Source organism: Vigna unguiculata, chromosome 4, assembly GCF_004118075.2.
Source record: "Vigna unguiculata cultivar IT97K-499-35 chromosome 4, ASM411807v1, whole genome shotgun sequence".
In the NCBI taxonomy this organism is placed as follows: Eukaryota; Viridiplantae; Streptophyta; class Magnoliopsida; order Fabales; family Fabaceae; genus Vigna; species Vigna unguiculata.
The window spans coordinates 29,230,295-29,302,383 of record NC_040282.1 but is presented as its reverse complement, the minus strand read 5'-3'; the positions used below and the strand labels follow the sequence as shown (position 1 = coordinate 29,302,383).

General features: G+C 32.2%; 3 protein-coding genes across 3 annotated transcripts in view; 1 reads left to right on the top strand and 2 right to left on the bottom strand.

The window, feature by feature from the left end:
* Nucleotides 1–38,682: 38,682 nt before the first annotated feature.
* On the bottom strand, nt 38,683–39,462 carry LOC114180695. Its single transcript, XM_028066997.1, has one exon. It carries the CDS (start codon nt 39,460–39,462, stop codon nt 38,683–38,685), a length of 780 nt encoding a protein of 259 aa, XP_027922798.1.
* A 20,378-nt stretch (nt 39,463–59,840) lies between these two features.
* On the bottom strand, nt 59,841–60,457 carry LOC114180694. The gene is made up of 2 exons (XM_028066996.1): nt 60,335–60,457; nt 59,841–60,215 (listed from the first exon to the last, which is right to left on the bottom strand). The coding sequence occupies exons 1-2, from the start codon at nt 60,455–60,457 to the stop codon at nt 59,841–59,843; spliced, it is 498 nt and encodes a 165-aa protein (XP_027922797.1).
* A 3,796-nt stretch (nt 60,458–64,253) lies between these two features.
* LOC114180693 overlaps nt 64,254–72,089 on the top strand; it is a 9,974-nt gene continuing 2,138 nt past the window's right edge. The window contains exons 1-2 of the mRNA XM_028066994.1: nt 64,254–64,353; nt 72,065–72,089. The exon at nt 72,065–72,089 is cut by the window's right edge and continues 49 nt beyond it. Of these exons, the coding sequence (XP_027922795.1) occupies nt 64,254–64,353; nt 72,065–72,089 (125 nt within the window). The remainder of the gene's footprint in view (nt 64,354–72,064) is intronic.

The window sequence follows — 72,089 nt, the reverse complement described above, 5'->3', positions numbered from 1 at the left end:
CTTAAACCCAAGGAAATATTTGAGATTTCCGAGATTTTTTATTTTGAAGGCTTGATGTAGGAGATTCTTGATGTGCTCAATAGTTTCCAAAGAGTCTCCTACTAAAATAATGTGACGATAAAAAAAAATTTCTATTTATTTAATTATTATTATTAATTCCTACAATATACTTATAAACTTTAAAGGCAAAATTATACGATGATATCTAATTATACTTAAAATATTCACACACACACACACACACACACACACACACACATATATATATATATATATATATATATATATTTACAATACTGTATGCATCTTATATCTACACTGTTTAGTATATCTTATATTTCCTACACTAGAAGAGGAAGAAGTGTTATTTATTTATAATTTCCCCCTCATATACTATACTGGTTTTCAAACAGGTGGAAGGAATGGATAGGGTTCACTTGGACTGTTGGGGGTAAATAAAAGGTAACTCCAATCGGCACATTCAAAGCAGAGAGAAAAGTAATGGTAGAGTTTCCCGTTCCCTGAAATGTTACATAACTATTCACTGCATTGGTTTGCCAGGCATTTCCCGGAAAAATAGCCACGATGTCGACGAAGAAGGGATCAGGCATGTTGGGAGTAGTCATTTATGATAATGTTATAAAATTTTGTTTTTCACACACAATCTTAAAATAGGGAAGTGAGACAAAGATAAAAAAATATACAACATATCATAATAAGATAAAATGAAATGAAAATTCTCCCAAATCCATAAAACTGGATTTTATCATACTTTATAAAGATATTGATTAATTTTGTAGTCACTAATCAGGATAAATGAGTTCATGGCCAACAAAGTAACTCAAGAACATCTCACTTGAGTAATACTAACTCGTCTAAATCCCAAAGGTTATACCTCCAACTACAATAATCAAATCTTTATTTATCATAAATTTTATTTCAATATTAAACCATATAATTATATAAATAAATAGAAAGGATCAATGAATAGTTAAAATAAATATAAATAAATAGAAATGACCAGTACGAAACTGGAAATAAATATAAATAAGTAATTAAAAATAAATATAAATTGAATAAATAGGACTAGTGCGTAACTGGAGGTGAATATAAATAAATAGATAGGGACGAAAACTAAATATAGATTAGAATGAGGTTAGGGACACCTCACTTAAAGGTAAATATAAAAAAAATAATTATGAGGAGATAAGAAAAATTAAAAGTCAAAAGATAGAATGATAAATGTCTCATTCCCTTACCTTAGAGATTGAAAAAGGTCTGAATAAATGCACGATTCAACTCTTATTTCTCCTTTGAGTCTCACTGTTTCGTTTCCCTTTTTCTAATGTGCCTCTATAACTCTCAAATCTCTCTTTTTTTATTCTCTCCTTGCTTTGCTTCGTTTGGCTTTCAGTGAACCATCTCTATATATAGAGGCTTGAAGATTCACACATTAAATTCATCTAATCTTTTCTTAGATTTGCAGTACAAGAATGAAATATTATTAATTGAAACTCTATCTCTTTCTGAACGTTGTAGTTGCACCATTTATTCTAAGATAAACTTGTATTATACATGTAAATGTAATATATCATTATATAATATTTATCTAATATATAATAATTAATATATATATATATATATATATATATATATATATATATATATATATATATATATATATATATATATATATATATATATATATATATATATATATATATATATATATATATACACGTTTAAATATTACGTACTTATATTCAAATATATTTAAATATTACGTACATATATTTTGATTTATAACATTATGATATTAAATAATATATATATATATATATATATATATATATATATACCTTTAAATATTACGTACAGTCATTTATTTGTTTATATATATATATATATATATATATATTTTATAATTGAAAAATTATTATAACTATTTAACCATTTTTTTTATACCGAAAACATTGTGGTATAAATTTTGAGATGTTACATTTTTTCCCAAATACATAAATTTCGACCTCGAAATTTAACTTTTTATTTACTAAAACAAATGAGGATAAATTCCTCTTATTTTTTCTTCTAATTCCCATGTGGTATCTCCAGTAGTTTCATTCCAAATGACTTTTACTGGAGGAATTTATCTGCCTCTAATTTCCTTGACCTTTTTGTCCAAAATTTGTATAGGCATTGCGTCAAATGTAAGGTTATTCTTTAATTGTACTGTATTAGGCCTTATCACATGAGACGGATCCAAAATATATTTTCTTAATTGAGACACATGAAAGACATTATGAAGGTTGGAAAGGAAAGGAGGTAAGCAAATTTGATAAGCAACATGACCTATCTTTCGGAGAATTTGGTAAGGGCCAATAAATCATGGAGTGAGTTTCTTTGATTTCATCACTCTACCAATTCAAGTGGTTGGTGTTACTTTCAAGAATACATGATCACCTTCTTGAAATTCAAGAGGTCGTCTTTTCTTGTCAGCATAACTTTTCTGTCTATTTTGAGTTGCTCTCAATTTGTCCCTAATCATTTTGATTTTCTCTGTTGTCTATTGAATCATGTTAGAACATAATACTAAATCTTCACCAGTCTCAAACCAACACAAAGGTGTTCTACATTTTCCCCCATATAATACCTCATAAAGTGCCATACCTATGCTAGAATGAAAATTATTATTATAAGTGAACTCAATCAAAGGCAGGCGTCGATCCCAACTACTAGAATCTTCTAATACACAAGCTCTCAATAAATCTTCCAAAGATTGGATTGTTCTTTCTGATTGTCCATCAGTTTGGGGATGATATGCTGAGCTAAGATGGAGTTTAGTCCCCAAGGCCTAATGTAAGCTTCCCCAAAACTTAGAAGTAAATTTGGGATCCCTATCAGACATAATACTTGTTGGTACTCCATGTAACCTGACAATTTCTTTTATGTACAATTCAGTAAATTTTTCCAATGAATACCTAATGTTAATGGGTAAGAAATGAGCAAACTTTGTTAACCTATCCACGATAACCCATATGGAATCAAAGTTTTGAATGGTTCGTGGGAGGCCAACTACAAAATCCATTGTTATACTATCCCATTTCCATTCAGGTATATCTAAGGATTGTAGCATTCCTACTAACTTTTGGTGTTCTATTTTAGCTTTTTGACAGAGTAGACATTTTGCTACATATTGTGCCATTTCCCTTTTCATTTTGGGCCACCAATACATTTTCTTGACATCTTGATACATTTTTGTTGTGCCTGGATGCATGCTTAATTTGCTTTTATGTGCTTCCTCTAGAATCATTTTCTTAATTCCTTCATTGTTGGGTACACACATTCTATCCTTAAATCTCAAATTTCCGATTTTATCTATGCCAAAATTCTCCCTACCCCTCAGCCCTATCGATTTCTTTTTCTTATTAATGAACTCATCACTTTCTTGTGCCTCATGGATTTGCTTTTGTAAATTGTTAGTGATCTGAATGGAGTTTAATTGCATTTTATCATGGCTTAAGGTGACCGACAAATTCATGTCTCTAAATTTTTTTAACAAATTCATCTCATGAATCATCAGTGAGGAGATATGTATAGATTTTCTGCTTAAAGCATCTGCCACTACATTTGCCTTACCTGAATGATACTGTAATTCAAAATCATAATCTTTCAGAAATTCCATCCATCTCCTTTGTCTCATATTTAATTCCTTTTGGTCAAATAAGTATTTGAGACTCTTATGATCGCTAAAAACTTTGAACTTACCACCATAAACATAATGTCTCCATATCTTAAGTGCAAAAACAATGGCAGCTAGTTCTAAATCATGGGTTGGGTAATTTTTCTCATGTGTTCTTAATTGTCTAAAAGCATATGCCACTACCCTTCTGTCTTGCATAAGAACACAACCTAATCCCATTTTGGAAGCATCACAAAATATAACAAAGTGCCCAATAGGATCAGGTAATGCTAAGACAGGGGAAATGGTTAATCTTTTCTTGAGTTCTCCCAAATGCTATTCTCACATTTTTTTGTCCACACAAAAGCTTGGCCCTTTTTGGTGAGTTGGGTTAAAGGCAAAGCTATTTTAGAAAATCCCTCAATGAATCTTCTATAATATCTTGCCAAACCGAGACGTGAGACAAAGATAAAAAAAAAATATACAACATATCATAATAAGATAAAATGAGATGAAAATTCTCCCAAATCCATAAAACTAGATTTTATCATACTTTATAAAAATATTGATTAATTTTGTAGTGACTAGTCAGGATAAACGAGTTCATGGCCAACAAAGTAACTTAAGAACATCTCACTTGAGTAATACTAACTCATTTAAATCCCAAAGGTTATACCTCCAACTACAATAATCAAATCTTTATTTATCATAAATTTTATTTCAATATTAAACCACATAATTATATAAATAAATAGATAAGATCAATGAATAGTTAAAATAAATATAAATAAATAGAAAGGACCAGTACGGAACTGGAGATAAATATAAATAAGTAATTAAGAATAAATATAAATTGAATAAATAGGACCAGTGCGTAACTGGAGGTGAATATAAATAAATAAATAGGGACGAAAACTAAATATAAATTAGAATGAGGTTAGGGATACCTCACTTAAAGGTAAATATAAAAAAAAAACTTTATGAGGAGATAAGAAAAATTAAAAGTCAAAAAATAGAATGATAAATGTCTCCTTCCCTTACCTTGGAGATTAAAAAGGTCTAAATAAATGCACGATTCATCTCTTATTTCTCCATTGAGTCTCATTGTTTCGTTTCCCTTTTTCTGATGTGCCTCTCTAACTCTCGAATCTCTTTTTTTTTCTCTCCTTGCTTTGCTTCGTCTGGCTTTTAGTGAACCATCTCTATATATAGAGGCTTGAAGATTCACACATTAAATTCATCTAATCTTTTCTTAGATTTGCAGTACAAGAATGAAATATTATTAATTGAAACTCTATCTCTTTCTGAACGTTGTATTTGCACCATTTATTCTAAGATAAACTTGTATTATACTTGTAAACGTAATCTATTATTATATAATGTTATCTGATATAATATATATATATATATATATATATATATATATATATATATTTATACCACAATATTTTAGTATGCAAAAAAAAAAAGGTTAAATAGTTATAATAATTTTTCAGTTATAAAATATATATATATATATATATATATATATATATTTTAATTGAAAAATTATTATAACTATTTAACCATTTTTTTTGCATACTGAAAATATTGTGGTATAAATTTTGAGATGTTACAAATAACATCTTCTACATATACAAGAAGAGCTATAAAAGTACCATATTTGTTTTGTGTAAAAAGAGAGTGGTCCGATTGAGATTGAGTGAAACCAATAGAAATTAGGAAGGATGAGAGTTTATCAAACCATTGTCTACTGGGCTGTTTTAGGCTATAGAGGGACTTTCTTAGTCTACACACACATCCTTGGATGTTAAGGCCTGGTGGAGGAGTCATGTATAGTTCTTCTTTCAAATCTCCATGGAGAAAGGCGTTGTCTACATCTAATTGATATAGATGCCAGTTTTTAGCGATAGCTAGAGCTAGGAGAAGCCTAACTGTGGTCAATTTCGCATTAGGGAAGAAGGTATCCAAGAAATCCATTCCTTCAAGTTGAGTGTATCCTTTTGCCACCAGCCTTGCTTTGTGTCTCTCAATGGTTCCATCTGCTTTGTGCTTAACTTTATATACCCATTTGCAGCCTATGGCAGTTTTTCCACTAGGCAACTAAGCTAACTCCCAAGTCTTATTGAGTTGTAAAGCTTGAATTTCAGTTTCCATTGCCTTGATCCATTCAGGTTGAGTGCAAGCTTCATCATAAGATTACGACTCATTAGTAGAAGAAATAACAAGAGTAAAGTTTAGTTGATTTTGAGATAGAGAATGATATGAAAGAACAGTGGATAAAGGATAAGGTGTTTTAAGGGTATTTTTGAAATGTGTAGGGCTGCGATCAGAGTTAGAATAATTGACCTGATGATGGTAGTCCTTAAGGTAATCTAGGATGCGTCTAGCTCTATCAGACCTCCTAATTTGAGCATGATCACCATCAACCTCTCTTGTGAACCCTACAGGATCTCTTTTCTCAGTAGTACAAGCAAGATTATTTTCAGAATGCGCATTAAAATCAGTTTGAGTAACAAAGGTAGTGTTATTTTCAATATTAATGTAGTCATAAAAGCTATTATAAGCAAACTTAGGATTATTGTCTATGACAGATTGAGTTTTAGTTTCATTGATTCTATAACGAAAGACATTTTCATAAAAAATAACATTTCTGTTTATGAAAATCTCCCTTGTTTCAATATCCAAGATTATGTAACCTTTTACACCAGCTTTATAACCAATGAAAACACCTTTTCTAGCCCTAGAATCAAATTTGGTTCTACTATTCTCCATAGTGGAGGCAAAATAAAGACAACAAAAAAACCTTTAAATCAGGTAATGTAGGGGGATCATTATGAATAATTTCATAAGGACACTTGTTCTTAAGAACAAGAGTAGGCAGCCTATTAATCAAGTGAATAGCATGTGAAATAGCATAAGTCCAGTAGGCTTTAGGCAAATTAGATTGAAACATCAAACCACGAGCCACATTCAAAATATGCTGATGTTTTCTCTCCACAACAGCATTTTGTTGTGGAGTTTCTACACAACTTCGTTGATGAGTAATACCATTTTCATTATAAAAATTAGTATAGTTGAATTCAGGCCCATTATTAGATCTAATGACTTTGATATTTTTCCCATATTGGTTTTTAACATAAGCAATAAAATTTTGTAATAAAGCCCTAGTTTCAGCTTTGGAATGCATCATAAAAGCCCATGTATGCCTACTTAGGTCATCAACAATGCTCAAGAAGTATTTGTGACCATGAACATATATGATAGACATAAGACCCCAAATATCTACATGTATAAGGTCAAAAACAGCAGTAGAAGTAGCAGAGCTGTGAGAAAAATGAAGTTTGTGGTGCTTAGCATAATGGCATATGAGGCAAACAATTTTATTTAAAGAATGTATGTAAGGAAATCTAATACAGATTTCTCCAATGGTTTTATTTCTAGGATGTCCTAGTCTAAAATGCCATAGATCAATATCAGTCTTGATACAATTCAAAGCTAGACTAGGAAAAACAAAATCTTTATGTGGAGTAGGAGGAGATTGTAGGTAATAAAGCCCATTGATGAACTTAACATGCCCAATCATCTTCAAGATAGAATTGCTTTGTATCTGACAAGTCTTGGCAGAAAAAAGTTAGAACACAGTCTAAATCTTTAATCAAGGTTTGTACAAATATCAAGTTGAATGTGAAATCAGGAATATAAAGAACGTTAAAGATAATAAAGTTTTCTGAAAATTGTATTGTTCTAGCAAAGTGTGTAGTGACAGTAGAGGAATTAGACAACTTTATGCATATAGGTTTAATTTTGTGGAAAGTAACAAAGTGTTCCTTGTAAAAGTGACATGGTTTGTAGCACCAGTGTCTAAAATCCAGGATTTCTTACCTTGCTGGATAGCATGGTTGCTAGTACTATGATCCTTTCTTTGTACTTGATTTATACTATGCCCTATTTTGTCCGTATGCTCAATGATCTGTAGGAGCTTTTGTATCTATGCAGGGGTGAATCCAGCAATTCATTCTTGACATTCTGATTCCCATTATGTGTAGAGTCCTCCTTGGTATTTCGATTGCACGTAGATTGGTTGCTGCTTTCTTTATCTTGATTGGCAAGATCTTGTCTCTACTTAAGCCAAGGTGGATACCCATGCTTGGAGTAACACTTATCAATGTGTGGTTCATCTTATGATAGTAGGAACATTGCTTTCCAGCATTGGGATTTTTTCCTCTCCCTCTGCTCTGTCCTCGCCAACCGTTACCACGACCTTGCGATTTCCAATTGTTCTGTTCAGACTGTCTCCAGCTACTCTAATCTTGCTTCTAATCCCGTTGTTTCCAAGTAGTTTGTCTATCAACAACATTAACAACATTCTCAATTTCACCGTTGTAGCCAACATTGCCACCAATATGTGTTTCTTGCTGAATTATGAGAGAAAAGGCACGATTAATGTTGGAAAAAGGTTCCATCAACAATATTTGAGTGCGCACATGGTTGTAGCTATCATTCAATCCCTTTAGAAAGCAAATCACGTATTCTATTTCCCTGTATTTCACAACTATAGTGTGGTATAGGTCTTAAAGATTCTAGTTCCTCCCATAAGATTTTTAAATTTGTGAAAAACTGAGTTATATTTCTCTCACCTTAACGAATGGAGTGGATTTCTTGCAGTAAGTCTGAGATTTTGAAGTAAACCCTTTGGAAAACCTTTCTTTTAATTCTTCCCAAAGATTCTTGGCATTTTCAACATAAATCAAACTTTTAGCTATGTGTGGAGATAAAGTCTTTGTGATCCAAGATAGGACCATCATTTTGCACCTTTCCCATGCATCGTACATAGGATCCTCTCTTTTAGGAACATTAATGCTACCATCCACGAATTTTATCTTGCTTTTAGAAACAAGACCACGTTTCAAATTTCTACTCCAAGAAGAGTAGTTCGTCTCACTGAGAGGCTGGTCGATAAGGATAAGCCCAGGATTTTCTCCTAGATACAGATAGTAAGGACTGCAGGGGTTGAGAACCTGGTCTATTATTTTCTTTTGTGTAGAATCTTGATCTTTATCACTGATGTTTGCCATTCTTCAAGATAGCAGCAAGATTGGGAAAAAGAGAGAAAATAGTTGAAGTAGGGCAAGTTATGAACCTGCTCTGATGCCATATTGGGTTTGCTGAAGGTATGAACGAAGCCCTAGAAGCTTGGGAGCTTCCATGGTTCTGGGCAGAGAGAAGAGAAAGGAAAAAAACCCTTTCCAATAGCGAGAAGCATAATGGAGTAGAGGTGAAGGAAAGCTAGAAGGAAAGGTAAGATCTGAAACTTTACTTCATAGATATGAAAAACTGTGTATGGAAAACGTGATTACAGAAGAAGGGAAACCTATGTTAAATAGGTTTCGAAAATAACTAAAGGTGACCTAAGATCACACTAAGTGAAATTTACACACTTTACCCACACTTGGTTTTTCCAATGCTTGTGACAAAGCTAATTTTCACAATCTAGCTTCTACAGTTGAAAACATAGAACTTTTCTTAATTTATAGTAGAAAACTTGCTTTGGAAAAAGCCTATTTCGAACTTAGGTTTAGAATGTGAAAAACCAAGTTACAACTACCATAAATAATTGATTATTGCAAGCAACAATTGATTACCACTGAGAGTATATTTTCAAAAATAATTTTACTCTGCAATAATCGATTATCACCTTGTAGTTTAGAAAAATATTTTTCTCTTAAGTGTTTCGGGGCTGCTACTTTGTGACCCTCTAGACTTAGCCTAAAATACTTTAACAACTATTACAAGAGTATTATAAAGGCATTACAAAGGAAAAATATTACAACAAACAAAATGCAAGCCTTCCAAATATTCCTTAGCTTCTATTTCAACTTGGACTTGGTATCATCATCAAAATAAACTTTTTGAAGAAGAATGTCCAACAACTTCTTCCTTTATCAACATATCAAACAAGCCTAATTTATTCTTATACTCGTGTTCTCATCTTTCTACTTCTTATTTTCTCACATATTTGCTCATTTGCCTCTTATTCCTTTAAGTTGTATATTACTTTTGTCGAAACTTATGGCTATAAGCTCTAGAAAGTCTTCTACCAACTACTCTAACTTCATCATCAATTGGTGATGCTTCTGATGTCAAAGAGGATATTGACGAATCGTCACATTCTTCAAATCACATTGACTTGGTATAAACAAGTCATCGAAACCTATGAAGAAAGAACTGAAGTTGTTAAAGAAAACTTATTGTTGAAGAAATTGCTCTTAAGGAACCTACTCCTAATGCATCAAAGGCTTGAGCCTCTCCCCACACTAACTTAGTGAGTGAGATTGAGAAGTATGATTTTTCCATCTAAAATGTTCTGGATAATGGATCAAGCTTTTTTCATGTTAACAACTCAATGTTAATGGCAAAATAACCATCAATTGACATCTCTCCACTAGTGAATTGTGAAAACATATTAAATACAAAAGAAAAGATGATTGAATTGTGTATTAAAAGTTTTTGCAATAATTCAAGAGCAACAATTTATTGAATGAAATAACCAAGTTTTTGTTTGATAGATTCATTGTCAAATGTTTTCATAAATCTCATTTTAAACAACTTGTTCTTTACTGTTATATGTTAGCTCAATAATATGCAATCAAAATAGAAAAGGATTTACACTTTATTTTTATACTAGTTCGTGTGTTAACTAAGACTTTGTTTAGTTCTTCACGAACATGATCAAGTTTCACTGTACAGACTATCACTGAAAGTTACACACTAAGTATTCTTTGTACTATAGTCACTCGTGACTAAATCAAGCAAGAATTGTTTTGAACAATAGTGATTCTTGACTAAGACATCAAGTATCCTTTAGAATAATAATAACTACAGGTTAAAACACTGAACATTCTTTGAAATGGTAACCACTCATAGCTAAAACACTTGTTTACAAGAAATGTAATCAAAAGATCACAAAGTTGCTAACTAAAAGAGATGTTGCATCATAAGATAGATGCAATAAGTTTCATACTTTTATGTTCCTAACAAACACTAAACTTTTCTAAAATTAAAGTTCTATCAATAGGCTAAATTTATAAGCATTTGTATGATTGCTTGTGAGCAAAAGGTCTTCATACTTCAAAGTATCTTCTTCTTATAAAGAGCTTAGAAGATAGACGTTACAAATTATATTTCTAACCATCTTGAGAATTTGTTAAATTCTTTGTTCTTCATCTACATTTATCCTTGTAAACTTTGAGGGTTAAATGTTATTTATGCAACATTTAATGCAGACCGTATGTGGTTGATAGATTATGTAGAGGTGACATTATCTTTTTGAACAAAGTTGTTGGTATAAAGAACCTTTAAGACACTCTTCAAGAGATCTTATGATGTTGATGTATCTCGTAAAATTTTCTTGATGGTTAGACGAAAATACATTCTATGCAAAACATAATATATGCATTTATAAGATTGTTTTATCGATTGTCTTAAGCGCGAACTTATCAGACAAAAATAAGATGATAATTAGATTCTATTACGAAATATTTGCATACGCGAAGATCTAATACTTTAAAGATGTTTTCATGTATTTAATACTTTGTTATAAAACACATAATTAAAATTATTTAGAAAAAATAAAGTTAAATTTATTAGTATTCTCTAATATAAATAAGTATTTTGAATTAACATATGGACCATCTTTGAAAGAAATCATTGAAGATTTGTAAGATAAATACGAGATGCAACAAATTTTTTAATAAAATAACTTTCCTCAAGTCTAACAATTACTAATTGGATTTTGTGAAGAGGTTAAGCAATTTTTTTTTATAACAAAGTTAAATCTTTAAAAAAGTCTCAAGTTGCGAATGAGTGAAAAACAACTCTATAGATAAGATTCAAAAGAAGCTACATATTTATTAGTTCAAATTAATCAACAAAACTAAGAAAAAACATCAATGTTATTTCTCGAGCTAATAGGACTAACTTACTATTTAGTACGTATGAAAACATTAGTCCTTCTAGGAACTTGTTCAAAGAGGATGAACAAAAACTGTTTACAGAATCAAAATTGGCCATAAATATTAATGGTTAAAATACCTTTTTGGTCCCATTTTTCGTCAAGTTTTTTCAAATAAGTCCTAATTTTGGTTTTGTGTTCAAATAGGTCTCAATTTTCGTCAATTTTGTTCAATTGGGTCCTTTTTTGCTAACACTGTTTAAATCATTAACGGCCATGAACAGTGACTGCCACGTGTCACTTCGTGGATTTTTTAAATTTTTTTTGAAAATTTTCTAAATTTTTTTAAGTGTACACGTGTCAACCCAGGAGTGTGCCACGTGTCACTTCGTAGTTTTTTTGAATTTTTTTTAAAAAAATTTATTTTTTTTTAATTTTTTTAAATGTCCATGTGTCAACCCAGTAGCATGTCACGTGTCAAATTTCAATGTTCTAAATTCAATTTGGTCCCTATATTTGTTATTTTTGTTCAATTAGATCCCAATTTTTGTTAACATTAACCAATTTGGTCCCTCTCCAAATTAAAACCAAATTTAATTTTTATATTAAAATTCACATTTTTTATTAAATATTTTTATATAATATATTAAAATTCACATCATTATAACTTTGATATAAAAATTAAATTTGGTCACATCTTCGACAAGGACCAAATTGGTTAATGTTAACAAAAATTAGGACCTAATTGAACAAAAATAACAAATATAGGGACCAAATTGAATATAGAATATTGACTATGACACATGGCACACTACTGGGTTGACATGTAGACATTTAAAAAAAAATAAAAAAATAAAATAAAAATTCATAAAAATTCAAAAAAACCACGAAGTGACACGTGACAGTCACTGTTCATGGCCGTTAATGATTTAAACGGTGTTAGCAAAAAAGGACCCAATTGAACAAAATTAACGAAAATTGGGACCTATTTGAACACAAAACCAAAATTAAGACTTATTTAAAAAAACTTGACGAAAATTGGGACCAAAAGGATATTTTAACCAATTAATTGAGGATCAACTTACCTCAATTAATATTCTATTCAAATTGACTTTGAAACAATTTTCATAAATAAAATCAAGATTTGGTGACACTTAATGCACCAAGACTTATGTATATTTTACTATATATTTTTTCTCTTTTCATCTTCTATAGTAAATATTGAACTCTTTTATTTTAATGTAACCTTGACTTTATGCATTTCAGTTTTTAAGTAGTTTCTATCTTTGACATTGATCGATGTGAATACACATCTTAAATTGAATACGTGTCGCGAGATAATACTTTTTTCTTTTTAATCTCAAAATGTCTTTTTCAACTAAGAGATCAATTTCTAAATTACTTCGACTTCTTATCTAATAACCTTCCAAAAATATATTTTTTAATTTAGTGACGTAAATATATAGTTTTTTTTTTTGTGATGTCTCTAAACTTTAATCTAATGATCTAAAAGGGAAACTTTGACAATGAAAATAATGATAAGCTATTAATTATATAATAAAACTATGATTAAATAACATTTTGTATTTTATACAAGTGTTACTTCTACAAACTACTACAAAAAGTTATGTATGTGTAGCTCTTTAAAAAGTTACTCACTGCATTAGTTACTATAACATAATAAGCATAGGTTGTTTAAGGGTCCACAATGAAGACCCAAATGCACCACATTTATGACTCTAAATGGTTTAAGAGTGAGACGAATCATTTTCACTATCGTTGAAAAACTTAGGCAAGAAAGGAAAACAGGACTTGCACCAAAGCGACTTCTATACATGTACTTTTTATTAGAAGAGTTTTAAAAAGATTGTTCAAAAAACTAAAATAAATAAGGAATTTGGTTTGCCATGCATTATTTTCCTTTATTAAACAGTTTTATAATAACTTTTGTGAACACTTTTTAAGGTATAAAATATTTACCACTTTAGTTCTTTAATTGATATGTTTTACGATATTGAAATGCTAAATTTAAAAGGTTTTGTAGCATAACTTTTACTACCTGATACTTTTTTTTTTTTTTGTTACTTTAAAAATATTCAATTAATACTATTTATTCAAAAACATTTGAAAAAGGAAAATAGAAAGGGCAACAAAGTTAGCTTCTCTTCTGCTGACTTATATTTTATGAATAAATTATTTGACTTTTCACTATTATTTAAAATAATTTTTAAATTAATTGGTGTAAAATTAGATAATTGATTATTTCGTTCTGAAACAACTTAAGAACAAATTAGTTTATTATAGATAAATCTAATCGGTTAAAAGTTTTTAGCATCACTACAAGAAGATCCTTCGTTAATAATAATTTTAATAATCAAAAATTGTTATAGTTACTATAATGACAAATTTAGTTACAAATTTGTAAAATAAAAAATTATTGGTTAATAAATAATTACTATTCTAAATAAAAAATTATAATTAGTCTTTAAATTGTTTTTTAATATTAGTTACCAAGATTTTTTCTACAAAAAAATTGGCTTATAAATTAATCCCTAATTAATTAGTGATCAACACATTTTCGCGTCAATCTTAGTTGAAATGCTATCATGAAACGTTCATGAGATGTGAAATAAAGTTAACAAAATTTGGTTAATACTAGATCCACATATTTTTAGGATTGAGAAACTAAATTGGACAAATTTTTTGAAAAGAAATTAATTCTAATTTTTAATCAAAGTAAGGACCAAAAACTTAATTAATCTTAAACTTTATACAAGATTTATGAGTTTAATAATAATCATCTTTGTTTAGTGTACTTTTATCTTTCTTTCATTCTCTATATTTGTCTTAATTTTCAGAATGCTATCCAGTTTCCAAATAAAGCTGGATGACTTTTTTTTTTCATTAATTAATCTCTAACTCATAATATCTTCGTTGTTAAGAAATTTTTAACAATGTTGAAATTGTTGAGCACATAATTAATATATACTTCTCTTTGAATATAATTCATTCTATATCTAAAATACGAATATTTTTTATACTCGCATATTAACAGGGCAGGTACAGGTATCAAAGTATTTGTACCTGTAGATACTCGTACTTACTATATTATAATTTAAATTAAAAAAATAAAAAAGCATGATTAAAACATTAGCACATCAATTTTGAATAGGTTATTTTTTATCAATTGGTTTTAAAAAATCTCTATTTCTTTGTAAACTGTCAATCAATATTGTTTAAATGGGTTATTTGCACTTTGTTTGAAATTTATGAATGTTATGCATTATATTTTTATTTGAATTTATGGTTAAAATATGTTGTTAAATATTAATTTTTTCCTTTATAAATACTTGCGGATACCCATGCATATTAAAAAAAAAATATGAGGGTAGCTATAACGGATACCTACACGGATATAGATATGGGTACGGAGTAGATATTTATCCAGCGGGTAGGGTACGTGAGAATTACTATCCGTACCCTACTTGCCTAATAACTCAATTTCTTTACCTTCATATTGAAGCTTATTGCACTCAGTTGGCATTTTTGTTTCTTTTATCTTTCAATCTTAGCTTAGATATGTGATTTTTTTAAGTAGTTTTCAGCAGCTGCAACATTGCCATTAGAACTGTCGCCAGGCGCCTATTCCCTATTTTGGTATCGCCCGACAGTATTTTCCACTGCCATGTTGTCGCTCGGCACTACCCCACTGCTGCCAAGCGCTAGTGGAAAGACGCCGATTTTTCAGCACTGATCTTTGCTGATTGTTTTGATCATAAATTTCTCTACAATTGTCTAAATGAGTTGGTTCTTGTTGCGTTTGATTCTACAGTCGAAGAGCTTTAATTCAAGTGGTAGAACACAATTTTTGGAGCTCCGTATGAGAAGTAGTGGAATCTGGAAGATGACAACAATTACAAAGGCAAAAACCACACCTCATGTTTTCATTGAAAATTTGGTGCATTTAGCAAAGTCTTGGAGCAGACCCTTTCTTCACCTAATGGGCTTCTTGTCTGCACGTGGAATGGACCAAAAAGGGAGCTGAGATAGGATTGGCCATCACTGCCACATTAGCAGACAAAACAGAAACACATTTTGTGAGGGCTGGCAACACACATACGGAGAAAAAAAAGAGAATCAACTTTTGCAGCTTTTGGAAGGATATTGTTGGGAATGTTTAGGGGCAGTGGGGCTACATTGTTGGAGAGGGGGAATGAAGAGAATAGGGGATGGATCGTGTAATGGGGGAGAAGTTTAGTTTTTTTCTGAACTTTGTGAGGAGAAAAGGGAATGTCTCGAGCTTTTCTTTGGGTTCTATGGGATTCAATACAATGCTAATTTTTGCACAATGCTATATTAGTGATATTTTGGGGTTAGTTTTATGAGACTGAAATTTGAAGATCATGGCACTGTTTTATTACTTTGAGGATATCATACATTAGGAATATTTCTTCGTTAGTGGCTTGTGTTTCATCATTCAATAATGCTTAACCTATTCAACTTGTTCAAACTAATATGTTTCTGCTGTCCTAACTCTACTATCATTTACCACTTTCAGTGATTAGTTTGCACTTGTAACAGCCTAGGATCCACTCATCATGCATATCAATTTGTACTTGTGTGAAACTTATCTTGCATTCATTTTTAGCATCATTTACAGTCCATAATCATTCCTCATTGGTGCATTTCATTTGATTTAATTCTGATTTGGGTGTGCTACTGTTAAGTGTTGTTGTTTTGGTTTAGTGCATTGTAACAAGTGTGCCTATATCTGATTCTGTATACATATATGATTTTGGATTCAAGTGGCATGTTTTATACAATTTGCAGGTCTGATTTCTCTGCTGCCAATTGGGTTCATGAACACTTTCAATTAGCATTGCACTCATTACATTAGGAATTAGCTACATTTGTTATTGCTCAATTTTGATTCTGCATTCATACATTTTTGTTGTTGCAAGCTCTAATTTCTTTGCTGCCATATTCCTCCATTTTTATTTTTTTCCAAATAGCAGCTGTTAGTTTTGAAATGGTTGAAAAGCCAAGAAGGGGGGGGGGGGTTGAATTGGCTAGTTAAAAATTTAGGCTATCTTTACAAGCTAAAAACCACCTTTGATTGAATCAAATAGATCACCAAGTTAGGATGCAAACAATACTGAACTATACACTTTCAATCGATCAAAAACAGAGTTAACAGATTGATTTTACTAAACAAATTCTGTTCTGGTATAATCAATCGATTGAAACTGAAAAAACAGTCGACTAAAATACTGGGAAAAATACAGAAATGCGAATTTGAATTTTAGATCAAAAACAATGCTCAAGAATGATCAAGACCAGTTCCAAATGATTATACAAACATGCTCAATGCTTTAGATGCTATGAAAACATGCAAGAACATGAAAAAGATGATTAAAGCACAAGTTCTTGAAACTTTAAAATGAAAATGCAAGAGAGAAAGGTTAGAGAAGAGAGGACACCACGAATTTTTATACTGGTTCACTCAAACCTGAGCTACATCTAGTTTGTCAAGGCAACCTTAGCTTGACTTTGCACTATTTCAAAAGTTTTACAAAGTATCCACCCTTACACTTTCAAAATATGCAAAAACACCATAAAGGACTCTTGAATCACACAAGAATCACACCAGCACAGCAAGAACTCTCTTGCAGACCTGGAAAACCACCAAGCACACACACAAAGCTTGAGAAAGATCAAACCTCAGTGGTAGCACAACCTTGCCTACCACAAACCACTTTTTCCAAGCTTCAAACCAAGCCAAAAACTTCAAGAATTGATCCAAGATCAATCTTCAACAGCTGCAACACCTATGATCACGAAGGAGAGAGTTTCCACAAGTTTCCAGAACCAATTCGTGCTCTAAAATGATCAACAAACATCTCTTTCGAAAATCGCAGCTTTTATAGTCAAACTGTTACGAAATTCAACAGGTTGATTTTCAGATCAATCGGTTGATTTCACTTGACTTAAGTGAAATCAGTCGATTAAAAACTAAATCAACTGATTGAATTTGTTGCAGTTTAAGACTATTGCAGCCAACCTTTTAACCTGTTAAAAAACCATTCAACAGATTAAAAGAGACATTTTAACCTGTTGAAAAACCATTCAACAGATTAAAAACACAACAAAGACCAAACTACATCTAATTAATGCTTTAAGGTCTACAACATGAATTACAAACTACAAGCACACTTTCTTAATGATATAAGTACATGGAGAGCATACATTCCAACCTTGATCACCTTGGATATCATCAAATCTCTTTTCCTTCATCAATGTAGACTTCATTCCAATGTTTATGGCTTCAAGATAGTTCAAAAGAGCTTCATTCAATCTTCATCAAATCTTCAAGAAGCAAACCACCTTGGCTTCTCATGTCAACAACAACAACATTAGTGTTGTATGTGTAGGGTCTGCATTTTCAATAGTGTGAACGTGGCTGCATTTGACTGAAATGCCAACTTGAGACCACATGAATATTATTCTTTTAATGTTAAAGGTGAACTAGTACATGGCTTGAATTCTGGATTAGCTTATAATTTCACTCTTCTTTAATTCACTCACATAGCATTTTAGATCATCTTAGCTTGCATATTCATAAATCTGACCACGCATGTAGCAATCATCTAGGTTCATCCTCATGGCAGATTTATGTACTTGGTTTTAATTCTAGTTTTTAGTCTGGTTTTTATGATACGCATAAGCATTCACGCATGCTTTATTCATCTAGGTTCACTTTCATTCCCCTTTTAATCTAATGCACCATCCACCATTCCCATTCAGATTCCATATTACATCATGCATTTTGCATTGCATTCATTCTTATCATGGCATACTCTTAATTTAATTTACATTCTTGCATGTAGTTTAGTTTAGTTTGTGGAGTTAATCTATAACCTTGAGTTATTTCTTTTTGTTTGAATTGAATGTGTAACAGTTCAGTATTTTAAATGAATTTAGTTTTCTTAGTTTAGTACTTTGTAATTGCTTTTATTTCAGTTTCATTGTCTATCTTTTATGCTTTTAAAATTTTTCTCAAAACATGTATTTTGCATTCAATCAACTCATTGCAACAAAAGTAAAGGTGATTAATTTAGTTTTTTTGGATAGCTTAAGCAACAAAAGTTGTCTACCATTGTCCGATTCACATCCCTAATTCCTAATGAAGTTAAAATAACACTTAATTTACGTATATTTATTTATTTATTAATATCAATTATTAAATTTAGAATGAAATTGTTTAACTTTTAATATATATATATATATATATATATATATATATATATATATATATATATATATATATATATATATATATAATTTACTACAATACTTATCCATCTGTTTACATTGAACAAATTGAATCAATTAATTGGGATCGCCAAATATTTCAATTTATTACATTAATTAAACGTTGTATCTTTTTTCTGTAACGCTTATATATTTAAACGAATATAAAATGAATTAAGAAGTTCTTAAATAACATTTTATTTAAAAAAATTATATATAATAAGGTAGTACATAAATTATAAATTTAAGTAAAAAAATTATGAATACGTATAACACTTATCTATGGAAATAAATTATGAAGTATAGAAATGACATTTTATTTGAAAACTTAATTTTAGTTTATATATCTATTTTTTTAACATCTGGATTATTAAATTAAATTTATGTGAACTTCTCTTGTTATATATATTATTAGAACCGTCAATTTGATCCATGTCTAATTTATCCACACTCCTTCTTATGAGTTAATCCATGTTCATATTTGAGTTGAGTTATTTCAAGTCTATAGTTGGGTGAAGTTGACCTAGGTCTAAGGATAGGACAAATCAGTTCTTATCGCAGGTTAAGATATGTCGTTTATCTCTTACCAAAGGTCGAGATGAGTTGGCTAGGACAATACATAAAAACAGTTAGTAAAGGCTAAACATCTAGAAAAGTCGACACAGGTCAAAAATCGAGACCAGTCAACCCGAGTCAAAGTTTGAGCCAAGTTTGCACATGTTAAAGGTCGATTTAAGCTAAATTTTTAGTTTTCATACTTATTGTTCCTTATTTGTGTTATAATATATTTTAAAAAATTAATTTTTTTCGTATTAGAAAAAACCTCGCGAGCTATACTCAACCAACGAAGTTTTCATGTAGCCCTATGGTTTTTCATTGGAGGCTTTTTCGTCCTTTGGATCCTTTTTAGTCCCATCCCATGCGAGTTGACGCTAAACCTAATAGTCTAGGTGAAATTGATAGGTTTAGACCTGTGATAGGTTCCAATGCTAAAAGTGTTCATCAACTCAATACAATTGTTTGTTGATTATTTTGTTTCACAAATAGCGAGAAAATATAAAGAGAATTTTGAAGAGAGAAGGAAAAGAAAAGAAAGAGTAACAACATAAGCAGAAAGAATTAAATGTTTGATGAGCATCGAAAAAGATATGTTGTAACTATGAAAGGAGAAAGAAGAAAACAAATAAAAAAGTAGTAGAAACTAAATTAGTGAAGAGAAAGAAATGAAAGAGAGGGATGAACAACCCAAATTCGAAAACAATGTCGCTGAAAAATAACAACTACTTTTGTCTCTCGCATCTAACCACAAAATTTTCATCACATGATCTTGAAAGCACATGTGACCTTTTATCTACGTGCTTTAAAATCTATTATAACTCATGTCATTCGATAGTGATTTTGCTGGTAGTTTGTATGGATCTCTTGGCCTATGCATATGACATAGACATTTGACTCTTCTAAAGAATGTGTGGATTATAAACGCTGTTTTTTGCACTAACTTTGTAATAAGTACCAAAATGTGTCTAAGATATACTTTTGCAAGCTACAAAATCCAATATATTCAAATAATTAATCAACTTCAAACATAATTTAGAGGTAACATTGTATAATATATGTTACCTGAATAGTGGATGTCTTAAAGTAATATATGATCATTTAAAAATAGTTTTTTTTCAATGAGATCATCTTTATCTTTTGTTGTTATTTGATTAGGAACCATTCCTGTTGGACATTTTTCCTATCAAGTCCAAACATGGATTATTTGTGAATTATTGAAACTTGTTTTTCAATTAAATTTTCAAAATTGGGGTTTCCTTTATAAATAAAGAAAAAAAAATAAAGCTTAGAAAATATATAATCAAAGAAAGATAAAAACTTAAAACTAAAACATTGAAAGATTTTAAACTTGAATTTTTTTTATGTAATTAAAGTTTTTTTATTATTTACCTGTAATCTATGGTTTTTTAGTAATGGATGGTCGAAAGTTGGTTATTTGTAAAATTCAGTGCAATCAACAATGTCTACAAACTTTATCTTTAAAATCTAAATGAAAATGAATAGAATTAGTAATCCATGCATAGGGATATGAAGTTAAATAAAAATATATATAAGAAAAATATGAAATACATACCTAACTCAAGACTTATGAATGTGCTTTAATTTCGTTTCTCTTCTTCAATTTCGTTTCCCTTCTAAATTCATATGGTTGCACATAATTTCGTTTATGGTTGGTTGTGAACTTGTAATGATTTTGCGAATTGGGGATTTAGGAATTTATGGTTGTTTGCGAATTAGTGATTTAGGGAAGAAGATGATGGATGTCATTCTTCAAGGTTTAATTTTGATGATGATAAAAACAAGTCTAAGAACTTAAAGTGATGACAAAAGATATTGGAAGACTTGTATTTTGTTTATGTATTATGATCAAGCCTTTGTAATAAGTCATGTTAGTGAATAATTTGTTTTTAGGACTTAGCTTATGCACAAAGATCACTTAGGAAATATTTTATTTTCTAAAAAGCTATGTGATAATCGATTACCACTAATGATATTTATTACCCAATTGAAATCAATTTTTTTAGAAGAGGCTATGTGATAATTGATTATCAGCTGGTAATCAATTATCATAGAAAAAAGGTTTTCCAAAAAGTTTTTGTGAAAATTGATTATCAAAGACAATTGTGACTTGATTCTTCAAATTCTTATACCTAATTTTGAATAAAAGTCTATATATTTTTGGCAAAACCTATTTCGAAAAGAACTTTTAATTGAGGTGTTTAGACTTGTGATTGCTAGAGAAACTCTTTGTGTCTGTGAAAAGGCACTTTGATAAACCTAGTGTGGATAGTGCGATAATTTTCATCAAGTGGGTTCTTGTGTGATTGAGTGCTGCTATTGTTAGGAGAAGTTGTTCATTCTATGTGGTTCAAAGGAGGTGTTTCATTCCTTGTGTGATTCAAGGAAGGTGTTTTGCATCTCTTGTGTCTTCAAGAGAGTTGTTCTCTAAACCTTAAACATTTTCTTTTGTGATTGTAAGTTTGGTTTATTTTTTGAGTTAATCCCTCTTTTGAGAGATTAACAACTGGACGTAGTGTTTTTTTGATCCGAACTAGTATAAAATATTCCTGTACAAATTTTCTAATCCCTACCCTCTTTATTTTATCGAAGTAATTAAAATAAGAGAAAAGGTTTTAATTGAACAATAATTTTTTAAAGAAAAATTTTAAAGCACAATTTTTATTAAAAACCCATTCATGCCCTCCCCCTTCCCTTCTTAGTTTTTTTTTTCAAATATGAATATTCCTCTACGTGATTCTAACAATTGGTATTATAGCTTGATTTGATAGTCATTCAAATTTTTCGAACATAGCTAGACAAAATCAAACTTTTAGAAAAGGGTGTGTGTATTAACAGACCTTTAGTTCTTACTGGTAAAATTATCCTTTATGCAAATTCAAGACTCTTGTAGAGTAGAATGAGTCATGTGATAAAAGGGGCAGGAGGTCTTGTGTTTAAGAACAACCACATGGTTCTTATGATGGTTAGAGGGACTAACCTAATGTGTGGTAGGTGTAAGACTCGTGAAATTTAATTAATTAAATAATTAATTAATTAATAAATGCGGGAAGGAGAATTAATTATGACATTAATTATGAGTGGAATGTTGTGAAAAAGTACTAGCTCAAATGTGTGAAAGGACTTGGGTTCGAGTCCTATGTATGCCATTTTGTATTCTTATTCATTGTTATTTTAATATAGCATGATCATGTGGTGAAATAATATGTTGATTGAATTATAACTGTTAGCATGAAATATGAATTGGCTTGGTGGTATGGTATTGATCTAAGCTTTGGTAGGGTGAGGGGTTTAAATCTTGGTGAACGTAAATTGAACACTTTTTAGTCATTTTTGGTTTTTGGCATGAAGGTGAAGGGTTAAGGTAAACCCTAAAGAAATGGCAGCCAAGAGGGGGAAGAGAGGCTGGAAACGGATCATAAAGGAGTCCATGAATGGCAATAAACATCGCCATTAAGTCTTAGGTCGTTTTGCATTATTACCTAGTTTTTAGGACACCTTTAAAAGGTCAAAGTGAGGTAAAGGGAATGGTTTTGGCAAGCTGAAAATATACCAGAGAGAGAGCACGAAAATCTGAAATTTCTGTGAGTTGGAGTGAGGTTTGAGAGGCAGAATAGAAAGGAACCAAAGAGGGTTGGTGATCAAAGGAGATTTCCTCAATTTATCAAGGTTGAAAGCTAAGGATCCAGGTTAGGGGAGTTTACTAGTTAGAACTTTAACAATTGTATTTGAATTGCTGAATTTATGTGTTGTTAATTTCTGTAAATTTCTGGTTGATTCTTTTGTGGTTCTGGAAAATTCTTAGAAACCGCCTGGCGGGCCGTTCATGGCCGCCAGTCTGCACATGCGATTGTACGTAATCAGGGTTCCTGGAAGAGGAACCGCCTGGCGGCACACTCCCGGCCACCAAGCGACGCTTGTAGTTTTAACCAATTCTGGGTTTGTCGGATGAAGCGCCTGGCGGTGTTGCTTGGACCGCCAGGCGGCGCAGGTCAAATTGGCTCGTTCTTGGTATTTCTGTGTTCTGGGCTGAGTTGGATCGGAGGGGAGGTTAGCTGTGTTCATGAAGAGAGGGTTTATGGTTACAAACTGTGAAAATTGGTGCGTATGGGAAGTGAGTTTTGATGGAACATTGGGCAGATGTTAGGGTTAAGGAGGTGGGGATCGTGAGTCTAGGAAAATCTGGTAGCGAAAAGTTAATTGGAGTAATTCTAGCGTGGAACGGTCCATTCATATTAATTAGTGGTGGCTCTATGATTGGGAGAGTGTGTATTATCTGTGCTAGGAAGATACTGGGCGAGAAGAGTAGGGCAGGTTAGGGATTTCTGGAAAACTACCAGAAACATTATGCACTGCCTGGCGGTACGAGTCTTACCGCCAGGCGCCACCTCAGGGAAAAACCAGAAGTTTAAACATTTCGGGAACTGTTGGAATTTTCGGGTGTTCGCGAGAGAGTGAGAACGCGGGTCACGGAGAGTTAGAAATGTTGACGCAAGGTTGATAGGGTATGGATCATGACTTTAAACCTGAAAGCAGGATAACTGGGGGTTAGTGGAAATTAAAGTTTGATAGTGTACAGATTACAGGTATAGTCTATCTATACTGGAATTGGTGGGGAGGTGGAGTTGGAAATCGTGTAAACTAATGGACTTGTTGATATGAGAGTGTGTGAGTTGGGAGGTTAATTGTTTCACCAGAATGTAGAGGAAAAATCTAGCTTGCAGTGGATTTACAATTGTGCATTGAAATAGCAAAATTGTTGGGGTCTAACGAGATAGATCATGAGCATAAGTTTGGGGCACTGCTGTAGACTGGGATTATAACCTTTGGACTTAGTATATAGGCAATAAGTGATGAATGCAAGTAATGGTACTTACAAATCAGACCAATACAGTGAGAGTTACTGTACTAATACGACGCTTGGCGGTGGAGGTGAGGCCGCCAGGCGGTAACAGTGAAACAGTGGGGTACTGGAGTTAGTGGCGCCGGGCGGAGAGGAGGTCTCGTCAGGCGGTAACGGTAATGCCATTGACTGCTGGATGCAGCATCTGCCTGGCGGTATGTATGGTCCCACCGGGCAGTAGTTCCAAAATTTGTGATTCACGAGGCGCTCGAAGCCTGGCGGTACGTGTCCCCCGCCAGGCGGTCTGGAAGCTGTGGCACCTAGCGGTACTTGTCCCCCGCTAGGCGATTTGGCTGCTGTAAGTCCTAGTTGGTGGACTCTGTAGGGTGTTCTACAAGGCTTTTGGTGGTGCTTTAAAGGTAAGATTGCTGGGTTCCTTGAGTTGAACTCGGAACGTATCCCTTGAGTTGAGCTCGAGATAGGGGTTAAGCACGTACATTCCTCGAGTTGAGTTCGGAATGGCATCCCTCGAGTTGAGCTCGGGATGGCGGATGATCACGAGGAACCCTTGAGTTGAGCTCGGGTTGGCAAGTGTTGCCGGTGTGAGTGTGTTGGTTGTGGCCAGTAAGGATGGGTCCAGTTAGATTGCCCTCCTCAGTTGTTGACTGACGAGTTTGGTAGTCTTGGGACATTACGGACTATGTTCGTAATTGGGAACTCCACCTGGCGTTGCGGTGTGTGATCCGTGGCAATGGTTCCCGCACGTGCTTTGTCGGTTGTGACCGATAGGTTTGGCAACAAATTACCTTGAGGTATTCACTAGAAGAGGTAGAACCCGAAGGGTCTGGTTGTGGCCAGACGTTAGAGAATTGGTTACGAGATGGTACTTTGATATTTGTAGAGCTTATGTCTATTAAATTGATTATATGATATCTATGATGATGTATGTTATTTTCATAAGCTCACCCTATCTGCTTGTGTTTGGCGATGATCGTGTACGCGGTACTCGTGAGCAGAGGATGTTGATGCAGGTGGAGCAGGTGGTGCTTAGTCGCGAGTGGGGGTCCTACTGGGGGAACTTCCTATATTTACTTTATTTGTTTTTGGAAACTGTTGTAAACCCTGATGGGTGAAACTATAACATTGTTGTTTTGGTTTATGGAATAGATGTTTACAAACTTTATGCGAACATTTAATAAATTTTAAACTTCCCACGTTTTTGGGAAATGAGGTTATTCATAAATGCAATGTCTTTATATATTTAATCGTTTTATTTATTTAAACCAGTAATATCCTGTCGGGATGTTACAGTAGGGTGAAACCCATTGACAATGACTCTGCAGGTAGTAAAGGGTATCACAAGTGCAAAAGCCACCAAGAATCATACATCAATGTCTAGATCCAGATAATTGAGTTTAGAGTATCATCATGTGTGATGAGTTAGTTGATATTGCTTAGCTTGGTGTAATTGGCGCAATGTACTAAAATTCTTTTGAGTGTTATATATATGTATATATGTGTATTTTTTTTTTGCAATTAGCTTACCCTTTTATGTGTTTATGTACTTGTGTTATTCTCTCATTTTGCAATGATCACCATTATTTAGTGTGAGGAGATGAGGATTTAAGTGTAGCTCCCTAGCAGTGGTGATGACAGTGCAATTATTTAGGTTTTAGTTAGCATTTTTCTACTCGTTAACTTTTGAAAAACTCGGTAGTTACCGCCCTCTTTAGCTTATATTCTTGGGATGGATTTGAATTTATTTTGGTTACGGTTTTACCTTTAAGGATGACTGTAAATGATGTTATTTGTATACTTTATGTATGCTTTTTGGATAGCAATTATATAAGATCTTATTAGGTAGTTTTGGGTTATTTTATTTTGGGGTGTTACATTTTTGGTATCCGAGCATAATTTCTTAGAAAACCTGTAGGTATGGGCATGCTTAGTTTTGTTCTACATTCTTTGTAATGTTTTGGATAGTTTGTTAGCTTCCTTGAGTTAAACTAATGGTTTTCCTTGTGTGAGCAGAGTTAAGGCACCTAGGCTACCTCCTCCACCCCCTCCAACCTCGAATATGCTAGATTTGGCAAAAGCAATTGAGACCATGGCGACGACTCTCTAGTAGCAGAGTGCTACCATGATGCAACAAAATCAGGTGACCATGTAGTAGATGGAAGCCTCTAAGCTGTCTTTTGAGGCAGCCTAGGAGCGGCACCTGAAGGCATTAAGGCAGTTAGAGGAAAATACAACAACAACTGATCCTTCCCAAAGCTCTACCCCCTCCACCAAAGTAGTAGAATTTGGAGGATTTTCTACAGCATCACCTAACAAAGTTCAATGGAAAGATAACCCCAGATGAAGCAGATCAGTGGATGAATGATATGGAGAGATTTTTTGATGCTAAGAGGTGCTCTGATGAGAATAAACTGGCTTATAGCATTTACATGCTCACTGGAGAAGCAGAGCATTGGTGGGCTAGCATGAAGATGGTGCTAGAGGAAAAGGCACAAGTGGTGACTTGGGTTTTCCTTGATGAGTATTACCTAGACAACATAAGATATGTCAAAGAAGTGGAGTTCCTAAAGCTTGTGCAAGGGAACATGTCTGTTGCTGAGTATGCCAAAAGGTTTAAACACCTAGGTCGTTTGCACACCATAACAGTGGATGAAGAATGGTGTTGCAGGAAGTTTGAAAATGATTTGAAAGGTCATATCAAGTTGATGGTGGCACCTCTCTCTATTAATGAATTCCCGCCTTAGTAGAAAAGGACAAAGTAATGAAAAAGTTGAAGGCTGAAGCTGAAATAAATATATAACAATGTCAGTGATTCAGAAAGCAAACAGTTGTCTAAATTTCCAATATATATTCAGAAAGCAATAAAATTATATAAATGGATAATTATTTTACTGTACACATGTAAATTTTACTCTACATATTCAGAAAGCAATGGAATAATTTAAGATTTGAAAGTACCTGCAACACTCAATAAAAGGAAGCAATGGTTCACTAACACAAGCCACCAAGTTGTCAACAAGATGTGTTCTATTTTCATGTAAAAAAACGAGATTAACCGGGGCATTTCTTAGCCTCCTAAGCCATTGTATCAATGTTTGTTCCTCCAAAACCTGCAGCCTGAACAAATCCCACCACATGTTACGACTCTTAAACTCGAAGCTTTCAAGAAAATGTGATTGATTCTCTTGAAAATCAAAGTAAAATTGATATTAAAATTTTTTAAAATGTTTAATAAAAAGTCATATCATCAATTAAATATAAATAAAGTGAAAAAATGATAAATTAAATTTGCATTATGTATACTTAAAGATAAAATAAGGAAACATCATTTACAAACCAAAAATTATCTATTAGTTAGGATTACTAAAAATAGATACATTCCATTTGAAGAACACATTATTTATTCTTCAAACATATTAAGAGGTAAAATTATTATTTGCTAATACATCTACAACACAGGTTAAGACACATATTACATCAGAACCTATTTAAATACTACTCTCCTTAGATATTTCTAAAATCATATAAATCTTCAATAAACTAAAATTAATTTATAACTAAAAAGTTTTAAAACAATAATCACGAATAAATTAACTTTAATTCGTCAAAAACTTGTTTAACTTATCCTTGTTTTGCTATTGGAGAAATTTATCCAATCAAACTTCTAATCAACTTCATTGATTAAACTTGGAGATATGTTATGAATAGGCAGATAACTCTACAACATATTAAAAAATATTTACACAACAATAAAACAAAGAAAAAGCCAAATGATAAAAACAATGCAAGATGTGAAGGAGGCAGAAGATAAGAATGACATTTCAGATCTTTCATACATAATTCAGATGCACTAAAATTCATTTCCGAGACTTCATCCCCTATTTACTTATATTGAATAGTTGAAACCATGTTGGGGAATTAGAAATCAGTCATTCAATGAGTCCTATTAATGATGGCAGTCCACATGCATACCCTGCTTGTAAATACATGAGGAAACTAAGTTTTCGTCAAAAAAATTATAACTAAGATCATAAAATGGCTACACAACTTCAAAGATGAAAGTGGACAAACTATATGATCGAGTCCATGCTAGAAAGAGTTTCGAACCCAATTCTGGCCTTCTTTTTGCAAAGTTGAACATGAATGTACACATAATTATAGTTGGTTCTGCTATTCCAAGAATCAGTAAAGGTTTGCCACCTATAATAGACTATATAATTCCACACAATGCAGTAGATGCTAAAGTTTTAACATCAGTAAGTACTCCATCTGGAAATTGTTGGAACACAGAAAATAAAAAATTGAACTGCACTATATCATTGTTTCTGCATTTACCTAATCAGCTATCTTAACATAAACAAATTTCCATACGGACAAAACCGTAGAAAATATGGGATGAGTAACAAGCATTGTACCCATTTCAAAGTGGAAATTAAAAGGTCACATCAACAAAATTTTTCTTGAAAGTATCCATTTTCAATCACAATTTTTTCATCATTCAACAAATTGAAATAAAAAATCTTCTTTAAATAATCCATACATATACCTGAACTTCTTAAGTAGAGACGAGAGCGAGACGAGTTACGGCGATGACGAGAGCGAGACGAGTTACAACGACGACGAGAGCAACACGAGTTTCGGTGACGACTTGTTATCTGAAACTTGTGATCATCGGTGTCATCGAGATGAATGCACTTGCCAAGGATGAAAGGCGTGGGGGATGGAGGATCGACTTGTGATCGGAGACGGTGGAAAATGTTGTCGGTGTGGTGCTGGTGGCAACGATGATAGAAGGCTTGGTTTGGCAGACATGCCCAAATCTGGATTTGCTCCTTATGAATTTCATTAGAGATTTGGATTTCACAGAAAAAGAAGGGAAAACAAAAAGTGTTTTCTTGAGAGCGGTGGAGAAAGAACGAGCACCTGAAATAAAATTATTAGAAATTATAAAAAAAAACGAAAAATATAAAAGCGAGAAATTTCAAATTGATAAATTTTACCAGGATTTTCTAAAAAACCATGGACACTTACTAGAGGTTTTTAAAACCTCAACGATGTTTATCTTTTACTGGAATTATTATAACCACCTGTAACGAACCTCCATTAAAACTAAATATTTTTGCAGTGGTAAGATATCAATTATACTTTTGGTTAGGTTTATACTTAATGTGTGATCAATAAGGGTTAATATTAACAAGAGGAAAATTAAAATACGGATTTTAAGTGTTTTGTGAAACATGATAGAATCTTTCTTTTTCTTATTCTTCATATTTTCAAACAAAAAGTTAACTTTTGCATCCATATATTCTGGATATTAAAACTAAATTATCATGGTGCAGTGTACATTTTAAAATTATAGGTTATGCAAGTGAGAAGTCTTGTACAACCTTTATCATGATTTGTTAATTTTCAAATGATGTAGATAATAGTCTTAATCTATGAATATACTTATTAGAAAGTTATGATATAAAAATAGAAAGATAGTAGTAAGAAATTCAACAACTAGTTAATTGGGAACACTACTGAAAGTTTAAGTTTAAGTTCATCCACAAGTTTATAAATTGAATGAAATGAAAATTATTTATTAAGGGTAGCCATAATAAATGAAAGGGAAATGAAATTTCCCCTAACAAAATCAATGTGTGAACATATCATTTCGAAATAATTTTAGTAGTTCCTTATAAAACTTACCAATGGTTGAACCATAGTAATAACTTGAAATAAATACATGGGCAATGATATTTTAACCTGGTATTTTTTTACCTTTTTTTTTAACCCGTCTAGGTGTTACTGTTTTGTGGCATTTTTGTTTTTTTTTCAATAATTTTAAATTGTGTGATGTGGCAATGTAATTGGGTGTTGGAGTGGAGAAATAGATGGAGAATGCGAGCGAAACGGTTCCCATCACTGAAGGTTCAGATTCAAGTCTTTCTTCGTCTTGTAACAGCAACGGAAGTGTTTATGGCAAAGACAATTCCTTTTCTCTGCTAAGGTACACTTCCTCTTTCGTTTTCATCTTTTCTCGCTTCCGTCTAATATCTTTGGTTCCTCTTCGAATTCGTTGCAGGAACTGCTTGCCATTGAAATTTGCAACACCTTTTGCTCAAAAAGTCTCCAACTTTAATCTCCATCTCCCTCTTCAACCATACACGTTTCTTGTTTCTCTCATCCCTTTTCTGATCCTTTAACCTTTTTGCCTTAATTTCTGAACTGATAGCAAAAGTTTAGCGTTGACAAACATTGGTTTTCAAATAATTTTTTTATGCATTAAGAGGTATGATAATTTTGAACAAAAATCTTGTCATTACGTTCGTGGAATTTGTAACTTTCCTTAGTTTTTATTGTCTTTCCACTTTTTTTTCATTTAAATTTTAGGGAACGCCATCTAGTGCAAAAAATCTTCAACATTGGGTCATTTTTTCACCATTTTTTATGTTGCAAGGAACTGGGATTTGGTTTGCTGCATATAGGTTAATAGAGAAGATAGTTCTTTTATGGAGATATTCCTGAAAGATACTCATCTATAGCATCAAAATCTCGTGAGTGCTTTGGGTTCTTTCGACCTGGCTCAAGGTATTGATTTTAATCTTTTTGGCTTTAAAAGGATTTTGTCTTTGGTAGATGACATGCTGAATTTATAGTAAATAGTTTCTTATTGTCTATACTTCCTCTCTTAATAGGTGACTTGGTTGGTTGGTGGTCAATAGATGAAGGAAGTAAAGGGGAAGAAGTTAGACTCTTGTTTTTTTTTTGGAGTTTTGGGTTAGTACGCTTCCCTTACCCTAAAACTACATATGTTTAACGTCAAAAGTCATTTTTTGCCATGCTTATGAGTAACTTTTGAATCTTATAGTTATCAATTGCATACCTTTCTCTTTGAAGTCTTGAATTGGTAGTGTAGCAGTTTTTTTGTTAAAAAATTAGCAAAGTTTGTCGTGCGCTTGCAATAAAACAATCTCTTCTACTCTCAAATGACTTTGATGACATTAAATATTTTCCCTTGTATTCGTTGTTGTTATCTTCGCAAGTATGTAACATTAATCAAGCTTACCTCTAATGATATGTCATTTGATTTACTATTTAGGTATAATTCTTTTACCCCGATACCCTAATACAGTCAAGAAAATCTCTAAAGCAAATATGGTTGAGGAGGTACATACATTAATTTGCTTTTGTCAAAATAAATAGTTACCTTAAGTATTTTTTATGATATTGCTTCGTCGTTTATAAGAATATCTCCATTTACACAAGTAGGTTTAATCTTTTTCATATGTTTTATCATCGATGTTCTTTATAACATGCAAATTTGGAGATTACAAGCTGCATTAGGTGAGCAAACAGATGTTACAAAATTTAGCTAGGAGGAGTAAGAAAGGCTTCAAAGTAGAACATTCTCTACCTTATTGAATGTTTTTGACATTATGTACATTATCAACTTTTTATGAAGTATAATCTTCAGGTTCATTGGTCAATAGGCTAATATGAATTATGCTGGTTTTGAACCATTTTTCTATTGCGAGGATATAAATGTGTTATTTTTGCTCATTAATTGTTAATCTACTAAATGCTTATTAAATATAGTCATGAAAAGTTACACAAACTCGTTTATAAAACCACAAGATCACATCTCAAAGGCCATCTCAATATCATAGTATCATTTCTTCATTAACTATCTTTCTGTGTACAACTACTAAGATTTTGTCCGTAATATTTAAGATTTTCCAATGATGATTCTAAATACGATGTTAATTTTCATCAAGTGTTTCACAAAGTAACGTTGAATCATACCACACAAAGGCACATTTCAAAGGTCATTTCATCAGCACATAATTAGTGACCACAGTAAGTGTTTTTTGTATACAACTATTTGCCTTGTTTTTTTGCAAGCTTTTGTACACTTTTACCCCTCAGTCAATTAAGTAGTCTCTTCAACAGTAAATGATGATATTTAATTTTCATTAATTATTTCACAAAGTAAACGTTGAATCATACGAGAAACCAAAAATGCACATTTCAAAGGTGATCTCATTACCACACCACCAATGACCACATTAAGTGATTTTCTGTGTACAACTATCTGTCTTTTTTTTTCTTGGTAAGATTTTGTATACATCTCCTTCCCTCAATCAATAAAGTAGTTTTCTTAACAGTAGTTTCCTCAACACTCAACATCACCAATTACCACATTAAGTGGCTTTCTGTGTACAAATATCTACCTTTTTTTGAGTAAGATTTTGTACACATCTCCTTCCCCTTAGACAATTAAGTAGTTTCGTCAACAATAATTTCCTCAACAGCACCAATCACCACATTAAGGTGCTTTCTATATACAACTATCTACCTTTTCCTTTGTAGGATTTTGTACACATCTTCCTCTCAGTCAATTAATTAATTTCCTCAACAATACATGATTAATTCTTATATGATATACATTTTCATTAATTACTTCACGAAATAAATGTTGAATCATACCACAAATGCACATTTCAAAGGCCATCTCATTACCACACCACCCATGACCACATTGTCTTTTTGTGTACAACTATGTCTTTGTCCTTGAAAAATTTTGTACACATCTCCTTGCCCTCAGTCAATTAAGTAGTTTCCTCTATAATAATTTCCTCAACACCACCACCAATTACCACATTATGTGGCTTTCTGTGTACAATTATCTATCTTTTCCTTGGTAGGATTTTGTACACATCTCCTTTCTCTCAGTCAATTAAGTAATTTCCTCAACAGTAAATAATTATTTTCCATATGATATAAATTTTCATTAATTGCTTCATGAAGTAAATGTTGAATCATACAAATGCACATTTCAAAGGTCATCTCATTACCACACATCATCTTTCTATGTACAATTATATTTTTTCCCTTGAAAAGTTTTGTACACATCTCCATCTCTGTCAATTAAGTATTTTTCTCCACCGTAAATGGTTATTTTTGTACGATATTAATTTTCATTAATTGATTCAAGAAATAAACGTTCACTCATAACATAAATGCACATTTATAAGGCTTTTTCATTACCATATTGTCATTAATAGTACATTTATAAGGCTTCCCCGTCACCGCACCATGCCTTTTTGTGTACAACTATTTGTCTTTTTTGTTCAAGATTATGTACACATGGATTTGCTCATTCAATTAAGTATTTTCCTCAAAAGTATATAGTTATTCTCAATACAATATTAATTTGTATTAATTGGTTCACAAGATAAACATTCATGGATAACATGCACATTTCAAACAGCCTCATTATCAACACTATTAGTAATAGTAAGTGTATTTCAATGTATAACTATCTGTCTTTTTTTTTAATAAGATTTTATACACATGGACTTCCTCATGATCACACTTGTAGTTACAATACTAAGTGTATTTCTACATACAACTATCTATTTTTTTTATTTTAAGATTTTGTGTGCAAATCTATATACATCACTTTTTACATAAAAGAAATGTACTTAGAAACTAATTCATGATATACATGTACTAGCAATAATTCTAAACTAAACATCAATATCATATTCTATTTAGTAAAATGTTAAAAAACGTTACTTACTCAAGCCTTGCATTCCTCCAAAAACTTCCGTATTAGAACGCTTACTTAGTCATCATAAACTAACTCAACTTCAAAAACAAAGGTTACTTACAATTAAAACGAAAAATTATAAATGGACATAAATTAAAACAAAAAGATAGTAAAACTTGTTGGAAAAAAATTTAAATGGAAATTACAATTATAGGATATCATAATATGAAATTCTTTTGATATGGCCAAGAACCTATTGTTCAAATATGAAAATAATTCATTATGCAAGGATATCATCACTCAATAACACTCAATAATGACAATAATTGTGGTAGAAGCATTTGAAATTTTAATTGGTGTTGTTACATAATGTGAATAGTAGCTAGTCAAAATAATGGAGAGTTCAAGTACCGGTTAAAGCCCTCATTTTGGGTGGATATGAAAGTTAAAGGTAGGTAGCTAGCTAAATGGTCATACTATATTTTATTTGGATAATGATATTTTGACTTTTTTTTACCCATTTTTAACCCACCATTCTAATCACTCTTAGATCGTCATATCACACCACTAAAAAAATCGAAATAGATAATTGAAAGATGATTGAAATGATGGGTTAAAAGTGGATAAAAAAAAGTAAGTCAAATATATCATTATCCATTTTATTTTTTAGAGAGATTAAGATTGCATGCACGTACACATGGGATAGATGGAGTTTGAATTATTTAAGTATTGTATGCAAAGTAGTGCAATAGATGGATGATCTTGTATAAAATAGAGTTATATGGAGCAATAATATAAGGTGTTAGAACACAACGATGTCCGTGACATATATATATATATATATATATATATATATATATATATATATATATATATATATATATATATATATAAGAGACCAAGTACACGAGCAAATAAGGTGATAATAAAGAGAAAGTGATATAAAGCAAGACAAATAGGGGCGACAATGGTACCCGCACTATGAAACATGACCTTGCATATGGAGTTTCTTGATTGATAGTAAAAAACATGTTCCCTGCTTCATCCTTAACAAGCCTACTAAACCACAACCTTTACAAGTATTGTGAGAGTGTTATGTATTCTAGATGAACAAAAGCAAATTGGAAAGATACTACAACACAACAGCCAAAAACACTTGTAACTTCAGTTTTCAATAACAACAAAAGACCAATACAAACATATTCAATGCAAATCCTATCTTGAAGGAAAATATTATAAATATAACAACAAAGTGTGAAAGAAAAGAGTACCTTCTTATGCACAATAAAGGAACAAACTCCATTAAATGATGAACAAGTATATATATTATTCTACAAAAATAAGAAAAAGAACAGAGAAAAAAAGAACTCTTCGGTATTTAAAGTGAAATAACAACTAGAAAACAGAAGACAAAATCATATCAAAGTCATGAAAAGTAATCTACTTGTCTATTTTCCAAAGTTCAACTCTTACTTGATCTACTTTCACCAACTTAGGAAGTAAAAAAGGAAATGAGGAAACATCGAAGTAGATTGTAGAATTTGGGAACATAAAGCAAACACATATGTGATGTAGAACTGTTGCAGCTCTATTGCAACATTGTTGTAGCAAATGCAAACACGCGAAGCAAACCCATCAACGCAGATGCTAGAACCACTGGACGGGCAAAGCAAATGGTCTTAGGCGCATCATAGCTTTCGAAAAATGCAGCACTTGAAACTAAATCTCTTCAAAAAATCAAACATCAAAGAGGGGAAATGTTAGAAACTGTTAAAATCTAGAAGAAAGACTAATAATGAATACTGTGAAAGCATATTGTATTGATATGTGAAAGGAAGAGTATTTATACAGAGAAATGGTAGGTGCTACTGATTTAATAACAGAATAAACCAATAAAACTAACTAACGGACATAACTACTTGACTTAATGCTTTAACACTCTCCCTTAAGTCAAGTACTTAAGAGATACAACTCCAATTTGTCTTCTCAAGTCTTCAAATCTTTCATTCTTTAGGGCCTTGGTCAGTATATCTGCCAGCTGTAGTTCTGTATTGCAGTATACCACTTCAATTCTTTCTTTGTTCACCAAATCTATAAGGAAATGGAACCTCACTTCTATTTGTTTGCTTCTACCATGGCTTACTAGATTTTGGCCAGATTAATAGCAGAAACATTGTCTATTTTTAGCTGCAGTGGCGTCTTCACTCTGATCTTTATTTCTTTCAACAATTCCTCCAACCATACTGCCTGGCATGCTGCATAACTCCCAGAGATATACTCTGCTTCACAACTGGATAGTGCAATGACTGGTTGTTTTTTCGAGCACCAAGCAATGGGAGCATTATTTATTAGGAACAAGTATCGAGAAGTACTTTTCCTCTCTATCAAATCACCACCATAATCAGAATCAACAAACCCAATCAGTTCTAGTTCTGATTTTTCCTTCCAAATGGAAACAAAATTCCATGATTAGCTGTTCCCCCAAGATATCGTAACAATCTTTTGGCTGCTAACAGATGAACTTTTCTCGGACTGCTCATGAACCTACTGATAAGTCCAACTCCAAAGCATAAGTCTGGCCTACTATTGCATACGTATCTCAACGAACCAACAATTTGCTTAAAAAGTGTTTCATCAACTGCCTCACCTTCTTCATCTTTTGTCAATTTAATATTGACATCAATCGGACTGGTTACAGAATTGCAAGAGCCCATGTTGAACCTCTTTAGTAATTCTCTAACATACTTTTTCTGATGCATTATTAACCCAGCAGGGGTATAGGTAAATTCCATACCAAGGAAATAGCTTAGTTTTCCCAAGTCAGTCATTTCAAACTCTGCCTCCATTACCTTCTTGAAAACTTCAATTTCTTTCAAATTTGATCCAGTTACCAAAAGATCATCAACGTATAGGCATACGATGAGTAGACCTTCATGTTCACTCTCCCTTACATATACTCCATGCTCAACAGTACACTTTGTGAAACTTAGTTTATGTAAGAAAGAGTCGATTCTTCTATTCCAAGCTCTTGGGGCTTGCTTTAGCCCGTACAACGCCTTCCTTAACCTGTAGACTTGCTGCTCTCTTCCTTTCACAATAAACCCAGGAGGTTGTTGAACATAAACCTCTTCTTCCAACGGGACATGAAGGAACGCTGACTTCACATCTAGTTGGAATAATGACCAATTCCTGGCACAAGCCACTGCCACCACAAGACGTATGGTCTCAGTTCGAGCAACAAGGGCAAATACTTCAGAGTAGTCCAACCCTTGCTTCTGGAGAAACCCTTTCGCCACAAGTCTTGCCTTATGTTTAGAAACTAACCCATCTGGATTCAACTTCTTCTTGAACACCCATTTCACTCCAATTTGGTGTTTTCCTGATGGAAGATCAACCAAATTCCAGGTCTTGTTTCTTTCAATAGATTTGAGTTCTTCGATCATTGCATCTTTCCAGACTGTATGCTGCAGTGCTTCCACTTCGTTAATAGGTTCCACTCCAGCCATTAACGCAAAATGAATCACATCCACTTAATTATTAATTCGACTATCAGAGTGCACTTCATAATCACCAAACCTGATGGGCATCGATCTATGTCTCTGCGACCTCTGGAATGAAGGTCCTTTTATGCTTTTATCAGTTGCTTCCTCTGTAACATCATCACCAACAATTTCTGGTATGTTTCTCCTCAGACTGGTCTTCATCTGCTTCCAGTCCCAACTCTCATTTTCTAGCACCAGAACATCCCTACTTAACAACATTTTCTCATTGATCGGATCATAGAGTTTATAGGCCCCAGTTGGATGATATCCAACAAAGATCATCACTTTCAAATGCCCAACAGCTGGCTTTTCTCCAGTCCATATCTCTAGTGGAACTTTCCCTTCTAATTTCCTTGTGGGACACCTGTTCAAAATGTACACAGAGGTTGCCACCGCTTCACCCCAAAATCTCTGTGGCAAATCTTTCTCTTTAATCAAGCTTCTGGCCATATTAAGGATTGTCCTGTTTCTTCGTTCAGCAAGACCATTGTGTTGGGGTGTATAGGGAGCGGTTACTTCGTGTTGGATTCCATTCTTCTGACAGTAGTTTTCGAAATCATTGGAGGTAAATTCACCCCCACCATCTGTTCGTAGGATTTTCAAACGCTTTCCACTTTCTCTTTCGACAGAGGCTTTAAAGATTTGAAATATCTCAAACACTTCACACTTTAGTTTTATCACATACAGCCAAATCATTCGACTGAACTCATCAACAAAAGTAATGAAGTACCTATTTCCAGCCAGCGAAAGGCTTTCAAAAGGCCCACATACATATGAGTGCACCACTTCTAGGACATCTTTCGATCTTGTGCTTAACTGTGGCTGAAAAGAATTTCTAGTTTGTTTCCCTGCTACACAAACTTCACAAATCTTTCTTGGCACTGCAATAATGGGAATTCCAGAGACCATACATTTTGATCCAAGTTGATGCAAGCTTTTAAAATTCAAGTGACCATACCTTGAATGCCACAGCCAGTCTTCATCTTTTGTTTCTGTTGTAGACATACATTGGACTTCAGCAGCCGTAAAATTAACTTGGAATGTTCTATTCTTGGCAAGTTTGCTTTTCAGAATGAGTCTTTTATTAGCATCAAACACCTCAATCTGATCATTTCCCATAACCGTAGTAAAACCCTTCTGAATCAACTGTCATATGTTGAGCAAATTGCATTTCATCTCTGGAACAAATAACACGTTGGAGATTATGGCTTTTGAGCCATTCTACCTCACGATCACAACGTCACCCACTCCCTCCACTCTTAATGTGCTATCATCAGCAAATTTCACCTTACTCTTCTTTGATGAATCAAAGTTTACGAGCCATTCTTTGTGACCTATCATGTGATTCGAACATCCTGAATCAAGAAACCATGACTTTGTGTGTGTTTCTTCTGCAAAATTCGTAACCATCAGAGTTAGTGGATCTGAATCAGATTCTTCTTGCACCACATGCACTTCCTTATCTTGATGTTTTTTCTGTTTTCCTCTGTCAGCATAACACTCATTGGCATAGTGTCCTTTCTTGTGGCAATTGAAGCATTCAATATTTCTTTTATCATACCCTTTCTTCTTGTGGCATTTCCATGATCCACCTTTTTTCTCAGAGGCATCGGGTTGATCAGAATCGTGCTCATATCTACGATTCTTCCACGTATTCTGTGTTCGTTTTCCTTTCCATCTGCCTTGTTTCTTTCTTTCATCATACTTGAGATGGTGTGCTTTCAACGCTTGCTCGGAATTCTTGATCGGACTTCTGTTGACCAACCTCATTTCATGTGCTTCAAGGGAACTTTGCAATTCTTCAACTTTCATTGCTGCCAAGTCATGTGATTCCTCTATTGCTACTGCAATATAGTCAAATTTCCTCGGCAAGGAGCGCATGATCTTCTCTACAATCATCAGCTCCGTGATGGTTTCTCCACAACTCTTCATTTGGTTCGTAATTGTGAGTATTTTGGTGAAATACTCACAAATTTGATCACTCTCCTCCATTTGTAGCATTTCGTACTACTTCCTCAACGTCTGAAGCCGCACTTTTTTTATTTTTTCACCACCTGCATGACAACGAGTTAGTATATCCCACGCTTCTTTGGCTGTATTTGCGTTTTGAATCTTCTCGAAGTGTACATCATCTACGCATTGATGAAGCAAGAACAAAGCTTTATTATCTTTCTTCTTGGTAGCTGCTTTCATTGCATCTGTGGTTCCCGCTCCAGTAGAACTCCCATTCTCTATCACGTCACTCACTTCTTGATATCGAAACAACACCTTCATCTGTGTGCTCCAGCGATCCCAATTCTTCTCTGTAAGAACGGGTAGGCTCATTGACGGAACATGACTGTCACTCCCAGCCATTATTTCTTGATCCAAGAACGACTTTCTTTCACAATATTCTTTTCTTTCCCTGATTCTACTCACAGCTTCCTTTCACAGCAATTATTACAAACACTTCTGCTGCAAGAAGCCTCCTTCTGTTTCAATCACTCTCTGCCTTCCACGCACTGAGAAGCCAAGATGCAGACACACTCTTCAGTCGAATGCACCTAGAGATGTGATCTCTGAAACACACAAACTCAAGCCGGTCCTAGACGAACCTGGCTCTGGATACCACCTGTTAGAAACTGTTAAAATATAAAAGAAAGACTAATAATGAATACTGTGAAAGCATATTGTATTGATATGTGAAAGGAAGAGTATTTATACAGAGAAATGATAGGTGCTACTGATTTAATAACAGAATAAACCAGTAAAACTAACATAACGGACATAACTACTTGACTTAATGCTTTAACAGGAAAGTGAGAAATTAACGACAAAGTGAAAAAAAAATTGAAAAGCTAATGATAACAAAGGGAAAACCATACCAATTGGAAGCTACGACACACATGTAAAGATCTGAAGAGGGAAATGAAGAGAAATCGGGAGCTGCAATTGCCTGTTATTTGAAGAATTTTAGTGAGATTTAGAGAAGATTTGAAGCTAAAATAAGATTATGTACGGAAAGAAGAAAGTGGTAGTGTTTTTTGAACGTACAAAAAATGATAAAAGAGTTTTTGTGGAAAAATTTAAAGAGGATTTGTGAAAAAGGTAAAGGAAAATGAAATTTTCCTCATAGACCTAAAAAACCTCTGCGATGCGTAGAAATTACGTAAGGTTTTATAACCTCCATTAATAAAATCCCGCTAAAATTAATTCTTTTCGTAGTGATTTTACTCAATTTATAAGTTTAATTTGTTTGCAAAAAAATTTCTTCAACAATAAACTTGATCTTCAAAAAAATTTTGGGAAAAAAATAGTGTTAGTATATTGGTATAAAATGGCATGTATGTTGTCATATCGTCCTTATTTTGAAAATTTTTATGTAATAAAGTCATTTTCTTTAGTACCATACTAATAAATATTAAAGATGTGTTACGTGTCAGTTTATGGTTTTTTTATTTTTATTTTTTTTAAAATTAAAAATTTATCACATGTGATAGTGACAATATCACATGTCAATGTCAAACTAGTAGGTGTCATTGTTTTAACTTCAATTTGGTTTCTTAATTTTTATTTTATCTCAATTCAGTCTCAATTCCTTTTCAAATTGAACACTTTCGTCTCTTTCTAAATTGAAACCAAATTTATTTTTTTATAAATATTAAACAAATATTTTTATTAAAATTTATACTTTTATTAAATATTTTAATAAAATTAATTTTATTTATATTTTATATTAAACTTTATTTAAAATTATATTCAACTTATAAACAAGTTTAATTTTGAATTTTTTTTATTAACATTATTTTCTATTAACATAGTTAAAATTGTATTCAAATTGTAAACAAGTTGACAGCTCTAATGATAAAGGACCACAACAACTTTAAAAAGCCACTACTTAAAAAAAATCATTTGGAATTCACAACACATAACTATTTCAAAAATATTTCAATTGAAATGGCCAAAAATCCCAAAACTTCTATTGACATAATATAGCCCAAGTTGTATTAATTTTGTTGTGACAAAAATGAGATGTTTGATTTTTACGGGATGATGAAAGATATTTAAGCCCTTTCCTTTAAGGTTACAAATTTGACTTTTAGTAAGAAGTAAGTGTACGTAAAGTAAGATGTCAAAATAAATTGTAATTAGACTAATTATTTATTTGAGTTAGGTTGAATTTAAAAAAAATTAAAATTTTTAAATGTAAGTAAAACTCAATTTGACTTACTTAATTCATAGTTAAATGACTTTCAATTGAATTGAAAGTATATTGATTAACAGTGCACTAACAATAATCTTTTATTATTTTATATCATTTTCTATTATTTAGATTTGACAATTTAATATTTTGAAATATTATAATTTTGTTAAATAAGGATTGAATAATTTTAGCGTTTAATTTATTTATTTGTCCAATTAGTTGAAACTTTTATAATAATGTTGAGTAAATACTTTAATTGTATTACTATAAATAATTGAGTCAAATAAATCCACATTGTACCACAATAAATATAAAAAATAAATTAAAAAAACAAACCATTCTTAAGAAAATCAAATCACTCCACCTACGAGTTTGTGATAAATCGAACCACCTTAGAGATGACAAATAAACCCGTTCCGTGGGTATTGTCTGAATTCGTCTCCGTTTTGACAGAGAATCCCCATATTGACTGGGTATGGGTATGGGGAATCCCCGACTTTTTCAATTGGGTATGAGGATGGTTATGGGGATGTACATATCCCCGTCATATCTCCGTCATCATTTAAATTATTAAAATATTCACAATTAATTAAGTAACCCTACCCTATATATATATATATATATATATATATATTATATTTTATTTCTTCTAATTATTTGGTTTGTCATGAAACTCATTCGCATCTCCAATATATTTTTCATCTTATCATAACATTTATATGTAATTATGTTAAAATGATGTAAGTCAATTAAATTTTTTTATGTCTCATATTTGAACATTTCTATTATTTTTAAATATTTTTATTTATTGTATATTTTTCTTTCACAGAGTATGTTTAATACTCTCAATTTAAGTGTTTAATAGCATAAACCTTTCATTTACTAGGTAATATAAAAAAAACTCTTTACTTATTTTTATTAATTTTTGTTTTATCTGAAGAACTCTTTTGTTTCGCTAAAACAATTATTTCTCAACCATTGAGTATATATGTTGATATTTGAAAAACGTTCTTAGATGTCTAAGGTATTTTTCATCTTATCATACCCTTAATTATACATTTGTTTTTCTTTGTGCAATTTCTTTCAATAATTTTTCAAATTGTTTCTAAGACACATATTTGTTAATTTTTTAATATTTTTATTTGTTATTTATTTTCATCATGTAAAATATTATTTCAATATATTTTATCTAATTATTTTTTATTTTCTAACTCATTATATCAATCATACTGTAATTTTTTCACTATAATTATATAAATAATTTTTATTTACTACAATATCAAAATTTAATGTAATTTCCCATGAATATTTTTTTTATCACCATCCAACATATATTGGAGTTCAAAAGATATAATATCCATGTTAACATTTTATTATTATATTTATTATTTGTTATTTTCGTCATTTTGATTAAGTGATGTATTATCATTTTTATTAGTGTATAAAAAAATAAATTCATTAGAATTTAAAAAACTGAAGTAAACAAACATTTAAAATATATTTTAATTTGAATATTTGTTTTCCTTTAAATTTTTTTAAAAATATTTTCAAATTTTATCAACTAGGTTTCATTAATGTTTGTAGTTTGCAAATTTAATAAATATTTTATTTCTCATGAAATTTTATTTTTGTATTCTAATCTAAAATGTAAACAATTATAATTTATTTCAAAGTATTTGATATCGAAGAAATAATCATCCTCTTAATATTGAATATTTGATAATATTATGTTTCCTTTACCGTAATTTTTTATTATTTTATAAAAATTAATTAAAATTTATATTGAAGTAGTGAGGAAACGGGTACGGGTATGGGTACGAGATTATACCCGTTACCCGGTGGGGATGAGATAAAACTTTGATACCCATTGGATTTGGGTATGGGGATAAATTTTTTTTACGGGGATAGGCATGGGATAGTGAAACCTGTCCCCGCCCCGCTCCGTCGCCATCCCTACACCTTATAGAATACTTAACTCCTGAGTTAAATACACTCACTTTAACAACTCTATTAAAAAAGGTAAGTTATAATTGTTTTTTTTACTAAATGAGATCAATAATTTCTTCATTTATATATATATATATATATATATATATTCAATTAATATCTTGAATTCAAGTTCTATGTATTCTTTAAGTTTTTTATATTTTTTCATAAGTCGTTATCATCATCATTATAAATAAAACTCCTTATTGAAGGAAAATGTTCATTTTCTTCTTTTTGTCAACAATCTCTTCTTTTTTTATGACTATTAAAAATTGTTGAAGACTTTTGATATGTCATGTTCTAAACAACAACCTAAGAGAAAAGAGCAGTTAATCCAAAAAAAAAAAAAAAATCTTCCCTTTTTAAAACACAAGGTATTACAAGACATCAAAATAAACATATTCCTCCCTTTTTGATCATAATAAAAAATGAATTCTTTAGACAACTTCCCCTAAATCAGATAACTTCATAAAATAGAACTCCCTTTTAATTGAGACTTGCATATCCCTCCCCCTTTTTTATGGTAAAAAAATAGTTAAGAGATAAAACTTCCCCTACATGTAATATTTCCCCTTTTTGATAAAAACAAACATTTCAATAACAAATACTCCCCTTAAATCAAAGACTCTCCCTAGATTAAAGAGAGACTATAAAGGTTAGAGAAAACAAGAGTTTATTTAAATAAGGGAAGATTACAAAAAAATGATTTTTCTAATTTCCATTTATGAATGCCTATAATTTAAATGTTTGAAAAACTCATACAAACGGTAAAAAATTTGAATTTTGTATTCTACTTCACAGGATAATCAATTATTTCTAATGATAATCGATTATTACTTCATCAATTTTTCTAAAAAATTTCCAAAACTTCTATTAATTATTTTGCACAATAATCAATTATTTCATAATGATAATTGATTATGACTTGAAATAATTGATTATTTGCATGGTGATTTATGAAAAATAATAAAAATGATAATTTTTCACGATTTAAAACACATTTCTAACATTCAGTATGCCTAAATCTTTTATAGACCTTACGAGGATACCATATAAACATTTTTGAAATTGAATTTAACCTGCTAAATAAAAAAAAAAATTTAGTCCCCAAAAACTTATTTGGGTCCTTTGAGATTAGAGACATATTACTTTATAATAGGAACACAAGCATATCTATCATTAGAAATATTAAAATGTTTAATTCTACATTTTTTAGAAGTATATCCTTTTTGTATACAATAGAAACATGTTACACAATTTGTATTCCTAGAATGAGTTGTTCCTTTCTCTACCCATACTCCTCGGGTTCTTTTATTTTTGTTCTTGGGAGCTTGCTTATTTTTATGAAAAACCTTTCTCCTAAACATTGGTTTTTCAAAACTTTTATTATTTATTGCATCTTCAAGTTGTTTTTCAAGAATGCTAATATCAAACATATAACTTTTGCAAGATGCACACTCAACATTTTTAGTCTCTTTATTTTCTAAAATTGAAATTTTATTTTTAAAAATTTCTTCTTCTTCAAGAGTTTTCAAACTTGCTTTGTAAATCCTTAAAATTAGATTTTAAGTTTTATGAGCAACATCTAATTTATTGGATTTATGAAGTAGTTGTTGAAATGCATCATACAAATAATCATAATCGTTGTCATTTCTGAAAAAGCTTACCTCACTGTCAGAAGTTTCATGGTCAGCCATCAAACACAAATTTGCTTCCTCATCAGATTCACTAGAGCTAGATGATCTTGAAGGAGAACTTGAAGAAAAACTTGAATCCTTATCCTCTCATTTCTTTTTCTTCACAAACTTTTTGCCCTTCTTCTCTTTACCCTTTTTAGCATTTGGGCATTCTAATTTTGCATGACCTATTTCTCCACATTCATAGCAATTGTAATTTGAAACAAAGTTTTGGTTTTCATTTTTATACCTTTTGTGATATCCTCTGTTTTTGCTCTTCATAAACTTTGTGAACTTCTTTACCATGAGACTCATGTTTTCATCGTCTGAAACATCATCTTCTTTGGGGCTTTTATTTTTTACTATCTCAGTTTTGAAATTTATGTTCCTTTTTCCTTCCTTGATCCTCTTCTTCATTTAAACGTCCAAGTTCAAGTTCATGCTCTCTCAACTTACCAAAAAGAGCTACCATGGACATTGTTGCAAAATTTTGAGACTCAAGGATCGGTGTAACCTTTGGCTGTCATGTCCTATTCAAAGATTTCAAAATTTTAATATTTAATTCATTAGTATCAAAAATTTTACCTAACCTAGAGAGATTATTCCACATTCATAGCAATTGTAATTTGAAACAAAGTTTTGGTTTTCATTTTTATACCTTTTGTGATATCCTCTATTTTTGCTCTTCATAAACTTTGTGAACTTCTTTACCATGAGACTCATATTTTCATCGTCTGAAACATGATCTTCTTTAGGGCTTTTAATTTTTACTATCTTGGTTTTGAAATTTATGTTCATTTTTCCTTCCTTGGTCCTCTTCTTCATTTAAACGCCCAAGTTCAAGTTCATGCTCTCTAAACTTACCAAAAAGAGCTACCATGGACATTGTTGCAAAATTTTGAGATTCAGGGATCGTTGTAACCTTTGGCTGTCATGTCCTATTCAAAGATTTCAAATTTTAATATTTAATTCATCAGTATCAAAAATTTTACCTAACCCAGAGAGATGATTGACGATATGGGTAAATCTCTTTTGAATACCATAAATAGTTTCCCTTGCTACATACAAAACATCTCGTACTCTAGAATCATGAGTTAGTTCGAGCACGTCTCACATCATTTGTTCCTTCATGGGTTACTCTTAAAATCTCCCACATTTCCTGAGAACTTTTACACATAGAGAATTTGTAAAACTCATGAAGGGTTATACATTAAAATAATTGTTATATTTAGAGTTAGTTAAACCCTCACTAAGCCTGACTCTTAGATAAAAAAAATATTAAAGCAGTAGTGTTGTCACGGCCATCGCTAATGATGTTTCAAATTTAAAATTAATTTTTGTGTTAGAATTTTCCTTGCCATACTAAGGCCGACACTAGCTATATGAATTCTATACCAACAATATGTTTGGGGAATTTACACACATTACTTAATATGATACCTAATAAACATCGTAAACATTATATACATCGATCATAATAATGCTCAACTTCAATTAGAATTATTCTGAACTTTAATCAGAATTGAGAATTGAGCACCAAATTATAATATATAACATTGATGTTGCAAATATCATAATAATAAAGGATGCATACATTTTTGAAGAGAGTGGTAACAATTTTGTTCTAATGTTTATTTAAATGTTCACTGTTAAACTACTAAATTTCTAAATATAGTACATCCAACTTGAGTCCAAATTCAAAGCATACAGGACAAGAATACGTCCATTAACCATAATTGAATTGAGACCTATAAAATCAAAATTTAAGATATATAAATATGTGAACCTTAAAAATAATATATACAATATAATTGAACAAAACAAATTGATTAAGAGAATATACTAAAAAGTCATATTCAAGGTTGGGCATGATCATCCAAGTCTTCATCATAATGAGGATGCACTTAACTAGTACTATTGGAAGTGTTTGCAACCTATCTTTCCAAGGCCAAGGCTAATTGTTATCACATCAACTTAATGTACGAGAAAAGAATGTTCCTTTAACTAAGTCTACAATGTGAAAAAGAATTGTGTTTGGTAAGTCATAAGAAATTTACCATGTCATATGAGTGAATTGAGTTCCTATTATGTAGTTTTCTTGTAGTGACAACTTACTAAAGATTGTAATATTAAAACCTCATTTAATATAACTGCAATTCCCAAAAACGCGGGAAATTTAAAACTTTCATTCATCATAGAATAAACTTTAAAACCATAATTATAAGCTTCATTACAATCATCAAAGTCTAGTAATATAAAATATTACAATTTATTTAGAAACATAAAACATAAAACTCAGAAAACTCTTTTCTCCCATACTAGCCTCGCTCCAGCTATATGCCTCACCAGATCCACCTGCAACATCATCTGCTCCCGTGTACCACGTACACGATCATCGCCAAACACAAGCAGATAGGGTGAGCTAACAATTAAACAATCATATATATAAAACATATATATACATACAAACACACCAAAGGAATTCCATCCTTTGATTCCATATCACATGGCCACCACCATGTTACCCGTGTTCTACGTCTTCTGATGAGTACCTCAAGATGTCTTGCTGCCACACCTACCAGCCACAACTGGTAGAGCATGTGCGGGAAACCTTGCTACGGACCACACTGTGTAACGTTAAGTGGAGTTCCCAATACGAATAACATTCATAACGTTTTAAGACTACCAAACTCGTTGGTCTCATACCAAGGACGACAACCTATTTGGATCCACCGTACGCACCACAACATGCACACTCACACTGGCAACACTCGCCAACCCGAGCCACAACTCAAGAGTTCCTCATGTTCATCCGGCATCCCGAGCCACAACTCAAGAGATGTCATTCCGAGTCACAATTCAAGGAATGTCATGTGCTTAACCCCTATCCCGAGCCACAACTCAAGGGATACGTTCCGATCCACAACGCAAGGAATTCAGTAAGCCGACCTTCGAGGTATCACCAAAGCTTTGTAGACCACGCACATCCAAAGCAGACAAAGCTTATGCCTTTGCATCATCGCTTGGTGCTGCTCTGGAGCCGGCATGCGAAGCTCACTTCCAGACTGCCTGGCGGGGGACACGTGCCACCAGGTGCCAAGCGCCTCTAATGCTACTTTTTCTGCAAGTATTGCTTGGTGGGACAAGCCTTACCGCCAAGTACCACACGCTTCAATACTCCATTGCCAAGCGCTACACCAGTACTTGCGGAGTACTGGTTTTTAAGAACCCAGAACACAGTAAAAGCAATCCTACTCTTAGAATTATGCATATCCACAATCAAGAATATAGGTTTCGAGAAATCAACATGACTCCCATGCACAATCTCAATTTATATGGCTTCGTCATACGCGTACACGAGTATCACAATATATCATATGCATTAATCCCCATATATATATATATATATATATATATATATATATATATATATATTCCACCCTTTAAATCCATGATAGCATTCAATTCCAACTTACGAATAACGTATGCTAAAAAAAATATAAAGCAATATTATCGCCTCTCCTATGCAACAAGTTAATTTATATTGACACACATGCATTCACAAATAAACCAATTCTCAACATGTGACTAACCCAAAAGAACATTCAAATTCATAGAGACTTACAACATAACCCAATCATGCTTCATTATAAGTTACTTGAAAATGTCAAGAGCTTATTCATGCCTTTTAAAGACTTCAAAACCCGCAATAATGAGTAACATATATCTCTAGCTATTGAACTCAAAATCAAATCTCCACCGTTAAAAGTGAACAAATACATGTTATGGACCAGGTGTCAAAATTTCACCTAAATCGGATGGTTAAAGAACCAGGAAATGCAGTTTTACGAAAACTGCACAAACTAGAAAAATGGTGGTGCCTAACGCCCAGAAGTCAGGAAGGTGGCGTCTGGCGATACAAAAACAGCGCCCGACAATACCTGCTCCGCGAAAACACGAAAAATAGTGTTTTCCGTGAACAAAACACCATACGCGTTGCCAGGCGGTAGCTCTTCACCGCCAGGTGATTTTTTAACAATAACTTAGAAACTGGGTTGTTTTAACGTGAGTTGCCTAGCGGTAGTTCATGCGCCGCTAGGCGGTGCATACAGTTCTAGAAAAAATCCCAGATTGTTCTGCACTTGCATAAACCCTAAAACCCCAAATCAACACTTCCAACATTCATCTTGACATAATTATAGGGTGAACACATCATATTTATTCAATTCGGAATTACTTTCATGCATCATATCATAAATCATACACATAGGTCATGTTGGTTCATTCCTTCGCAAGCCCCACATGAACCCTAGTACCCAATTATCTCCATAATCATAATTATCCTTAGTCATACAATTACAAACACATAATTAAATAAACAAGTACGCAATTTCATATATAATAACTAATTCAAGCATCATACACATCACAAAAAATCATGAAACCATGAGAAACTGGCCAAACCAGTTCGCGTCGCCTGGCGGGACACATACAGCCGCCAAGCAGTTTATAGAGGAAACCCATAAACTGGGTTCTGCAGCATGCGTCGCCTGGCGGGTCTTCAATGCCGCCATGCGGTTTTTGGAAACTTCTAGAAACACCAAAATTTATCATATTTTTGGCAGAAATCAAGGTTCACATGCATTCCATTCAGTCAAGAAACAATACAGTTAAAATAAACACATGATACAGCTCCTCTAACCTGGATTCCTTGCTCAAATGCGCCCAATTCTTTGAGTCATTGATCTCAATTCTCCTTAGCTCGATATTCCTCCTTCAATTCTCTTTCTCCACTCTCCCTTCTCTACTAAGGTTCGATCACACAACCATGCATATGTCAATCAATGTATGACCATTCAACCAATTCATGTTTCGTGATAATTCCTATAATTATAGGATTATATTATCACTCATCACGATCAAGCATATTATTAAAATAATAACAATTAAATAACACACAATTGGCATACATAAGACTTAAACCCAAGTTCTCAGAACACAACCAAGTACTCTCAACTATTTAAGCTAGTACTTTTCCACATCATATCAATCAATATTTAATGCCATAAAGCCTCTCACTACCCGTATTTATTAATTATTTATTTATTTAATTAATTAAATTTAGCGGATCTTACAAAGGTAGTATGATAGGTGTCAATCTCTAGGCATGAATCTTTCAAAAGTAGAGTCAAATGTTTGTGATGATTAAGTGTTAATTCTTTAAGACATGAGAGGCAGCCAATTGGGCTTAGAGGTTTAGGTACTTGATTATGATTTTGTGATGTTATTAAGTGAATGATTTGATTTTGAAAACCTCAGCCATAAGTAACTGAGGATAGATAAAGAAACAAAATTTCATATTGTTAAAAACATTTCTTTCATTGAATGGTTTCTATAGATATATATGTGAACCCATCTTGCTTTTTGAATATATGCCATGTTCACTTCCGATTAGTCTCCTTAGGTTTTGCATACCTTATATGATATTACAAACATGGATTGCATTTCCAGAATCAATCCACCATGTGTTAGATTAATACTAGTCATATTAGATCCATAACAAACCAAGCAAAATAATTACCTATTTTCTCTAGCTAATTCTTAAACCTTGGGAAATCTTGCTTCATGTGTCCCTTCTTTTCTTTATAGTAAAAACACTTGAACTCCTTCTTTATAACTGGCTTAGCAGACATCTTTCCCTTCTAATTAACCTTATTCTTCTTATTCTTAAAACAAGTAGTCAATTTCACTATTTTGCCTTCCTCCATTAGTAATTTTTCTTATTCTTGAACACACAAGGTCAACAATGCATAATAGACCACTTATTGTTATGTGTGTTATAATAAATTTTATATATCATATATACGAGGAAAAATACACAAAAATACAATATACAAAAAAGGAATCAAACATGGTAACCTATAAGGCTTTCGGATGAGGCACAGTATCCCTTTTATGCATGATGTGATCACGCACTCTTGTAATCTCAATGAGTTTTAAGGATTAAAAATACATGATAATAGTGTTGGTAAAAGATTTATCAAATGTAATGGTAGGAGATACATCAATAACCTTTAGTAAATCTCTTACATTGTCATGTTGATCAATAGAACACCGAATATCAGCAGAAAAGTTGGTCTTTATTAACGTCACAAAGAGACAATTTAACTTCTCCCACCTTTCTTAGAGATCAACAACATCTGGAGTGTTGGTATCAATAATATTGGTGATTCTAGTTTTCCTAATAGCATAATCAATGTCTATCCAACCCAAATGGAGAAAAACTTTCTCCTTCCGAAACTTGTAATTTTCCCCTTTTTAGTTTGGGAATACCATAATAGATATAAGAAATATTTACAAATTGAGAAACTACAAATTTTAAAATACATGCTCATCATCATAATTTGATACTATAATAAACATCATGTTTTACCAATGCAAACATGTATTAATGAATGAATTTAGTGACATAAAACTTGCTTGTAGGCTAAAGTCTTATTCAATTAGATTCATATAACCAAATGATAAAACTATTATATTTTACTGAATTAGACTTGCATCTAGTGACATAAAACTTGCATTTGGGCTAAAGTCTTACTAATTAGACTCTTAGACTCATATAACCAAAAGATCAAACTATTATGTTTTACCAATGCAAACACATGTCTTAGAATGAATCTTGTGGCATAAAACTTGTTTGTGGGTTAAAGTCTTACTCAATTAGACTCATATAACCAAATGATAAAACTATTATGTTTTATCGATGCAAACACACGTCTTAATGAATGAATCTAGTGACATTAAACTTGCATGTGTTCTAAAGTCTTACTCAATTAGACTCATATAACAAAATGATAATTCTATTATGTCTTACCGATGCAAACACATGCCTTAATGAATGAATCTAGTGACATAAAACTTGTATGTGGGTAAAATTCTTAATCAATTGGACTCATATAACCAAATGATAAAACCATTATATTTTACTGATGCAAATACACATCTTAATGAATAAAATTGTTATACAATTAGACTTATATAACCAACAGTTAGGAAATAGAATTAAACTTGTATTGTCCACCTTTTGATATACAACCGTTAGGAAAATAAATAAAAATGTAATCTCGCCTACTTTTCCATTTTAAGGCCATAAATATGAGAGCAACTATCCAATAGTTATTCTAAGAACATCTTACAAGCACTACAAAAAATCGTATTAAATACGACAATTATTTGCTATATATAACAGCGCTTATGATTAAAGTTATATAGATGTGAATTTTAATATATTATATAAAAATATTTAATAAAAACTGTGAATTTTAATATAAAAATTAAATTTGGTTTCAATTTGGAGAGGGACCAAATTGGTTCATGTTAACAAAATTTGGGACTAAATTGAACAAAAATAACAAATATAGGGACCAAATTGAATATAGAACATTGACTTTGACATGTGGCACGCTGCTGGATTAAAAAAAACCACGAAATGACACGTGACAGTCATTGTTCATGGTCGTTAATGATTTAAATGGTGTTAGCAAAAAGGACCCAATTGAACAAAATTGACGAAAATTGGAACCTATTTAAACACAAAACCAAAATTAGGACTTATTTGAGAAAACTTGATGAAAATTGGAACCAAAAAGGTATTTTAACCTAAAAAATATTATGATATCTTATAACGTTTATAAATTTAAACCTACCAATGGAAATAAATTAAGAAGTATAGAAATGACATTTTATTTGAAAACTTAATTCTTATTTATATATCTATTTTATGACGACTAATCATTAAATTAAATTTATATGAACTTCACCTATGATATTTGAATTTACGTAATCAAAACATTATTACTAAATATAGAATTTTTTTCTTACTTAATAAATTATATTTTTAATGTAATATACAAAATTTCTCTTACTTAGTAAATTATACACTTAATATTATTATAATTTTAAATTTGTCTCATGCTCAATTCTTCTTACGAGTCAAGTTATGCCCATATTTAAGATGAGTAATTTCAAATCCATAGTCGAGCAAAGTCGACCTAAGTGTTAGAATCGCCTCATGCTTAATTCCTCTTACGAGTCAACTCATGCCCATATTTAAGATGAGTAATTTCAAATCCATAGTTGAGTAGAGTCGACCTAAGTGGTAGAATTGCGTAGCGAAATATTTGTTTTTGGATAAAACCCAAAAGGTGGGGGGGGGGGTGACTTGGTTTGTTTAATAAAAATTGTACTTTAAAATTTTTCCATTTTAATATCAAAATTCAATTAAAACTCTTTTCTTTATATATTCTTTCCCCTTGTAGCATCTGGAACATCTTGTACTCTTGAATAACGAGTTCTTCCTAGCATGCTTCACATCAGTTGTTTCTTCATGGGTTAGTTTTAAAACCTCCCACATTTCCTGAGCACTTGTACAAACTGAAATTCTATAAAATTCATCAAGAGTTAAAGCAAATGAAATTATATTTCTAGCCCTAACATCATATGACCCATTTTATTTTGTTTCGTGCTCCATTGCGAAAAGGGCTTAGGTTCCTGCACATCTTTAACATTAATAATAGGAACAATTGGACCATTTATAACAGCATCCCAAATACCTCTATTGACAAACTCTAAAAATATTTGCATTCTTACTTTTCAAAAAGGATAATTTTCCTAACAAATAAAAGGGGAATATTAATTGAAGCAATTTGAATAACTATCAAAGCAAGCTCCAATACCAATTGTTAGAATCGTGCAACGAAATATTCATTTTTGCAAAAAACTTAAGAGGTTGGGGTTAATTGTGCTTAATGGCCAACAAATGAAATTGTAAGAACCGTGGAATTTAATTAATTAAATAATTAATTAATTAATAAATGCGAGTAGTGGGAGCCTTTATGACATTTAATTTTAAATTGTATGATGTGGAAAAGTACTAGCTCAAGTGGTTGAGAGTATTTAAATGTGTGAAAGGACTTGGGTTCGATTCTTATGTATGTCATTTCTGTGTTATTTGATTTATTATTATTTTAACAATATGCTTGATCATGTTAAGTGGTAATATAATCATAGAATTTTATTAGTCATCATGAAACATGAATTTGGATGTTAGGGGAGCTGAACCTTACCTTTTGTTTTTGTGTTGATATTTGCATGAAATGTATGATAAGCGGGTGATGAATCACAGTTTATGGGTTCCTGATGAACTGGCTGACGGTGATGAACACCCGACAGACGTCGCGAGTTGAATTGACTCTATTTGGATGTTTCCATGTTCTAGGAGGCTTCTGATCGGGAACAAACCACATTTTAATCATTATGAATGATTAGACATCGTATTTGCCTTAGAATTCATGGAATTGGGCGTTAATTGAGATGAAAATCACATGAAGGTTATCTTAGGGTTGATGAATTGGGGATTTCTATAGTGGCACTAATCTAAACAGAAAATGTGAACGAATTCGTGTATGGGAAGTATTAGGGATGAAGCGTAATCCTAAAATCTGGAATCGTATTCTATAGAGTCATATATTGATGGAAACCAGAGTTGTTGTGAATGGGCTAAGGTTCGCAGGTGTAGGAAGAATGCTGGGGTTCCTAGAACAGCAAGAATCGCTTGGTGGCACCTTGGTTGCCGCCAGGCACCATACCAGAGATGCGGGTGGTGTCTGATTCACAAAAAACGTTGTTTTTCGTATTTTCACAGAACAGGAACCGCCTGACACTGGTTTTGTACCGCTAGGCACCAGGTTCCTAATTTCTGGGGGCTAGGCGCCACCGTTTTTCTAGTTTATGCAGTTTTCGTAAAACTGCATTTTTCGGTTCGTTAACCGTTCGATTTAGGTGAAATTTTGACAGGTGGTCCATAACATGTAGTTCTTCACTTTGAACGGTGGATATTTGATTTGAAGGTAAGTAGCTAGAGATATATTTTACTCATTATTGTTGGTTTTGAAGTCTTTCAAATGCATGAATAAGCTCTTGATAATTCCAAGTAACTTCTAAAGAAGCATGATTGGGTTATGTTGTAAGTCTCTATGAATTTGAAGTTCCTTTGGGTTACTCACATGTTGAGAATTGGTTTATTGGTGAATGCATGTGTGTCAATATAAATTTGCATTGGTGCATAGGATCATGTGCTTAAGTTATTAGAGTGTTATTGCTTTATATTTGTTTGAGCATGCATTATTCATAAGTTAGAATTGAATGCTAACATGGATTTAAAGGGTGGAATATATATATATATATATATATATATATATATATATATGAGGAATTGATGCATATGATATATGGTGATACTTGTGTACGCGTATGATGAAGCTATCTAAGTTGAGATTATGCATGTGAGTCATGTTGATTTATGGAAGCCTATATTCTTGATTGTGGATATGCATAATTATAAGAGTGTGATTGATTTTACTTTGTTATGGGTGCTTAAAAACCAATACTGCACAAGTACTGGTGTAGCGTTTGACGGTGGTGTTTGACCGCTAGGCGATAGCTACAAAACAAGTAGATTATTGAAGCGTGTGGCGTTTGGCGATAAGGGTTGTCCCGCCAGGCGATACTTGCTGAAACAGTAGCATCATAGGCGCTTGGCGCCTTGCGGCACGTGTCCCCCGCCAGGCGGTCTGAAAGTGTGGTGCACCTGGCAACTCGTGAGTAGCGCTAGGCGATGTTGCTAAGGCAAAGATGTTTGGCTTGCTTTGGATGTGCATGGTCTACAAGACTTTGATGATGTTTCAAAGGTTGACTTGCTGGTGTTCCTTGAGTTGTGGCTAAGAACGTATCCCTTGAGTTATGGCTCGAGATAGGGGTTAAGCACGTGGTATTCCTTGAGTTGTGGCTCGGAATAGAATCTCTTGAGTTGTGGCTCGTGATGACGGATGAACACAAGGAACTATTGAGTTGTGGCTCGAGTTGGCGAGTGTTGCAGGTGTGAGTGTACAGGTTATGGCTCATACGACGGGTTTAGATAGATTGCCCTTCTTGGTATAAGACCAACGAGTTTGGTAGTCTTAGGACGTTACGAATATTATTCGTATTGGGAACTCCATCTGACGTTACGGTATATGATCCATAACATGGTTTTCTGCACGTGCTCTATTCGCGTTTTTGGGAAATGAAGTTTTAATAATTGACTCGTATTTACTATTTCTTTATTTTATTATTTAAATCCGTAATATCTAGTCGGGATGTTACAAAATTGCCATAAAATGGGTTTAATTATCATTCAAGATTCATTATTGGTTATTTTCCAGTCATCTTGGCTACCCTTTGGACAGGTAGGGTTTCTAACCCTTCGCGTTCATGCCAAAAGAATTTTGGCAAAAAAAGCTTAATTCATGTCCCCTAAGTTTGAACACAACCATGCAAATGTCAAGTTAATGAACAACCAATCAACCCATTCACATTTCACGATAATTTTATAAATCTAGGATTATATTATCACTCATCATAACCAATTATATTATCAAAGTAATCTATTACATATTAAGAAAAGAAGATACTACTAAAATTACTACATTACCTATTTTCTTTTATTGACACGTGTCATAAAAATTAGTTTTTTCGTCATTTTAAAACTCTAGTACAAAAGGACTGGGTTCAAATCCTAAAAAGGTCAATTTGTTTTTGTTTTTTTTATTTATTTATGATTTCAACTATATTATTAATTATAAAAAATATTATTATTTGTAATATTTTTATAAGTATTAGTATTTCTAATTATTAATAATATTATTATTATAAATATTATTAATAGTGATAATAGATCAATTATAACAAAATATTAGTATTATTATAATAATAACAATAATTGTTATTAGTATATGTTACTATTGTATATTATTACTATTAGTATTATTAATATTATTAGTATGAAAGTTATTACTCTTATTTGTAATATATAATATTATTACTATTGTATATTTTTATAGTAATTACGTCTCAATTTTTATTAGATTATGATAAATTATTTTTTTTGTCTTAAAGTTAAAAAAAATAGGTATATTGATAAATATATGATTAGTTTAAAATTTCACTCCAACATTTCATTGTTGATGTTCATACCCATTCAAATTTGAAGGATTTGTTGACCATTATTGAATTATGTCAATCTTTGACAAAAACAAACAAATTAAATATATTTTACTTGATTGATTGTCTAATTCATTTTATTTAACTCTTAATGTTTCATTTTCTACAACGAAGATGATCAAAACAAAATTTGGGATAAGATGAAAGATGAATTTCTTGAACACAAAATGGTTATTTACATTCAAAAAGGAATAACTGAAGATTTCTATTCCGAATAAATTATTGATTAGTTCAAAATTGTTTACTATAAATTATTTTGGCTTCTCCAAAATTATTGGTCAAGATCCGTGTAACGCCCCATTTAATTAATAAGCGTAATTAAAAGAAATGTCACGCACAAATAGTATAGCAGCGCAGTCTTGGGGTATTAAACGCAACCCCTACAAGATCCTAGGCACACCACGATGCTAAAGTAAACCAGTTACAACATTCAACAACAAACCCAAAAGGAGATTAAAATAGTAAACTAATACATGGGCCATAGCCCGGAAAGAAAACCCATAAAGATACAGATCCAGTCCAAGCGGACTATGCAGCGAAATCATCTCTCCTTTGTTGACCACAAGTATCTCTCGCATCTGCTCTCATCAATAAATTGATGATCATCACAAGAGTAGAAGAATAACATATAAGGCATTCAAACAAGAAAAGGGTAAGCTAGAGCCAAAAGATTTCATCAATGCAATCAGATATACTTTTGCAGTCCAACATACATACATCACCCAAGCATGTTATGACCTTCCAAAACAATACACTAAGACTCGACTCGACTAATCCGGATACATATAACCTGGTCAGATTCAGCGGATGCTTGCACTTGTGGTGGATACCTTTGCTCACCCCCGAGCTATGTGTTACAAGTGTTACAATGAATCAATTCCCTCACACACAAGGTTAGCCCTTAATGAGTTTTAGGCCTCCTACTACTCTCACCACAGGATTCAGTCCGCTCTAAGTGAGACTAACTAACTCCTTAGAGTGTCAGGATGCAATCCTTACCTTAAATCCTTACCAAGTTATACAGATGGGGCACCACCATGGACACCCACTAACAGGGGCCATGGAATTACGTCCCGACCATTGAAGCACGACCCTGAAAATATCACCTAGAGATTCCAAGGAATTACGCACTGACACGGACCAATCATGTTCATTCAATCAAGAAAGACCTATCATGCATATATATATATATATATATATATATATATATATATATATATATATATATATATATATATATATATATATATATATATCAATCTTCATAACCAATCCCTTTCACGTTCCAAATCAATCCATACCAATTCATCATACTCCATCCATGAATATACCATTCCAACTCATCTCGTTACCATGTCACTTTAATGCCAACCACCTCATTAAGATCACATGCTAAGTTCATGCCAAACTCATTATTCACAATTCATGAATCATATCACTCATGCGTATTTATTTGTCTCATGCATTTAACACAATACTTAAATCCAAGCAAACATCAACCATTCAAGGTTCAAGGAAACGATCAATCATCACACTGCCTTTCCCAGCTCCTCGCTCAAGTAGAAGGGTCTCGCTCAAGCAGAAGGGTCTCGCTCAGGTGAGAGGCTCTCGCTCAGGCGAGCCCCATTCGCCTAGGCGAGGGCTCGAAAAGGGGAACAATGGCTTCCTGCGCCCTCTCGCTTAAGCGAGCCCTCCTCGCCTAAGCGAGAATGTCGCTCGCTCAAAAAGGAAACGCGTCGCTCAAGCGACACCTCATGCAGAAAAACCAAAGCGAGCTCTCGTTAGTCTCGCCTAGGCGAGACGTGCTCGCTTTGACGAGAAAACCAGTGGTCGCCACTATTCTCTCGTGCACAGCCTCGTACATATCTAAATAGCCCAAAATAATTCATTTCACAGATTCACGGCAACATGCAAGACATCCCATGGCAAAATACAACTACTCAAGCAGAAAAACGTAATAACAGAGCAATGCCTAGCTTCCCTTACCTAGAAGGGTTTAGTAGAGGACCTCAACTCTACAACAGTGAGTATAACCGCTCCAAGGACGGTTTAACGAGCTGGAAAAACCACGAAACAGACCTTAGAATGAGTCTCCTACATAACCCTAGTTGGGGAAAACACGAAGATATGCTAAGGAAGAGGTGATACGGGGCGAAGGATAACTTACGTTGAGCAAGAAGGAGCTTGAGCGAAATTTGACGGTGGTGAGTGATCAAACCCTAGCAGAAAGGTTGACGGCTGCAGCTCAAGCTTCTTTGAGAGTGAGTGGAAAGTGAGAGTTAGGGCAGACTTAGGATGGGTTTTATCCTTTGGGCTAGTCCTTAGGCCCACTCACAAAGGGGCAACCCTTTAATTTAGGGCAGAAAGGAATAAGACATTTTAGTGGGCCTTACATTCTCCCCAACAAGAAAATTTTTTACCTCGAAAATGAAAACTTACCAGGTAAAAAGATGTGGATGTGATTTTCTCATGTCCTCCTCCAACTCCCAAGAAGAGTCACTAGTCCTCCGATCCCAGATGACTTTGACGAGACTGACTGGTTTTCTCTTACGTTCCTCAACTCGACTCTCCTCCAAGGCAATGAGTGGCACTTCCACAGTGAGATCCTCTCTTATCTGTATATCCTCGACTTCCAACACATGAGCCGGATCGAACACATACTTCCTCAACTGTGAGACGTAGAACACTAGATGAAGGTTTGCCAACTGAGGACGCAAAGCTATCTCATATGCCACCGGTCCAATCCTCTTGGAGATCTTATATGAACCAAGAAACTCGAAAGCTTCCTTGTGCGAAGAGCCCTTCCTACGCTAGTGGTTCGGGTCACCCTCAAGAACACATAATCCCTAGCTGCAAACTCTAAAGGTTTCCTCCCGCAGTCAGCGTAAGCCTTCTATCTACTCTGAGAAGCCTGCATTCTGTTCCTCACCATCCTCACCTTCTCGGTGGTTTGTTCTAATAACTCTGGTCCAACAAGCACTGCCTCCCCATCATGATACCAATAGAGAGAGGTCCTACACTTCCTGCCGTAAAGAGCCTCATATGGCATCATGTCAATGCTCGCGTGAAAACTGTTGTTGTAGGTAAACTCAATCAACGGTAACACTTCATCTCAAGCTCCCAAGTGATCCAGTATACATGTTCGTAATAAGTCCTCAAGTGACTGGATCGTCCTCTCGGACTGACCATCTATATGAGGGTGGTAGGCTAAACTCATGGTCAACTTGGTTCCCAAAGCATCTTGTAAGGTTTGCCAAAATGGTGACGTAAACCGGGGATCCCTGTCTGATACAATGCTCGAAGGTACTCCATGCAGTCTTACAATTTCCTTGATGTACAGTTGGGCCAACTTTGCCATGGACATCCTCAAGTTCATCGCCAAGAAGTGAGCACTCTTAGTCCATCGGTCTACTATAACCTAGATTGTATCATGCCCCCTAAAATTCTGTGGCAAATGGGTCACAAAATCCATGGAGATGTTGTCCCATTTCCACACTGGTATCTCCAAGGGCTGTAGATTCCCACCGGGTCTCTGATGCTCCATCTTCGCCTTCTGACATGTCAAACAAGCGGATACAAATTGTGCAACGTCCTTCTTCATTCCCTGCCACCAGAAGGATTCCTTGAGATCCTGGTACATCTTAGTCATGCTAGGATGCAAGCTAAGACGACTCTTATGCCTCAAGGATTAACCATTTTACCTCAGCATCATCATGTAGACACACTCTGCTTTGGAACCGCAGTATGCCATCATTACCCAAAGCAAAATCCTTTGCCTCATCTGTCCCAAGCTGTTCTCGTACCCGGTTCAAGCTGGCATCCAATAGTTGCCTCTCCCTAACTGAATCCAAGAAATCATTAGATATAGTTAAGGTACTACACATAATGGACTCGGACCCCAACTCCACCTGCAACTTCATATCTCTAAACTGCTCCAGTAGTTCCACCTCCTTGATCATAAGGTGTGCAGCATGTACAGTCTTCCTACTCAATGCATCAGCCATTACATTCGTCTTCCCCGGATGATATAGCAGTTCAAAATCATAGTCCTTCAAGAACTTCATCCACCTTCTCTGCCTCATGTTCAGCTCCTTTTGATCAAACAGATACTTAAGGCTTTTGTGGTCGCTGAACACCCGAAATTGTGCACCATAAAGGTAGTGCCTCCAGATCTTCAAAGCAAATACTATGGTCGCTAACTCCAAGTCATGAGTGGGGTAGTTTCTCTCATGCATCTTGAGTTGTCTCGAGGCATATGCCACAACCTTCTTCTCCTGCATCAACACACAACCAAGTTCGAGATGGGAGGCGTCACAGTAGATCTCGAAAGGCTTCCCGACATTCGGGATCAGTAGTATCGGAGTGCTGGTCAATCTTCTCTTCAGCTCTTGGAAACTTTCCTCACACTTATCTGTCCAGGTGAAAGGTTGGTCCTTCCGTGTGAGTTGCGTCAGGGGAGCCACTATCTTAGAGAATCCCTCAATGAATCTCCTATAGTAGCCTGCTAAACCTATGAAGCTCATGATCTTTGTAGCTGACTTGGGACTTTCCCACTTAACCATTGCCTCGACCTTTGTCGGATCCACTACAATGTCGTGCACAGATATCACATGGCTCAAAAACTGAACTTCATCCATCCAGAACTAGCATTTGAACAACTTAGTATACAATTGCTTCTCTCTTAGGACACTAAGCACCAACCTCAGATGTTCAGCATGCTCCTCCTGAGTCTTAGAATAGATGAGAATGTCGTCTATGAAGACCACAATGAACTTATCTAAGAACGGTCTGAAAATCCAGTTCATGTAGTCCATGAACACAGCTGGAGCATTGGTCACACCAAAAGGCATAACCACGTACTCATAGTGGCCATATCTGGATCTGAAGGTCGTCTTCTGCACATCATCGGCCTTCACCAATATCTGATGATATCCCGACCGTAAATCTATCTTCGAGAACACTGATGACCCATGCAACTGATCCATCAAGTCATCAATTCTCGGGAGAGGGTACTTATTATTGATTGTCATCTTGTTCAACTGTCTGTAGTCCACACATAGACGTGAACTCCCATCCTTCTTCTTCACCAACAGCATTGGTGTTCCCCAAGACGAAGTATTGGGTCGGATGAACTGCTTCTCCATCAACTCCTCAATCTATTTCTTGAGTTCCACTAACTCTACCGGAGCCATACGGTATGGAGCCATTGATATTGGGCTGGTTCCTGGTACTAGATCGATAGAGAACTCCACCTCTCTATGGGAAGGCAACCGTGGCACCTCATCCGAAAATACATCCTCAAACTCATGCACGATCGGTATAACTGACGTCCTCTCCTCTTTCTCCACCCCCAGATGTGTGAAGATTATGTAACACTGTGCACCCCCTTGTAGTTCCTTCACAATCCCTTGAGATGTTAACAACTCATGCTCCTTTGAGTTAGGGAAAAACAGCTTCTTCTCTCGGCAATCTATAAGAATGCGATTGGCAGAGAGCAAATCCATCCCCAATATCACCTCCAACTCCTATAGAGGTAGGCATATCAAATTCACCTTGTACCTACGTCCCTCTACCTCCACTAGACATCTAGCACACAAGGACGACGTCCTGACCCGACGCCGGAGTAGACACCGCAAGCTCACACTGTAGCTCGCACACCGGTAGACCCAAACGTTCCACACAAGCATTTGACACAAAGGAGTGTGTCACTCCAAAATCATACAACACACAACATCTCATCCCGAAAATCACACAATAACACATAACAAGGTTACCTTAGCCTGCAGCCTCTGCTCTTCTCATAGCGTAGACTCTGCCCGTCGCCTGAGGCCTGTTGCCTCTGTCCCTTCGCTGATGTTGGTGAGGAGTCTAAACTAGAGGGCGTGTCGTTGTCTTGGCAATGGTGGGACAGTCCTTCCCAAAGTGGTCTTCCTTGTCACAATTGTTGTACCGACGGTAACCCTCCATACGCGGGCATGTGTTCCTCAGGTGAGGGCCTCCACATATATAACGCTATACTCGGCCCTATTGTAGAGGGAAACTCCTAGACCCTTGGGACTGATGGTGGGGTCTATCATATGGCCTCCTCCGCTCCTCATGTCTAGGTTTGGACCCAATTGGTCCACCAATCCTCTGTGCGTTCTATGGTTGCTGGGGGCGCTGGCCTTCTACCTCACGTTTCATTTTCTCCATCACTCTGGCCTTCTCTACCAGAGCGACAAAGTCCTTTATGGACAAGGGAGCCATCATCAAGCGGATATCACCGCGGAGACCATTCTCAAACTTGCGGCATCTCCATTCCTCGTTGAACGGTAGAGTGTAGAAGCAATTGAGGTGTTTGAACTTCTCAGCATACTTAGTCATTGATTTCCCTCGCTGAGTCAACTAGAGGAATTCCACCTCCTTGGCATACCTCATGCTGTCGGGGAAATACTCTAAGAGGAACTTCCCCCTGAAAGCCTCCCACATGACCGACTCATCCCTTTCCTCCATAATGGACTTCATGCAAATCCACCAATGCTCCGCCTCATCGGTGAGCATGTATACAGCAAATGATAACCGGTTCTCTGCCGGGCACATCTTCGCATCGAAGATCCTCTCTATATCCTTTAGCCACTAGTCTACTACATATAGGTTGACTCTACCGTCAAATTTCACTGGATGATGTTTCAGAAAATCTTCTAGGCTCGACTCCCTAACTGTCGGTCGTGGCTCGGGACCAAAAACAAGTGCAGCCGTCCTGTTCTCTTCCAGCTGTCGGAGGGCTTCCATATGTTGTCGATGAGCATCCTCAGTAGCTACCCTAGCAGCCTCCATCTGTTGCATCACTAGTTGTTGTTGCTCGAGCGATGCTACCTATCGCTGCATCGATGCTTCATGATGCTGCATCATCTATGTGTTTCTGCGTCATAGCAGCTACCATCGCCTCTATTGCCCTAACAATATCGAGTACGTCACCTTGAGAGGATTGTGGAGCCCTACGAGAAGGTGCCATAGTTCATTGGCACACAGAAAATCACTTGGTTAGGCTTGATAAGACAACAATTTTAACTAGAACACTCAGAAAGACATAGGGAAAGCTAAGCGGACATCCAAGTCCACAGACCTAAAGAATGATCGCTCTGATACCATAAATGTAACGTCCCATTTAATTAATAAGTGTAATTAAAAGAAATGTCACACACAAATAATATAGTAGCGCAGTCCTAGGGTATTAAATGCAACCCCTACAAGATCCTAGGCACACCACGATGTCTAAGCAAACTATTTACAACATTTAACAACAAACCCAAAATGGGATTAAAATAGTAAACTAATACATGGGCCATAACCCGGAAAGAAAACCCATAAAGATACAGATCCAGTCCAAGCGGACTATGCAGCGAAATCATCTCTCCTCTGTTGACCACGAGTATCTCTCGCATGTGCTCCCATCAATAAATTGATGATCATCGCAAGAGTAGAAGAATAACATACAAGGCATTCAAACAAGAAAAAGGTAAGCTAAAGCCAAAAGATTTCATCAATGCAATCAAATATACTTTCGCAATCCAACATACATACATCACCCAAGCATGTTATGACCTTCCAAAACAATACACTAAAACTCAACTCGACTAATCTGGATACATATAACCTAGTCAGATTCAACGGATGCTTGCACTTGTGGTGGATACCTCTGCTCACCCCCGAGCTATGTGTTACAAGTGTTACAATGAATCAATGGATCAAACCCTAGCAGAGAGGTTGACGGTTGCAGCTCAAGGTTCTCTGAAAGTGAGTGGAAAGTGAGAGTTAAGGCAGACTTAAGGTGAGTTTTATCATTTGGGCTAGTCCTTAGGCCCACTCACAAAGGGCCAGCCCTTTATTTTATAGCAGAAAGGAATAAGACATTTTAGTGGGCCTTACAATCCGGCACGGGTTATTATTATCAAGTATAATTAAGGATCATTATTACTATCAACTATAAATATTATTATCATTATTATTAATTATAATTATAATTATTTTTATTATTATATTACTACTATTATTATATTACTATTATTATTATTAAGAACTATAATTATTATAATAGTTATTATTATTATTATTATTATTATTATTATTGGTAGATACACATTTTACTTTTACTTACTATGTAGGAGCTATGTTTCAATTACTTGTCATTTTTATTTGTTTTGTTGTTCATTTATCTTTTCATTTGAACAATTATTTCAATTTAAAAAAATAGTTACTAAAATTAGTAAAATAATAAAACTAAAAAATAATTTTTTTATTATAAATAATTATTTAAATTTAAAATATAATAATTAAGAGGATAAAATTGATAAAATAAAAAGGACACCAAAGATGTTTATCTCTTTGTATATGTAGTTATATTAATATTAATATTATTATTAGTAGTAGTAGTATTATTTTCTTTTGTCACTACGCGATATTATTATAGTGGTATTATTATTATTATTATTATTATTATTATAGTTAGACACATATTTTATTTTTATTTACTACAAGATCATATTTCAATTACTTGTTCTTTGTATTTGTTTTGTTATTTATTTTATCTCTATATCTTGGTATTTTCTGAATTGGAAAACAATAGTTACTAAAATTAGTAGAATGATAAAACTGACAAATAATTTTTTATTATGAATAATTATTTAAATTTAATAAATAATAATTAAGAGGATAAAATTGTAAAAACAAAAAAAAGGACATAAAAATGTGTATCTCTTTATATATTTAGTTAGTGAATTATTATTAGTATTATTATTATTATTACTATTATTATTATCGCTACTTATTATTATTATTATTATTATTGTTATTATTATTGTTTTTGTTATTATGGTTACATACACATTTTACTTTTACTCACTATCTATGAATCACGTTTCAATTACTTTACCCTTTTATTTATTTTGTTGTTTATTTATCTTTACATTTGAATAATTATTTCAATTCAAAAAAAAATAGCTACTCAAATTAGTAAAATAATAAAACTGAAAAATATTTCTTTTATTTATTTAAGTTTAAAATATAACAATTAAGAGGGTAAAATTGAATTAACAAAAAAAAGACACCAAAGATGTTTATCTCTTTATATATGTAGTTGTATTATTATTATTATTATTATTATTATTATTATTATTTTATTATTTTTATCACTATGCGATATTATTTTAGTGTTATTATTATTATTATTATTATTATTATTATTATTATAGTTAAACACACATTTACATTTATTTACTATGGGATTATATCTCAATTACTTGTACTTTTTATTTGTTTTATTGTTCATTTTGTTTTTATATTTGTGTAATTATTTGAATTAAAAAAATAGTTACTAAAATTATTAAAATGATAAAATAGACAAATAATTTTTATTTTAAATAATTATTTTAATTTAACAAATAATAATTAAGAGGATAAAATTGTATAAACAAAAGAGGACACAATAAATGTATATATTTTTATTTATGTAGTTATTGTATTATTATTATTTTTATTACTACGAGATATTATTATAATGATATTATTATTATTATTATTATAGTTAGACACACATCTTAAATTAATGGTTAAAATACTTCGTTGGTCCTCGTTTTTGTACCAAAATCTCAATTTGGTGTTCATATTTTTATTAGTCTCAATTAGGTTCACATATTTGTAAATCAGTAACAATATGTAACTAACACATTAAGTAGGTGTCACGTGTCACCTCCTCGGTTTTTCTAAATTTTTAATTTTTTTGAATTTTTAAAATTTTTTTAAAAAAATATTTATGTCACGTGTCACGTCTGTAGTGTGTCACGTGTTAATCTAATATAGTGACACATGTCAAATTATTGTATGAATCTCAATTTGGTCATCATATTTGTTAATTTGATTTAATTTCAGTTCCAAATATTTTTAAAAATTTTCAATTTCATAGTGTCACGTGTTAATCTAATATAGTGACACATGTCAAATTATTGTATGAATCTCAATTTGGTCATCATATTTGTTAATTTGATTTAACTTTAGTTCCAAATATTTTTAAAAATTTTCAATTTTATGTGCTCTAAATTTCGAAAAAATTTAATTTTTATATAGATGTTATGATGATATTTTTATTACAAGTGATATTTCTATTACATATTTTAAACAATATTAAATTTATTTAAATATATATTTTACATTAAACTTTGTTTAAATTTTATTTTAAAATTATAAATATATAGATTTATAAATTTATATTTGAAATATTTGTATAACATTAAATATCAACAATTTTTTAGAGTTGGCTTAAAAATAACAATTTTATAAATTCAAATGTAAAATTTTAAAACAATTTTATAACAAATTAAAATAAATATATTTAAAATTTTAATATTAAATACACTTAATATTATTAAAATATTTAATAAAAATATCAATTTTATTAAAAATAATCATAACATTATATAAAAGTAAAATTTGGTCTAAATTTGGAGTGCATGAAATTGAATGTTTTTTAAAAATATTGGAGACTGAAATCAATCAAATTAAAAAATATGATGACCAAATTGAGATTCATACAATAATTTGACACGTGTCCCCATATTAGATTGACACGTGGCACACTACAAACATGACACGTGTCATAAATATTTTTTAAAAATAATTGAAAAAAATTGAAAAAACATAAAAAAAATTATTATTTTTTAAATTCAAAAAAAAAATTAAAATTCAAAAAAATGAGGAGATGACACGTGACACCTACTTAACGGTGTTAGTTCCATACTAACGAAAATGACCTAATTGTTACTGGTTTACAAAAATGTGGACTTAATTGAGACTAATAAAAATATGATGACAAATTGAGATTTTGGTACAAAAACGAGGACCAACAGAGTATTTTAACCTAAATTAATTTACTATGGGATCGTATTTTAATTACTTGTCTTTTTTATTTGTTTTGTTGTTAATGTATATCTTTATATATAATTATAGATTATTATAGTTGACATTAGCCTTAGTGTTAGCATTAATATTAATATTTATAGCATAAATATTATTATTATTAATATCATTATTATTTTTATTGTTATTATTACTATTCCTAATGGTGTTATTATTATAAGTGTGTTTTTTTAAGTATAGAAAACATTGTTATACTAAATACTTTTGTTAAATAGAGTTTTAATATTTTAAAATTTTTATGATTTATAATTTATATTAATATTACTAGCGTACACACAAGCGCAACAACGCCTGTGTGTACGCATTTTGTAAATATATGTGATATTATATTAGTAGGTGATGATAATGTAATGTTATTAAGTTATAATATATAAAATAAAATTATATTTAATAAAAATAAAGTGAAATATATCAGAAAAGACGAGAGAATAACTGTTGATAAATAGAGAAAAAGAAAAGAGTAGAGATAAACAATTTTATAAAAAAGTTTGTAAAAATAACAATCAATTTTAAATTTTTTTATAAATAATTATATTTTAAAGGGTAAAATTGGTATTTTGAAATATTAACACAAAAGAGAGAATCTCCTTATATATGGTTATAGATTATTAGTATTTTTAATTGTTAAATAAATATAATAACAATTATGTTATTATTCTAAAAAAATTAAAAAAAAAATAAGGCTATTATAATTATTTCGTAAAATCAATTAATTGTATTATATTGTGATATCAATTCTATTTATTATATTTAAAACTGAAATTATCATTGCATCACTTAGATTTACTATTTCATTACTTTAATAACAACATTTACAACACTGAAACTTAATTTTTATAATATTTCATTACATAATACTTTCACTATTTTATTATTTTAATATACAAAATAAAACAAATACGTCCCGTGCGTCAGTATACTAGTACACTATTAAAATAGCTCACAATTTGGCCTCCACGTGGCTCAAACCTAAGTCCTTCATACTAATTAAGTACTCTCAACCATTTGAGCTAGTACTATTCTACATTATAAAAGTCAGGATTAAATGCCCATAAAGGCTCCCACTACCCATATTTATTTATTAATTATTTATTTAATTAATTAAATTTCTCGGATCTTACACATACAACCCAAATACTATTTTATCCATATCAAATCAATTTTAGCATCCTGTATTCCTCCAAATCGCTATGGATACGATACTTATTGTACTACATAAAGCTATCAAAACGGGTCACTCGACCCAACCTGTGGCTTGGCCCGCGACGGGTTGGCCACTTAGTGGGTCAACCCAACCCGGCTCACTTATTAGCGAGCCAACAAAATTAGAACCCGACCCGACCCACCACGGGTTGGCGGGTTAAACGGATTGGCTATTGACTCACTTAATTTAAAAAAAAAAAACACACAATTTTTTTTCTTCAATCCCAAGAAAACTAAATTATAATTCCGATTAAAATCTAAATAAACTTCAATACAATCCAAATAAAATCCCAAATTATGTTAAACTCAAAATACAAACCAAAATCACAAAAACATAAATTATTGTCTAACATCAAATCATTTTTGTCACTTATCAAACTATAGTATTAGAGTCTTCAATGGATAAATCCATAACATTTTTATCTCTTGAAGCATCTTCTTTATCTCCATCTACAATAAAACAAGAAAAAAATAATGTTAACTAATAATATTAAAAGATTAAGTATTAAATAATTAAATTAATTTTACAGTACTAATAATAAAGTTACCTGTTAATTCAAAACTATACAACCAATTTTGTGTTAAAATAAGTGCCTTAACATTATTGAAATGTTAAATTAAAGAGAATAGCAATTTAAATTTAAGTTTTACTTTTTTAATATTATATATATATATATATAATATAACATATATATATATATATAATATACATATAATATATATAATATATAATATATATAATATATATAATATATATAATATATAATATATAATATATAATATATAATATATAATATATAATATATAATATACAATATATAATATATAATATATAATATATAATATATAATATTTAATATATAATATATAAATATATATAATATAGTATATACATATATAATATATATAATATAATATAATATAATATTATATTATATATATATATATATACATATAAACGTATATAATATAATATATATATATATATATATATATATAATATACATATAATAAAATATACATATAATATAATATAATATAATATATATATATATATATATATATATATATATATATTATATTATATGTATATTTTATTATATGTATATATTATATACGTTTATATGTATATATATATATATATATATAATATATATATATATATATATATATAATCTATGCATATATATATATACACGTATATAATATAATATATAATATATATATATATATAAATATATATATATATATATATATATATAATTTTAATATTTAAAATTTGTTAGTGGGTTGGTGAGTCAACTTAGCACATCACGAGTTTAACCTGAATGAGCCGGGTTCTTAACGGGTTGGATTCAATTTTAATCTGTACTGAAATTTGTAATTTTTTTTCAACCCAATCCGATCCGAACTCATGATGAGTCGGGTTAGCTCGCAAGTTATAACCCATTTTGACGGTTCTAGTACTGCATCTACCTAGTATATTTGCTAGAAAAGTGATTGCATTTAGCAATCTAGCATTCACTCTGTCATTAACTATTGAAAAAAAAAATAGAACTTCATTGAAAAAAAAAGACTCCATTGAACAAACTCAACAAAAATAAAGATTAAATTAGTATTTAACAAAAAAATAAATAAAGTTAACACAAAAAGTGTAACTTAAAATGTTTATTACTAAGTAGCTCGATTTATTCCATTAAATCAAATATATAGTTTATATATATATATATATATATATATTTGAATATATATATATATATATATATATATATATATATATATTCAAATATTAGTTAGTTTTTGTACATAAGTATACAATAAATGACCATACTTTTATTATATTTCTTATCTTTAAAAAATACTGAACAAATCTATGTTTGCATTAAAATTACATGTAAAATAAATGGCTAAATGTAGTTATTTTATTTACAATGGCAAATGAAAAGTATTGCGTTAAAAGGTTAATGGTATAAATATATGTTTTATTATTTATCATATAATTATCTATAATATTTAATTAATATTTTAAAGAATTAAAATTTATATTATATAAAAAAAGTACACGTTAAAAATTTAATTAAAATGTAAATAAATGTTATCAAAGTTAATAATTTTAATAAAATAATGTAAGACTTTTTGTTAAAAATAATATTTTGTGTGAACTGTTCATTTAAGGTTTCCATTATGCTTTTCTTTATTATAAAAAATCATTATTAAATATTGAAGAAAGAAATTTTGCTAAAAAAATATTAATGGTTTTCTCAAAAGGAAGTAATTTATTACCAATTTAATGTAAATAGTCATTTTAAAATAAAGTCAAAGACTAGGATTAGGATGGAGACTATGCCATTTCAGTTACTTTTGAATCCTTGTACTTACTCTATATATAGATAGATTATCAAGTCATTGTTATACCAAAGAGTTGAGAAAAGGATGATGAATACATTGTTATTTTGTTGGTGCTTGTGTTTAGTAATTAGTCATTATTATGTTCATGGTATTCAAGTTACCTTGAAGGAAGATTTGGAGTT

Coding starts and splice junctions, on each gene's coding strand:
- LOC114180695 (XM_028066997.1), bottom strand. CDS start 39,462: ATGCTACAAATGGAGGAGAGTGATCAAATTTGTGAGTATTTCACCAAA.
- LOC114180694 (XM_028066996.1), bottom strand. CDS start 60,457: ATGATGCCATATGAGGCTCTTTACGGCAGGAAGTGTAGGACCTCTCTC. Junction 60,216..60,334: donor CCACCGAGAAGGTGAGGATG/GTGAGGAACAGA, acceptor CCGAACCACTAG/CGTAGGAAGGGCTCTTCGCA.